Raw genomic sequence first — 72089 nt, 5'->3', positions numbered from 1 at the left:
TTTTCTTCCGAAAAGGATTTCGGAATTTCACCTTAATGAGGACATTGTCTTGCGTTCGCTTTGCGCGAAGCCTAAACATCCAAAGGAGGTGGCTTTGCACTCCTTGGATGTTGTTCGGGCGATCAGGGTTTATCTGTCGTCGACTGAGTCTTTTCGCAAAACTGATTTTCTATTTGTCCTTCCAGAGGGACCTCGGAAGGGCATGGCGGCGTCGGCTTCTACCATCGCCAAATGGATCAGACAGACCATTGAACAGGCCTATGCTTTGAAGGGGAAAGTTCCCCCCATGCCTGTGAAGGCGGACTCTACCAGATCTCTGAGTAGGTCTTGGGCCTGTCATCATCGAGCTTCTGTGGCCCAGGTGTGTAAGGCGGCGACTTGGTCGTCCGTTCACACCTTCTCAAAATTCTACAAAGTGGATGTTCAGGCATCGGCAGATGCTTCCTTTGGCCGCAATGTTCTTAGTGCGGCAGTGCCTTAGGGTCCCTTATTTTTGGGTCCTTGGCTGTTGGGATGTTTTTATCCCTAGGTTACTTGTTCTTCCTGGGTTGTTGCTCCTGTTGAGCAAGTTTTTTTCCTGTTGCCCTGTTGGTTTCCTTCCTTTGGTAAGGTTCCTTTTTTTCTGATGTGGGTACTGCGTTGCCTTAGGCGCGGCTGCGTTTTTTTCCCACCCCTCAGGTCTACACTGCTTTGGGACGTCCCCAATAGTGACGAATATGAAGAGGCGGCGACTGTCGGAGGACGTAAGAGAAAACGGAATTTTTGTAAAATCTTACCTGTAAAATTTCTTTCTCTGAGTCCTCCGACAGTCGCCGCCCCCGCCCCTCTTTTGGGGTTTGTTTATGTACTCTACTGCTATGCTACTGAAACTGAGGTAGGAATGCAGGAAGCAGGAGGGTATTGACTGAGGGGACCACCCCCTAGGGGGGGGATATGCTAAGAGCTTTGATATTAACATATTCTGTTGCCTAGCTACTCCTACGGAGCAAAGGTCAATAACCCCAATAGTGACGAATATGAAGAGGCGGCGACTGTCGGAGGACTCAGAGAAAGGAATTTTACAGGTAAGATTTTACAAAAATTCAGTTTTTCATTTTCTGCTATATAACATTCCCCCCCCCCCCCCAAATGTAAAAATCAATTTTTTTCATCATTTTAGGCCAATTTGTACTCTGTTACATATTTTTGGTAAAAAAAATCCCAATAAGTGCATTTTGATTAGTTTGCGCAAAAGTTATCGAGTCTACAAACTAGGGGAAAGATTTATGTCATTCTTTTTTTTTTACTAGTAATGGCGGCGATTTTTAGCGGGACTGCCACATTGCGGCGGACAGATCGGACCCCTAACTGACATTTTTGACACTTTTGGGGGGACCAGTGACATTACTACAGTAATCAGTGCTAAAAATATGCACTGTTACTGTACTAATGACACTAGCAGGGAAGGGGCTAACCCAGGGGCGATCAAAGGGTTAAGTGTGAGCCTAGGTGAGTGTTTTCTAACTGTATGGGGGAGGGACTTGTGAAATGAACTCAGAGACCTGTGATCCTATATAGGAGGATCACAGGCGCTCTGTGATCATTTCAGAGAGAAGAACGGTCTGCTGTGTTTACAACAGCTGACCAGTGTTCTCTCTCAGCGGGGAGCGATCACGGGTGCACAGCAGCAATCGCAGCCGCCGGCCTCGTGGATTGGCATCCCTGCTGCGTAGTGGGGGCCGATGCAAGGAGGCGGGGACACGCGCTCTTCCCCCAGGAGTTCTCCCACAAACTGCTGTACAGGTACGGCGATTCGCGCAGCTGAGCCTGCCTGCCCCAGTATATATGCGGCGGGCGGTCGGCAAGTGGTTAAGCAAGCTGTGGGCAGGGAAAACCTAAATCCTAATGAAAGTGTAATTTAAACAAGCTGCATGACCCAGAACCCTAGGCACTTTTTAGGGGCATTTATTGGGTTTTAGGGCTTCAAAATGGTGTCTTTTGATTCCATATATATATCTACATTACGGTCACCTTGGCATAGCAGAGTCAATTTACCCTAAACTACATTACGGTCACCTTGGCATGGAAGAGTTTGGTCACCCTGGCATAGTAGAGTCAGTTCACTCTAAACTACATTACGGTCACCCTGAGTTCGGTCACCCTGGCATAGCAGAGTCAGTTCACCCTAAACTACATTATGGTCACCCTGAGTTCGGTCACCCTGGTATGGCAGCAGGCTAAGTCAGCTAAACTTCATTAGGGTCACCTTGGTATGGCAGGGTCTGGTCACTACGGTCACCCTAACACTTTTACTGTCCCTACAGAAACGAAATTATTAAATCTAACTATAATGTTATACAGAACACTAACTACACTGCATATCCCTTTCCTCGCACTAAAAGAACAGCAGGAGTAACACTAATGCTTGCACTCTATTCCACAGCCCCTGTATTACTGTGCTAGAGATTTGGCGGGGCTAGGTTATATACTGGGGGGCGTATTCACTAATGATTGGCCTCTGGACCCCCTAGTCACTCCAATCAGCTTTTCCTAATGTTTCTGGGCCAATCACAGGCTTTTTAAGCCCATTTCCTGACCCAGGCATTTTGGGCCATTCTGGTCGCCGAATTCCGAACTTTTCCGGCAAAAAGTTTGAAATTCGGCCGATGTTCGGGTCGAACTGATGGTCGACTCAAACCGTTCGATCATCCCTACTGGCAACAGTGGACCATACCTGCACAAAGTGTGTGGGCACCACCACTTGTAGTCTCTACCAGGGGAGCATGTGACACTGATATTGCAGTATACAGGGATGTTATCACCCTATAACAGGTCCAAATAAGCGCCTTCATGGCAGGATCAATGGGAGTTATGTTAATGAAAGTTGCAGAATAAAATAAATGAAAACAAAATAAAAGCAATTTTTAAAACTACTGGAACGTGAAGGCTCTGAGGAAGAGGCTAAGCCTCGAAACGCGTAAGCCTTTCCAGCTTCAGGGGTTTGGCCTTTGATCTTGATGCGGATGACAACGTATCTATTTGATGTGCTTTTACCAAGAACTCGTTTGTGAGTATTTTTATACCTTTTATTTGAACAAATCTTTGTAGAGGATAATGCACTAGGCCAGTGCGCCCTTGTGTTTGTTTTTAGTTTTTAAAGCTTTGGTATTGTAAGAGGGCCACTTTGAGAGAAATAGGACACATTTTTGGGATTTATATGAATTTTGTGTCTTAGTACTTAGTGTTTAAATGAGAGTGCCCTTCCTTACTTAACTATTTATATGGCTGGATACCTGTCACAGGGTTCTTGCAAGCGTCACTCATCTCCATGTGCCTCTAGAGAGAGGAGGCTCCGCGTCATCACTCACAGCGTAATACAGTGGTCCGCACTGCAGGCGACTGCTGTCATCTGTAATCCCGCAAGGGTGACCGAAAGCGTGTATTGTCTTCATGCATGTAAGTGCAATTTTACTCTTCAATAAATGGTATCTATGATAATGCACTATTGGCGGTCCCTCTTCTTTCCCCATTTTTATTGAGGACAAGAGCAGCGATTACCCATCAGGGATCCATCCATTGTCACATTCTAGTAAGGAGAGGAGTGTTCGTTTGATTACAGCCCTACACATATTTAAATCTGGTAAGAGGCTTACCTCCTCCCACCTCACCCGGGAGGCATTAGTGGATATCCCTTTTGCTTGCTTTTGGTGTGTGTTCTCTGGAGTGGATCTTCTCATTTACATGCCCTTATTATTCATCTTTCTGGTAAGAAGCTATGCTGGTGGTGGGATACTGAACACTATTCACTTGGCTTCCTCATCTTAACTCAGCGGTCTCATCACGGACATTGTCAATTGGATTTCATTTTGTATATTATTTGGGACTGTTTCTGTCACGATTTCATTTGTGTTGTCACCCAAATTTTTTGATATTCACTGGTGAATTCACGGCAATATTTGTGTATCAATGTTATTTGTACCAGCAGTTTTTTATTTTATTCACTGTTATGTATGACCCTTAAGCACATTTGGTCGGTTTTATTCCAGACCCTTCTTTCATGTTTGATATCATTCATGTGATTTCATTTGAACTTTTACACAATTTGATTGATTAGCGCACCTAAACTAACAGATCTGTCTCTCCTGAGAAGCAGAACAGAGCCACAAATGTGTTTTCCTAGCACCTATTTAGGAAGGTGCTACATCATTATAACACTTAATTATTCTTTGTTTTTTAACAGCACATCATTGCTGGATCTTTCACAATAGCGGCATCTAAGAACTCCAGTGGTGGCAAGGTGACTTACTGACCTCTGAGAATAGCAGAAAATATTCCATTATAACAAATATATAATGGTCAGGGGAGTGAACCTGGTTATCACTATCAAGAAGCTTAAAAAAGGCCTTCATTTGAGGGTGGTTTATCAATACGTATGCTTCCAATTCCTGACGCGGTTTGACCCGCACCTCAATGGGGCAGCCCCTTCATGGCGACTTTGTGGGCACATTTATTGGCCAGTCATCTTGGTCGGGGGCCACAAGCCCCACTGCCACATTTACAGTTAAGCGGCGGTGTCGGGGTTGGGCTGTCCCCACCTGGTCATGACCTTTTCATTAAAGCAACTTGGAGCTTTATTTTCTTCAGCATACTGGATAATAGTTTAACTGTGAAGCTGTTTGAATATTTGTGGTTCACGACAAATGTTGCACCATTTTTTTTTTTTTCCCTATGAATGTTCATTTTTTTTTGTTTTATTTCTGGATGTAATTAATAAATAAATAAAGATTGAAAATAAAAAAGGCCTTCATTTTGCATGGCATTTTGTAGAAGCTACATTTATTTTTTACATCCCAGTGTGTAAAGGCTAATTAAACTCCTCTACCCCCTAGACATGACAATGGAAGGGGAGGGGCCGCTTACAGTTAATTTTATTTATAAAGCCGTCACAGTCTATATGGCAATCCTGCCCCATACCAGCATGCTCTAGAGAAGGACCCTTGCTGTCTGTGTGAAAGCAGTGGACTTTCTGCAGAGGTCCCACACACTCCCTGCTGAGCCAGAGTTGGAGCTCTCCAATCCATAGGGAGAGCTCTAGTTAAGTAGGGGGTAAGCTAGACCTTTTCAGAGAGAGCACCGCTTCCACACAGAGAGCAAGGCTCCTTCTTCTTCCCAGCATGCTGGCAGAGGACCAGCCTTTCTACTCAGGCTGTGGCTGCTTTGTAAAGAAAACAAAGGGTAAGCCCTTCCACATCTTTTGTTTTAATGCACCTCAAACATATTTAGCTGGTTAAGGCCCCTTTCAGATGGAGCGGATCTGTCCAAGCGGAATCCACCTGCCCAGCGGGAGATCTCTCCACTGATCCCTTCTGAGCGGGCGGATGACAGGTCCATGTCCACTCCACTATGCAGGGTGTACACAGACACATGGGCTCTAAGAAAGGGAGCATGTCTCCCGAAACGCGTCAGCTTTCCAACTGCAGTGATCTCATTTCCCCAATGCTGGAGTTGTGACTGATATGCTTTTTATCTTCTCATGTTTATAGGTATGTTTTTGGCATTTCCAATAAATCTTTTATGGTGTTAAAGGTAATACACTAGGCGTTTGCACCATCCTTTTTTTTGGCGTAAACGGACAAAGCTCGCTCTCCTCTATGGGGCTGTCAGATGGAAATGGACTGCATGTCCATTTCCATCTGATTGTCATCCAATCCGCTGGACGGATGGCTAATGTATCGCCATATGTCTATTTTTAGGGAGCTTTATCGGATCAGATGCCTGGCGGGTGTCACCAGACACATGTCCACTGACATCCGCTGCCCCATAGAGAACAATGGGTGGTCTGATTGGGTCTGCCTGAAAAACTGACAGGCAGACTTGATGGTGTGAAAGGGGCCTTAACCACTTAAGCCCCGGAAGATTTTACCCCCTTCCTGACCAGGGCCTATTTTGCGATTCGGCACTGCGTGACTTTAACGGACAATTGCGCGGTCGTACGACGCTGTACCGAAATGAAATTTACATCCTTTTTTTCCCCACAAACAGAGCTTTCTTTCTGTGGTTTTTGATCACCTGTGCGATTTTTTTTTTTTTTTTTTTTGATCATGCGCTATAAACAAAAAAAGAGCGACAATTTTGCAAAAATAACAATATTTTTCACATTTTTTTATATGAAATTTCCCCTCCCCCCCAAAAAAATGTAAAAATCAAAAATTTTTAACATTTTTGGCCAATTTGTTTTCTGCTACATATGTTTGGTAAAAAAAAATTCGCAAAAAGCGTATTTTGATTGGTTTGCGCAAAAGTTATTGCGTTTACTAACTAAGGGAAAGATTTTTTTTTTTTTTTTTTTTTGCACGACTGCAACATTGCGGCGGACAGATCGGACCCTTGACTGACATTTTTGACACTTTTGGGGGTACCCGTGACATTACTACAGTAATCAGTGCTATACATATGCACTGTTACTGTAAAAATGACACTGGCAGGGAAGGGGTTAACTCTATTGGAGAAGGGGGGGTTAAGTGTGTCCCTAGGGGCGTGATTCTAACTGTGATTGGATGTGGCTTTTCATGTAACAGCAGAGATCTACGGTCCTACATAGCAGGACTGTATGATCTCTGCTGTTACACAGGGGAGAATGACAGGCGGCTTTGTTTACATTAGCCACCTGCCTTTCTCCCGGTGTAACCGACGATCGCGAGTGACCGGCGGACATCGGGTCCGCCGCTCACACGCGCGGGGGGGTCCGTGAGCGAGCGGGAACGCGCCTCCGGCGGCGCACGCTTGCTCCCTAGAGCCTCACAGGCTAGTGACATACCCCTACGTCACTTTGCCTGTGAGGGGCTGAATGCCGACGTAAATAGTCGTTAGGCAGTCGGCAAGTGGTTAAACTGAATGTTCAGTTCTGGCTTTAACCCTTATACTTCTGCAGTCATAAAGATTATAAAAATTCAAACTCCGGGCTGTTATACTTTTGTGTGACGATGTACCCAAATAACATTGATGTGCTTTTTTTCCCCCACAAATAGTTTTCTTTTGGTGGTATTTGATCACCTCTGTAATTTAAATTTTTTGCGCTATACACAAAAAAAGAGCGACAATTCTGAAAAAAAAAAAAAGAAAACTATATTTTTTACATTCTGCTATAAAACATTCCCAATACAAAAAAAATGTAAAAATCCCCCTTTTCTTTTATCATTTTATGCCAATATGTCATCTGCTTCATATTTTTGGTAAAAAAAAAAAATCCCAATACGAGTATATTGATTGGCTTGCACAAAAGTTATTGTGTCTACAAACCAGGGCAAAGATTTATGTCATTTTTATTATTTTTTTTTTTTTTTTTTGCTAGTAATGGCTGCGTTCAGCGATTTGTAGCAGAATTGCGGCAGACAGATCGGACCCCTAACTGACATTTTTTACACTTTTGGGGGGACCTGTGACATTACTACAGTAATCAGTGCTAAAAATTTGTACTGTTACTGTACTAATGACACTGGCAGGGAAGGGGTTAACACCAGGGGCGATCAGAGGGTTAAATGTGTCCCTAGGGGGTGCTTTCTAACTGTGTGTGGGATGGGCTTGCTGAATAACCACAGAGACCTGTGTTCCTAAATAAGAGCAACACAGGATCCCTGTGTTCATTATTGACAGAACAGCGGTCTGCTGTGTTTACAACGGCAGACCGCCGCTCTGTCTCCATGGGAAACGATCGCGGGTGCCTACTGGACATCGCAGCCACCGGACCCACTGCTTGGCTCCCTCTGTAGTCAACTGGCGTGTGCGCGCCCCCACTAGCGGTCCCGCAAAACGACGTACAGCTATGTCATTTCGCGGGACAGGGCCAACCTGCCGCAAGTGATTAAATAGCCTCTCCCATGATCGCCCTTAGCAGCTTGTGAGAGACTCAGGAGTCCAGTTATGGCTGAACACAGGACTACAAATCCCACAGTCCTCTGCTTCTTGGCTCAGAAATGTGATGCAAACAATCTAAGTGCAGAACTAGAGGGAAACAGGAGCAGACTGCAGCAATGAGGTCATGTCCACTGTATTCATACTATGATAGCCGGCACCTGACTACATTTATATGGCCATGTCCATATTTGGTCACTGACATCACAGGGTGACCACACCCCTTTGTTTACTTTATCAGTGGGGATTACCAGAGACGTCACGCGACACGCAGAAAGCGTCTGGATCAGTCAGGTGTGAGTTTATGCGGGTTGGCAGCCGTCAAACATTGTGATTGACGTGGACCTACATTCTTAGACGACATGATTGATAATAGTTATACATTGAGGGACAATTAAAAAAAAAAAAACATTAAAAGGTGTGTGTTCCTTAAGCCGGCCATAGACGAATCAAAATAATTTCTATTATTATTATTTTTTTATTTATGTTGGTTGAACTGGATGGACAAGTGTCTTTTTCAACCAGATTATCTATGTAACTATGAAATTCAGCCAGTTCAGCAGGCACCAGTCGAATTTCGATTCATCCATGGGCAAGCTGGTTATACTGAGGTTGATCTATCTATCGATCGACTTCAGCACAACCAGCCTGTCAGTTTTATTTTAGTGCGATCACTGCTGATGGCTATAGCCCGTTGTTGAATGATCATAGAGTGCCTGTGATCCTTCTATATAGGATCACAGGTCTCTATGGTCATTCCACAAGCCACGCCCCCCCCCCCCGCAGTTGTTCCCCGCTGAGAGAGAGAAGAACGGTCAGCTGTTGTATGTAAACATAGCCAACCGTTCTTCTCCCTGGAATGATCACAGAACCTTTTAGATAGGATCACAGGTCTCTATGGTCATTCCACAAGCCACGCCCCTAGGTACACATTTAACCCCTTGATCACCCACACTGTTAACCCCTTCCCTGCCAGTGTCATTATTATAGTAACAGTGCATATTTTTAGCACAGATTACTGTAGTAATGTCACTGGTCCCCCTAAAAATGTAAAAAATGTCAGTTAGGGGTCTGATCTGTCCGACGCAATGTCGCAGTCCCGCAAAAAAAATTGCATCGCCGCCATTACTAGTTAAAAAAAAAAAATAAAAATGACATAAATCTTTCCTGTAGTTGGTAAACGCAATAACTTTTGAGCAAACCAATCAAAATACGCTTATTGCAATTTTTTTACCAAAAATATGTAGCAATAAACAAATTGGCCTAAAATGTTAGAAAATTTAGATTTTTACTTTTTCTTTTCTTTTTTTTTTTTGAGAATTTCATATAAAAAAAATGTGAAAAATATTGTTATTTTTTCAAAATTGTCGGCCTTTTTTTGTTTATAGCGCAAAAAATAAAAATCGCACAGGTGATCAAATACCACCAAAAGAAAGCTCTGTTTGTGGGAAAAAAGGACATCAATTTCATTTGGGTACAGCGTCGCACGACCGCGCAATTGTCCGTTAAATTCACGCAGTGCCAAATCGCAAAATAGGGCCTGGTCATTGAGCAGCCAAATCCTACGGGGCTTAAGTGGTTAAGTGATGTTAAACACACACTATTTAATTGACATTTTCCCATCTCTTTCTGTATGTGGATGATGGCACTGTAATTATTTTAATAAGAAAAACATCTAAGTACCCTTTTCCTAATACAGCAGTCACATGACCCAACTCTCTCCTAGCCTGTCTAGACCCGGGCAGAGCCGCGGAAAGCGGCAGGAGGGGGGCGTCTCCTCCCACTCACTGGGGTAACAACCGAGCAGCTCCTGAGCCGCATCAGTTGTTACCACCTGAAAGCCGACTCTAAATAATGGTACCAGGATGATGCCTCTAGCTGTAGGCATCACCCACTTATTGCAGCCGACATAGAGCTACATCGATTTGCAGTAAGTGGTTAAAGATTGTCATACAAATCTTTATTATTTTTTGGCAATATAATGGTGTAGTCTGATTTCCACCAGTCACAATCTGTGTCACGCCCCTCCAGCCTGTGTCTTAGAATAAAAAGCAAGGTGAAGCCTCCATCAATCTACATATAGTATCCTGCCCCCATTGTGTTTAGCTGGTTAGTGGGCGTGAAGGTAAAGGGAGGGAGTGGGCTGTCATTTACCACTGTGTATAATACGCCCATATGTGTGACTCTATAGTCACATTGGCTGCTCTGATGTCATAGGGAGGAAATTCTCAGCATAGAAGCTCACTGAAAACTGAGCATGTGCAGAGTTGCCACCGCAGGTGCAAAATCTGAAATTGGTAATGTTCCGCACTACAGTGTGAACAAAATGGCTGCAGCAAACCTCACATATCCCACCTAGTGGGGTATGGAAATGAAAATAAAGAAGAGGTATAGGTGGCTCTAGCTGTATAATGTGTGCAATCCCTATGAAAATAAAACAGAAACAAGTGAAAAAAGTTATATAAGGGATAAACTAAATGTAAAAATGTGTATGTGTGGTCCTATTGCACAACCCCCACATGAAAACACTGATAAAGTGCAAACATGAAAAATGCTTATATACTAGAATAGTGATCCACACTTATAAATTACTAGACACACTCTGTAATAATAAATACTGTGCTACAGGAAAGTGCTCTCCATGCAGAAATGTGCAAAAAAAAGTGCAATGCTCAAATGAGTCCATAAAACAATCCAATAGGTAAAAAAACTCATAAAAAATGATAAAATTATATGGTGCGAAAAATATATTCTCCATGGTGCGAAAAATATATTCTCCATGGTGCGAAAAATATATTCTCCAAGGTGCAGCATCAGTCTCTTGGTGATAAAAACAGGAGGTGAATCCCCTCGTGCTCCCCCCTCAGCTCCACACTCACCAGAGGACTGAACCCCTGCAGGGGTCAGATGCACTAACACACCTACAGTGGTACAAGGAATACAAGCAGTCTGCAAAGTACACTATGTCCTGAACGCTGTGCGTTCCATGGATCAGAAACTCAGAAATGTAAGTGACCAAGTGTACTTTGCAGACCGCTTATATTCCTTGAACTGCTGTAAATGTGTTTTCTGGTTTTAAAATAAATGCATTTGTTACGGACTCACATGATGAGTTGCCTCTCTTGACCATATACCCTGTGAGGGGAATTCCCATTGAACAGACCCGGTGAGACGGAGGAGGAGATACAGGATCGTGTATTATACCATTTGTTGGGCAGGGGTTCAGTCCTCTGGTGAGTGTGGAGCTGAGGGGGGAGCACGAGGGGATTCACCTCCTGTTTTTATCACCAAGAGGCTGATGCTGCACCTTGGAGAACATATTTTTTGCACCATAGCACGTTACCAATTTTTTTGAATTTTTTTACTTATTAGATTGTTTTATGGACTCATTTGAACATTGCACTTTTTTTTGGGCACATTTCTGCATGGAGAGCACTCTTCTGTAGCACTGTATTTATTATTACAGAGTGTGTCTAGTAATTTATAAGTGTGGATCACTATTATAGTATTTAAGCTTTTTTTATGTTTGTACCTTATCATTGTTTTCATATGGGGTTTGTGCAATAGGACCACACATACACATTTTTACATTTAGTTTATCCCTTGTATAACTTTTTTTCACTAGTGTCTGATTTTTTTTTTTTAAGGATTGCACATATTATACAGAAAACGCCACCTATACCTCCTCTTTATATACAGGTGCAAAATGCTCAGGGGCGTAACTACAGGGGTTGGAATTGCAACCGGGCCCCATGCTCCAGGGGGCATATGCGGCACCCCTGTAACCTGGATAGGAGGGGTGGCGGGGGCAGCATGTAGAGAAATCACTGTCCTTTTACCTCCTGTAGCTGCAAGAGGAAAATGGAGGAGATTGGTTCCTCTGTATGCTGCCCCTGCCACTCCTCCTATCCAGTTCACTTGTGTTCTTCTGTCTCTGGGCCCCTGTGTGCTCCCCTGCCCCCCCACCCCCCCACACACTGTGCTCCCTCTCCTGCTGGCTGCTGCAGGGGATGTGACACAATAGAGAACCAGGAAGGGGTCGGTAAATATGTAATTTACCAGCTCCTTCTTTTTCTAAATGGACAGAGTCATAGTCAGTGACACTGTAAAAAAAAATTAAATAAAATGATAACAAATAATACAATTAAAATACCAAAAAATAAAAACTGACACCATTGGGTGAACTTCCAGGATCGCAAAGGTCACACTTGCGGCCCGGCCCTGGCATTTCACCACCGTGGGGAGGCCCCTAGATGGCAGTAAGGGGGCCCACTCTTGTGAAAGGGCCCCACAACAAGAGTAAAGGGCCCCAGGATCAGTGGGAAGAGCCCCAGGCTTGATGGTCAGGGGCCCGGGGGGGGGCCTTCATGGTTTTTTGCACTGGGGCCCTGAAGGTTCTAGTTACGCCTCTGGCAAAATCCCTAGCTGAACTGGGGACTTGGACAGAAGGGGGAGATAGAGAGCAGCGGGATCAACCAGGTTTTTTGCAGAATACTGAAAATGAATCTCATAGTGACTGAGTGAGTATGAAGAGCATGATGTGATACACCATTTATTATAATTATAGTTTATGATGTGGGTTTAGTGAGACGTTAAGTAAATGAGACACAGATACTGTATGTTGTCATTATCATAAGCCTATTGGTCTTTTTAATGTGTCAATTTTCAAATACGCTATAGCTAAGGTATAATGATGTTTAAAACAGTTTGATGTCTGTATTATAGCTTCTGTATTTGTGTCATTCTTCCAGGTGTTCCTAATTCAGAAAAATGCCATGGCCTCAGCACTGCTATCATACCCAACTTCTGAAGTCCCCACTAATCAGCCTCCCCCTTATACTGCCCAATAAGGGAAGAAGAAGAAGCCACAAAGACAGAATACAATAGAATTGAATACAATGAAAGATAACACAGGAAAAAGTAATCAAGCCTGTTTTAACACAATGCTTAATAAATGCTTATGAGTCACAATGCTAATAATGACACAATATCACCTTCATACCAGATAAAACTACTGGAGTGAATTAGTTGGTATTGGCTGGGGGAAAGGGGTCAATGTCATTGCTTTCAGTGCAAACTATGATAATGTCCAGCATTTTAGAATAAAGTTACAGTTTATTTAGGGGTACATTCACACTGGCCATTGTGTTACAAAGCACCAGCTGGTGTGTGGTGGAAATACGCCAAAGTGCCAATCACAGTACAGCGCACTGTTCACTTTTTCTTTGTATATAAAATCCATGGAAATGTTACTCACAAGGTGCCATTTCACAAAGTTCTATTGGCCGCCATGCAGTGCGAGGAGGTGGTTTGTCTTGATGATCTGGAAAAAAGTATGGCTTGCTACACTTTTTTCTTAAGTGCACACCACTGCAATGTGGTGGTATGAACCAGCCAGGTAGGGAACACCGAATCTTTTGATGACACTGCAATAGAATAACCACTCAATGCAGTCCTACAAAACTTGGTGTGAATTTAGCCTGAACCCAAGTGCAAAAATGTAATATATTGCAGCTAACCAGTTCTTAGCTGTAGTGACTGCATTTGTTTTCTCTCTGTCCTTTATTTTTACCTGGTGATTCTGCCAGAAACACATTTTCTGTCCTTGGGTGACAACTAGGTATGGATCCAAACGTGGTTCAAACCCAATTTTCTCCAATATGTGGGAAGCTGCCACATGATTGCCTGTCAGCTTGCCCAATGAGTTGCGTGATGGAGATGCCCCATAGTTGCACGTAACAAAGGGGAGGGAACACTCATGACATCATTGACGTATGAGCCGTCTGGGGATTTGAATGCCCATCTCTTCTCCTTTCCTTATTGCTTCCAGGATGGATCAAAGCAATTTTGATTAGACCGGGTTCACACATATGCAGCTGTGAGTTCGTGCCTGGGGTACAGTGCGTCCCTGTTCACCGGTCCAGGTGCGAATTAGGTCTGAATTTTTGCCTGAATTCACACCTGAATCGGAGCTAAAGACGCACAGGACCATTTTTGAATGCAGACCGCAGCCGTCCCGGACCTGTGTAAACCAGCTTCTTTGAGAGCCGGTCACGCTCGCCTGCCATGCAAATTGGATGCAGGGAAACCCACATTCAGTTTGCATACATGTGAACCCAGCTTAAGTCAAAATGATCACGTCCCTGGTGACAACAGGAAAATGGTCACGTCCCTGGTGACAACGGGAAAATGATCACGTCCCTGGTGACAACAGGAAGCCCTAAAATAAAAAAGGGAAGAAGAGCGGGGCTTTCAAATCCCTGGACCACTGTACCAGCTGTTTTGGCAGGTACAGCCAATCACCCACGGAGTTGAGTGCACCGGAGACCAGTGAGTTTGGAAAGTTTAGGGTGTTAATTCACCTTTTTATTTTTTGTACAAACGTGAATTGACACTGTATCAAACTCACTCAGGACAGGGGCTTTTGGAGGGGACTGCAGGCTAGCCTCTTGCCTACTGACTATGGGCCCTGGCTTGTGAGGGAACATTGCTCTTTGTGGGGTGTATGCTGGGGGGACCCTTGGAGTAAAGTTACTTTTGATTCAAGTCCACATCTCCTCAGGACACACAGACTCTGCGACTCTAGTCTTAGGATCCATGTTAAAGGCCTATCTGTCAATTGCCAATAGGGGACTGCTGAGTCAGACTCATGGCAGATGCTAATGTCATCAGCTCAACCACCTGTCTTCCACACTTTTGCATCCCCATAGTATAAGGAGCAAGTTGCCAACTGCACCGCACTGTCTCCAACATTCTGGTTGTGTGGCCGGGAATATTCAAGATAATTTAAAAGGGGTTAGGTAACTCCTATGTAAGGTTTTCAGATAATTGTCCCAGTGGTTGACACACTTGGATTTAAATGTGAAGGCAATAGCCTTACGCCATTCCTCACCATCAAAAGTTTTGTTTAGATCCAACTCCCAAGCTAGCATTGAGGAGGATTTAATAAAGTCTTTCCCACCATGTATATGGGCAAAAATCTAGAAATGTTCTTTTTTTTTTTAAAAGGACGTTCTGTAAGTACCGTATATTCCATATAGTGTTGTCGACTAATGTTTTTCTGTACGCAATTTCATATGCATAGGATAATGTAATCAGGCACCTGACCTGGTGGTGTATATATTCGGTGTGAGTTTGTTCAATTAAAGTTCCAGATATTATACAAGCTATTATTGGCTAGTTTTGTATGGGGGGCGGCTAGAATATCTGATATCTCTGTTCAAAACTGAAGGAAGCGGTATTCTGACAGAAGCATAAAAGCACATTGTGGGGTCGCGGTTCCATTACAGACACTTTAAATTGTTTGTAAACCCTAACAATGAAATTCTCTTAGTGGTTTATTTATTAGAGTTTCGCAAAACTTCACAGGACTTTCACCCAAGAGAAATATGGTTTTTCTAATTAAACCTGATGTGAAAAATGGGTGAATCTTGGGTGAAAATAATATAACCTCTACATCCACACTATCCAACAAATCAACAATTTTTATAAACACTTAACGATATATTTATTTACAGCTGCTTTTCATATTGTATTTCCTTGTACAAAATTATTGCTAAGGTTCAAAAAGGTGCTAAAAATAATATGCAATGGGGTTTATTTACTAAAACTGGGGGGTGCAAAATCTGGTGCAGCATGGTAGCCAATCAGCTTCTAACTTCAGCTTGTTCAATTAAGCTTTGATAAAAAAATAAAAAAAACTGGAAGCTGATTGGTTTCTGTGCAGAGATGCACCAGATTTAGCATTCTCCTGTTTTGGTAAATTAATGGCATAGAGTTTTATCAGGCCCATAAAAAGTGATTCCTCCACAAATAAAAAGTGTTTGAGTTGAGTTGAATTGTTACTGAGATATCTGTTTTATGCCTATGACATGACGTGTGACCTGTATCAGTTTGAAATGTTTAGAGCAATGGTGAGTCAATGGCTGATTTTGGACATGCTGTAAATATCAGATGCACTATATTCTTGTACTGCAAAATAATGTGATTTTTTAAATAAAGTTAATTCTTGATTAAAAATTATTTTTTTTTTTTTTGGGAAAGACATCAATTCACTTTCTGGCCTGGAGACACAACAAGAAGTCAGAGGAAATTTCTTCAAAATAAAGGAAAAACTTCACATTGAACAATCAGGTGTCCCAATTTGAAGATTTACCCTCACCTTCTGTTATGGCCCGTATGCACGATCAGAAAATTGTACGAAAAATACCGCTTTCTATTCATCGTACAATAATCTGATCGTTGGTACACAGCTTTCGAGAGTCGATCACAACAGTTCATCCGGAATTATCCGAAGGGACATGCACGGAAATTTTTCTTGTACAATACCAGATCATACGATTTTTGTTTAATCAGTACAGTTGTCGTCCGAAAATACATCACTTCCAAATTTTTATTCTGTCGTACAAGATTTTTCGTAACTTTAGTAACCTCTTTAATTTTTGATATGAGACTAGTATGCAAAAAAAAAAAAAAAAGATCATGCGGGCGATAATCTTATTGTGTACCAGGCATTATGGTGGCAGCTGGGCAATGTTAGATTTCTCATTATTTTCTGCCCTTTTGACAGTGGTCATTAGGAAAACAGGAAATAAATCCCCCATTGGCTAAACAGACAACATATTAGGAGCACCAGACCAAATATTGAAAGGATCCAAATAGCCTAAATACTGTAATTATTCATATGTTTACATAAAACTTCCATTGCGTTTTGGGGGCTTAAGACACTTGTACCTATTCAGAGTTTGAATATTGCATGTGGTTAAAGGAGTCAAAGAGGATTTCCAGGATACGTTAATTAGACAGTGATGTATAAGATACAAGGGCTGTACCGGAATTAAAAAGGGGACATGTTTTTTATTAACATACTGTACATACAGCAGGTCATTCAAATTTCACACGTTGGTAGAGTAACCTTTTCTCCATAGTAACTTTTTTCTTTTTCATTGCAGATAAATAATGGATTCCAAGCAGAGGCAATGACATGCTGTCACTGAGTTCTTGACGAAGGAGAGGTGCAGACTGTCCAACATCCACAGAAGGCTACAGAATGTTTATGGAGATGACATCATTGACATAAGCAATGTCTTGTCATTGGGGACTGTTGTCAATGGTGTCATCTCTGTTAACATTCAGACTGGCCTACCGAGATACCGGGAAATTTCCCTGGGGCTGCCTGAACATCACTGGCACCTGTAAAAAAAAAAAAATGGCTGCGGCCAGCCCAACATGTACACTGTGCATCCAGCGCTGCGGCCATTCTCGGGCAGAGGGCACATGCGCAGTGACGTAAAGGCGCTGGGCGGTGCCATTTTTAAATGTACGGCACCTCACCGATGGGTAAGACCACTCCGCAGCCCTGCATCTCCTTAGGAGATTTGCTTGTACCATGCCCGCAGCCCCTGCATCTACTGCACCATGCCCGCAGCCCCTGCATCTCCTGCACCATGCCCACAGCCCTGCATCTCCTGCACCATGCCCTCAGCCCCGTATCTCCTGCACCATGCCCACAGCCTCTGCATCTCCTGTACCATGTCCGCAGCCCCACATCTTCTGCACCATGCCGCAGCCCCGCATCTCCTGCACTATGCCCGCAGCCCAACATCTCCTGCACTATGCCCGCAGCCCCACATCTCCTGTACCATGCCCGCAGCCTCTGAATCTCCTGTACCTTGTCCGCAGCCTCTGCATGTCCTGTACCATGCCCGCAGCCTCTGCATGTCCTGTACCATGCCCGCAGCCTCTGCATGTCCTGTACCATGCCCGCAGCCTCTGCATGTCCTGTACCATGCCCGCAGCCTCTGCATCTCCTGCCTCAGCCTCTGCATCTCCTGCCCCATGTCTGCAGCCCCTGCATCTCCTGTACCATGTCCAGAGCCCCTGCATCTCCTGTACCATGCCCACAGCCCCTGCATCTCCTGTACCATGCTCGCAACCTGGCATCTCTGTACCATGCCCGCAGCCCCTGCATCTCCTGTACTATGCCCCCAGCCTCTGACATATCCTCCTGTACAATGCTCGCAGCCTCTGACATCTCCTGTGCCATGTCCACACAGCCTATGACCACCTCCTGTACCATGTATGGCACTTTTTCCACTTTGAACCGGAGTTAATATATATAAAGCCCTATATGCTTTCATATCTGTCTTATCTATAATACACTCTTCAGATGTGCTTAAAAATGCATGGTTTTCCTTTTTATGAACAAGAATATAATGACATGCTGTTGAGCTGGTATAATAATGCTAAAGGGCTGGTATGAAAATATTTCCAGGGCTGAATTTTATTCCCAGTCCGGCCCTGTCTGTAGCCTTCTGTGGATGTCAGACAGCCTGCATCCCTCCTTCATCAAGAACTCAATGACTGCACCTTGTTTCTGCTTGGAATCCAAACACAAAATCTTATGCCTTATTTTATACCAGCCTATCTGGCCTACTTTATACGTGTTACCGAGCATGCCTCCAGGAGGGCACTATGCCACATATCTGGTGTCCAAAGGTAAACGGATTATGGATCCGGGTCCACAATCTCCTACATACATTACTTTACTCTAACATTCAGGAAAAACCATTGCAAAGCTTTTCTTCATAAAACCTTTGACTCACTTCTTCATACTGAACAGTTGCTGGTCACTCATTTCTTTATATATTCCACAAGTACTTTATTTGAATAAAAAAAAAGTGCGGATACAGTACATGGGCCCAAAGGCCTGAGAATGAATACAAGTGCAGTAACAACAGTCAACTGTATTGTCCATTTTTAAGAACAAAGTGCAGCAACATGAAGGCAAATAAAGTCCATCGTATTGCAAAGACTTCAAAAAGAAAATGGGTGCTTCATCTCTATGGCCAGGGATTCATAGGCACTCATATCTTTATGATCCAATAATTGTTATTGAATTTTTACAAAGAAAGAAAATAAAATACACCAGACACAACTGGACATCGCATTTGACAATGTGTCACACCATTGGATTACATAATGAGCACACCGCTCTCAGGTAAGGAAAATAAGGCATACATAATACAATATATACTATACTGTAAAAAAGTATTTACATGCAGATGAACTTTATTAGCATCCCAGTCTTAGTCCATAGGGTTCGATATTGAGTTAGCCCACCCTTTGCAGCTATAACAGCTTCAACTCTTCTGGGAAGGCTGTCCACAAGGTTTAGGAGTGTGTCTATGGGAACGTTTAACCATTCTTCCAGAAGCGCATTTGTGTGGTCAGGCACTTATGATGGACGAGAAGGCCTGGCTCGCAGACTCTGGACTAATTCATCCCAAAAGGTGTGCTATCAGGTTGAGGTTAGGACTCTGTGCAGGCCAATCAAGTTCCTCCACCCCAAACTCGCTCATCCATGTCTTTATGGACCTTGCTTTGTGCACCTCAACTCGATAGAAGACCTTTGGGATGAATAAGAGCGCAGACAGCGAGCCAGGCCTTCTTTCCACCATCAGTGCCTGACCTCACAAATGTGCTTCTGAAAGAATGGTCAAACATTCCCATAGACACTCCTAAACCTTATGGGCAGCCTTCCCAAAAGGGTTGAATCTGTTATAGCTGCAAAGGATGGGCCAATACTGACTCCTACGGACTAAGGCTGGGATGCCATAAAAAGTTCATGTGCGTGTATAGGCAGGTGTCACAATACTTTTGACAATATAGTGTATTAAGAACCGAGCCCACTCATAATCTCTCTCAACTGGACAGAGGGGCTTTCAAAAGAGAAAAACATCCAAGAACAGACATTCCCCAGACATTCCCCATTACTAGGGAAAACAAAGACTGAAACAGAAGAGAAGGAAAAGAAGAAGAAGAAAAGAAAGGAGAAACAACAAGGAAAGCATGCCATGTACACCACAACACCATACAGTATTCATGAACTGTCTGTTTAACCACTTTACCACCGGAGGATTTTGCTGTCTTACGTCCAGGCCACTTTTTGCGATTTGGCACTGTGCGACTTTAACTGACAATTGCGCGGTCGTGCGACGCCGTACCCAAACAAAATTTACGTCCTTTTTTTCCCACAAACAGAGCTTTTTTTTGGTGGTATTTGATCACCAGTGCGATTTTTACTTTTTGCGCTATAAAAAACATTTTTTTATATGAAATTCCCCCCCCCCCAAAAAAAAAAAAATGTAAAAATCAAATTTTTTAAAAATTTTTGGCCAATTTGTTTTCTGCTACCTATGTTTGGTAAAAAAAAATTCGCAAAAAGCGTATTTTGATTGGTTTGCGCAAAAGTTATTGCGTTTACTAACTAAGGGAAAGATTTCTGTCATTTTTGGTGTTTTTATTTTTAACACGTAATGGCGGCAATCTGCGATTTTTTTTTTTGCGGGATTGCGACATTGCGGCGGACAGATCAGACCCTTGACTGACATTTTTGGGGGTACCAGTGACATTACTGCAGTAATCAGTGCTATATATATATATGCACTGTTACTGTAAAAAATGACACTGGCAGGGAAGGGGTTAATTTTATTGGAGAGGGAGGGGTTAATGTATGCCTGGTGCTTACTAACGTGTGGGGGGGGGGGGGTAACTGAGTGACACAAGGACAGATCGGATGTTCAGCTATGCTGAACACTGCGATCTGTCCCTGCCTGTCACTTAGGAGATCCGCCCGCTCTGTTTACACAAGCGGGCGGATCTCCTCACTCGATTCCCCGACGATCGGGGAAGAGCGGCGACCGCTCCTCCCCTGGCCCGACTCCCGCTGTGACTGAAAACAGCGGGAGCGCGCCTCCGGCGGCGCACGAGCGCCGCCTACAGGGGAGGAGTCCAGCGACGTAGGTCTACGTCACTGGACGATAACGAGCCACATTGCTGCAGTAGCAGCAATGTGAGCAGTGGGAAAGTGGTTAAATCAAACATAGATTTGGGCTCAACTCAAGTAGACCATAAAAAAATTAAAGGATTTCAGAAGAGGTAATAGGTGCATTCAGTTTGGCTTACACGGTTGGGTCTACTATGGGAAGTTGTATGCATCTAGGAATGCAGAGATAGCAGCATCCGTAGGCTGGGCAGTGGTAGGATAATCCTTTAATTTGTATAATGTGGAGTAGTACTTCTGGAAAGCATTAGCAATATCAGTTGGATGGGAGACTTGTGAATTCCTTACCAAATCCACTACAAAGGGAGGCCAGGACTTTGGTTGCCTTGTCCTCAGCATGCTGGCCAAGAGTTTGCTTGCTCTGTTACCTTGGGCATAAAATGTCGCTTTTGCAGTCTTTAATGCTTTCTCCTGTTCATTCAACAGAAGTAGCAGGAGTTGTTGCCTACACCACAAAAGATTTTCAGTAAGGGTAGAAGTGGGTGAAGTTTTAGATTGTACTGTACCTCTAAGGATTTAATTTGTGACAGCAATGAGTCGACACCTTGCATCCTCCTCCTCTCTCCTGCCGCTAACTGTAGCAACACGCCTCTACTGTACGCTTTATGAGCACACCAGACATTGAAAACAATAGTGTCCACACTGGTTAGAAAATTCTTGCAAGAACGGTTCCAGTTGATCTCAAGTTTAATTGTTTCCTTTGTTTCACGGATAAGAAGTATGTGCTATTGCGCCAAAGAATAGAAGGAGACACGTTGGTGGATTCCCCTACCAGAGAAAACGCAGTCCTGGATCTATTGCTCACTAATGACCCAGACCTAATCTCGGAGGTAGGAGTCCAGGACAACCTGGGCTCTAGCGATCACAGGATGATCACATTTAGTATAAATAACAATATAACAAGGCAAGTGGGGAACATAAGAACCCTAAACTTCAGAAGGGCAAACTTTCCAAAATTGTACTCAATGATGGAAAGGGTAAACTGGGACCAAACCCTGGGATCCCTGACCACAGAGGAAAAATGGGAATGCTTTAGGAACATATTAGGCAAAGGCATCTTGCAGTGCATTCCTATGGGTAATAAATTTAGAAGAGACAAAGCCAAACCTGGCTGGCTAAACTGTAGAGTCAAAAAACTTATCAGGGGGAAAAAATTGGCCTTCAAGAAGTATAAATCAGAGGGCACAGTATCGGCTTTCGAGCAATACAAGGAGGCAAATAAGAAAAGTAAACAAGAAATCAAGATGGCTAAAATCAACTTTGAGAGACAAATAGCGGAGGATAGTAAAAAAAACCCAAAGAAATTCTTTAAATATATCAACAGCAAAAAAACTAAGGCAGAGCATATTGCACACATAATTAACAATGATGGGAGGATGGTTACAGAGGACACTGAAAAAGCAACCGTGCTGAATGCTTTTTTCTCATCAGTCTTTACACAGGAATCGGAGGGGTACACTGACCATGACTGTTTGGTTAGTAGTAATAAACAGGACTTGCCACCATGGCTAACAGAGGGGGAAATCAGGGAAAGGCTGGATAAACTTAACACAAACAAATCACCAGGACCGGATGGCATACATCCGAGAGTACTCAAGGAACTCAGTAAAGTTATATCAAGACCACTGTTCCTGATCTTTGCTGACAGTATTAGGACAGGAGATGTACCAGGGGATTGGAAGAAAGCTAACGTGATTCCGATATTCAAAAAGGGCCAGAGGCATATCCCGGGAAATTATAGGCCTGTCAGTTTGACATCAGTAGTATGTAAACTTCTGGAGGGGATGATAAGGGACTATATCGTAGAGTTTGCCAAGGACAACAACATCATCAGCAGTAATCAGCACGGGTTTACAAATGGGCGTTCTTGTCAAACCAATCTCCTAACATTCTACGAGGAGGTGAGCTGTGAGCTAGATAGGGGGAGACCAGTGGATGTGGTGTACTTGGATTTCGCTAAGGCATTTGATACAGTTCCCCACAAGCTCTTAATTTATAAAATAAGGTCTGCAGGTATCGATAGCAGGGTTTGCTCTTGGATACGGAACTGGCTAAAAAGGCGTGTCCAAAGGGTAGTAATAAACAGCGCATACTCAGACTGGTTTGAGGTGGTAAGCGGGGTCCCCCAAGGCTCAGTCTTGGGACCAACCTTGTTCAATTTATTCATAAACAACATTGAGGTCGGGATCAGAAGTTCGATATCAGTTTTTGCAGATGACACAAAATTGGGCAGGGCAATAACTTCACAACATGAAGCAGATATCCTACAGAATGACCTGGACAAAATAACAGAGTGGGCAACGACATGGCAAATGAGGTTTAACGTGGAGAAGTGTAAGGTTTTGCACTTGGGGACTAAAAACATAAAAACACAATACACGTTAGGAGGGGAGCCCTTGGGGGAATCAAAAATGGAGAAGGATCTGGGAGTCTTGGTTGATGATAGATTAGGCAACAGCATGCAATGTCAAGCGGCAGCTGCCAAAGCCAGCAGAATATTAGCATGCATAAAGAAAGGGATGTATTCCAGAGATAAGACTATAATCCTTCCACTTTATAAAACTCTGGTCCGACCGCATCTGGAGTATTCTGTCCAGTTCTGGTCACCAGTCCTCAGGAGGGATGTGTTGGAGCTAGAGAGAGTCCAGAGAAGGGCAACTAAACTAATTAGGGGATTGGAGGACCTTGACTATGAAGAGCGTCTACAATCGCTCAATTTATTCTCCCTGGAGAAGAGACGTCTGAGGGGGGACATGATAGCAATTTATAAATATCTTAATGGGGATCCCAGCTTAGAAAAAAAGCTGTTCATTCGAAGGGATTGCATGAGGACTCGAGGGCATACAATGCGATTAGAGGAGAAGCGTTTTAACCTCAGGCAACGCGGGGGGTTCTTTACTGTTAGGGCAACAAGATTGTGGAATTCTCTACCACAAGAGGTGGTTTCTGCGGGAAGTATGGTGGCTTTCAAAAGACTCTTAGACTTACATCTCAAGGATCAGAACATTCAAGGGTATGGGAGATGATGACAGCCACACACATCTACACAGGTTGAACTAGATGGACTATTGTCTTTATTCAACCTCACCTACTATGTAACGTTGAGATCTTCTTTGAAGTCTCCGCTACACAAATAGACGCCCACGTTGCAACCGCCGGACCTTTTTGAATAGAGTGTTAAGGAATTTCTGTTGACCCACATTAGGCGCATAGAGATTAACTGTGGTAAATGTAGTATTGTTCAGATCACATACTAATACAAGAAATCTTCTTGTGCAGGGGTGTCAAACTCAGTTTCTTCTCGGGCCGCATCAGCATTATGATTGCCCCCAAAGGGCTGGTTGAATCTGTAAGATTAGATGTCCAGAGCACCCCACCCCCTCTTACATCAGATGTCAAGAGCCCCCCCCACCATCAGAATTTAAGAGTTCCCCACCCTCCCTTACCTTGTGCTGCTGCTGGGAAGAAGCTGGGGCGTTGCTGGGAAGAAGAAAGTGCAGGGTCTAGAGGAGGACCAAAGGAGGGTTAGAACTCTCCTGTAGCTGCAGGAGAGGTGCGAGGGCCACATAAAATAGCCTGGAGGGGTGGATTCAGCCCACGGGTCTTGTGTTTGACACCTCTATATGTAATCCTTGTGCGTACATTCAGGCTGGGTTCACACTGATGTGATGCGAGAACTACCACAATTTCTGTGTGGGTTCCTGCATTGCATCTGACTCACAGGCACTTCACACTGCTCTCTGCTAACCACTGCGGATGTCAATGTAATCTTAATGACACCCCAAATCAGTTTGTAGAATGCAGTGCGAACTGTGAAATTGGCCAGGGATCGGATTGCATGGGTCTGAACTCCATGCAATCCAATTGCAGTGCGGACCAAATAAAGGGTCCTCCACCATTTCAGTTCCAATGCAATGCAATTTCAGCTATACAAACTGGTGGTGGTGTAATGGTGTGGGGGATATTTTCCTGGCACACTTTGGGCCCCTTAGTACCAAAAAACTTTGTTTAAACACCACGGTCTACCTGAGTATTGTTGCTGACCATGTCCATCCCTTTATGACTACATTGTACCCATCTTCTGATGGCTCAGTGTACTCATCTTCTGATGGCTCCTTCCAGCAGGATAAAGTCCATGTCACAAATCTCAAATCATCTCATTACTGGTTTCTTGAACATGACAATGAGGTCACTGTACTCCAATGTTCTCCACACTCACCAGATCTCAATCCAATAGAGCACCTTTGGGATGTGGTAGAACGGGAGATTGGCATCATGGATGAGCAGCCGACAAATCTGCAGCAACTGTGTGATGCTATCGTGTCACTATGGAGCAAAATCTTTGAGGAATCCTTCCAACACCTTGTTGAATCTATGCCAGAATTAAGGCAGTTCTGAAGGCAAAAGGGGGTCCAACCCGGTACTAGCAAGGTGTACCTAATAAAGTGGCCGGTGAGTGTAGTTCTTCTTTAATCTCCCTGGTGGTATGATTCTTTCCAATTTTAGGTGCTGATAGCGATACAATTATTTTGCTAGTAATTCTTAATGACGAGCAGCCCAAACCAATTATTTACATATGATTTTTTTTTTTTTACTGTGCGTTCTTCTTTATAACATCTCGGGTATGATAAAGTTTGAAACACAAAATCAAAAAATAATATAATAAATGACTATAAATAAGTTAAAGTATATATACTGTACATATATACGTTATATATATATATAAAAATATATACACATACATATATATATATATATATATACGTGTATATATATATATATATATATATACTGTGTATATATGTATACAGTACAGACCAAAAGTTTGGACCCACCTTCTCATTCAAAGAGTTTTCTTTATTTTCATGACTATGGAAATTGTAGAGTCACACTTCAAGAGGTAATCACCTGAAATGGTTTTCACTTCACAGGTGTGCCCTGTCCGATTTAATAAGTGTGATTTCTTGCCTTATAAATGGGGTTGGGACCATCAGTTGTGTTGTGCAGAAGTCAGGTGGATACACAGCTGATAGTCCTACTGAATAGACTGTTAGAATCAGGGCTGTCTTTAACCACTTGCCGCCCGCCCACCGTCAAATGACGGCGGAGCGGTGTGACAAATGTTCTGGGTTGCCGTCATATGACAGCGGCCCATTCAGGCAGGGCAGGCCTGCGATCGTGTGCGCGCCGCCCTGCACTGTCGGTGGCGGCGTGTCCCTGGGACACAGCGCGTCACCGTCATGGGGGAAACAGCCAATGGGCATGGCTGTTTCCCACGTGATCGGCTGTGATCTAATCACACAGCCGATCACAATAGTAAAGCCCAGAAGATGACCACGTATGCGCGATCGGGAGCGCGCAGCGCGGTCATGTCGGTGGCTCTGTGTTCCCTAGGAACCCAGCTAGTCACCGGCGGTAGTAAACAGCCACTGACAGTGACTGTTTACTATGTGATCGGCTGTGAATCCATTCACAGCCGATCACAAAATGTAAACACAGAGCAGTAACTCACTGTTACTAGCTCTTCTCCCCTCACACACAGTTTCCAGTGTGAGGAGAGCAGAGCCAGAAACAGTGAGTTACTGCTCTGTACACCTGTAAAAGTAAAAGCACACTAATAAAGGTCCCCACACAGTCCCCAGCCCCCCCCCCCCCCCAATTACACCTTTCACCCAACAGTCTCCTCATCAGTGCCCAGAAATTGCCACCCATAAGGCTACGTTCACATCAGTGGCGGCCCGTGCATAGGGGGGGTGGGGTTTACGACCCAGAAAGGCGCCGATTGGCTGCCTTCTGGGGGCGTAACCTAGGCGCAGGAAAGAGCGCTTGGCCACCCCCACCTTCGTGATATCCTGGCTGTGATTGGTCCAGTCTACAGCCTGGACCAATCATCATCCAGGACATCGATCACTGACGTCGCAATGGGGAAGATGCCGATGCGTGCGTCAGTCACTCACCGTCACCGCCGCTAACTTCCCGCCGGTTCCCGCCGCAGAAGAGGATGAGGGAGAAGCCACTCACCTTCCCGCCGCCGCTCACCTTCCCGCCGCCGCAGAAGAGGACGAAGGATCGAGGAGGGGAGAAGCCGCCGCCGATAGCCGAGCCGCCGCCAGGTAAGTACATTGGGTTGAAGGGAGCACGCACACTGGTCTCTGCAATCATTGGGGTACAATGCTGTGGGCACTCTGCGGGAGGATTCCGCTACTAATGGCAGACCCACATCAGGCCAGAGGCCTGGAAACCAAGTTGCTACGGTCTAAAGAGTTCTTATGTCCTTTTTCTTTTTTTACTAAATGCACCAGCATTCTCTTTGTATCTCCTGTAATGTACCTGTGGTGAAAAGTGCATTCTTTGTGATATACAGTTTCTCTATTGGTTTTTTTTTTTCTTGTGTAAAATTTAGCGGCCTCTCGGCCCCTGGGCCTTAGCGCAGAGAGGCCGCATATTTGCGTGAATTGCAGTCAATATCGTTTGAGACAACGGATGTTTGGATGACATGACAGCCAACTACGGTGGTCATGTGATCTTAAGCTATGCCCTACCTCTGGGCATCTTAACCCTTTCATTCCTAAGCCTTTTTTTGACACTTGTTGCTTACAAGTTAAAGCCAGTATCTTTTGCTAGAAAATTACCTAGAACCCCCAAACATTTTATATATATATTTCTCTATCATCCATTGACAGACGCAGCTCCATATAATTCTTCACCATTGGGTTATGCTATAATACATCATACTGTATATTTTCTTGAAAACTACACTCAAACTAATTTTAGTGCCAAAATTAGACCCAGTTTTTCTGGTAAAATATAAAAGATGGCGCTGTGTCCGGTAATACGTCACCAACACCAAGACTGAAAATTGCGCACTCCTGTGAAATGGCAACAACTGCGGTACCTGAGATTGTCCATTGGCAACACTTTAAAAGCCTTTATAGGTTATCCGTGGGCTCTGGCACTAGAATGTTTTCTCTCACTATGAGGTTCATAGCGACACCTTACATGTGTGATGCAATCATTCTTTACATATGCATGCCAGACCTAAGCACACAATTGCATTAGGCATGATCATGGGGGCAGGCGGGAGTCATTTAAATTGTTCATTTTTAATATTATTTTTTTTATTCACATTTTTTTTTTGTTACACTCTTTTAACCACTTCCTTACCGCTGGGCGTCATATGACATCCAGGGGTTTAGGTGGGGATATCTGAATGATGGGTGCAGATGCAGGCATCATTCAGATAATAGGGTTTTTCAGCCTGCGATTCCCTTCACCATAAGAACAATCATAGTGGCTGTTCAGCCATTTGATTGTTCTTATAGGTGGCGGGAGAGGACATCTCCCCCTCCCGCCCCCTCCGGTGCTTCTACTGACTCTCCCGTGCAATCGGCGTGCCAGGGAAGGAATCGGCCGCTGGCGGAAGTACACCATAGAGACTGCTGAGGACCAGATGGTCCCCTGCAGTCTCTTTGACTCTTGAAGGCCAGGGCATGAGGTGATGACGTCACGCCTGGCCTGGCAGTTGTTAATACTGCTGTTACCTCGGTTGGATAGCCGAGATCGTTTTTTTTTTTTATTTCAGGCTTTCCAGCCTGTAGGAGAGATTTGAGGTCTTATTGACCCCAGATCTCTCCATAAAGAGAACCTGTCATGCACTATTCCTATTACAAGGGATGTTTACAGTCCTTGTAATAGGAATAAAAGTGATAAAAAAAATAAAATATAAAAAAAAAAATAAAAAAATTAAAGTGCCCTTATCTGTTACATGCAGAAGAGAACGTATGCGTTCGTCATGGCCACATATGTAATATTTAAATGGCGTTCAATCCATACATGTGAGGTATCGTAGCAAACGTTAGAGTGAGAGCAACAATTCTAGCACAAGACCTCCCCTGTAACTCTAAACTGGTAACCTGTAAACTTTTTTAAAGCATTGCCTATAGAGATTTTTAGGTACCAAGGTTTGGCGTCATTCCACGAGTGTGCGCAATTTTAAAGCCTGATATGTTAGGTATCTATTTACTGGACATAACATAATCTTTCACATTATACAACAAAATCGGGCTAACTGTAGTGTTTTTTTTTTTTATTTATGAAAGTTTTTTTTCCCATAAAAGCGCATCTGGAAAATTTCTGCGCAAATGCCGTGTGACATAAAAAGTTGCAATGACCACCATTTTATTCCCTAGGGTCTCTGCTAAAAAAAAAATATATAATGTTTGCGGGTTAATAGTAATTTTCTAGCAAAAAAATTATGAATTTTACATGTAGGAGCGGAGTGCCAGAAATGGCCTGGTATGGAAGTGGTTAAAATATATTTTTTCATCCAACTTTATTGCTATTACAAGGGGTGGACAAGACCTCCTGTGATAGCTTTGGCCGGTGACAGGCACTCCTCGTGGAGAAATCAAGGGTCTGTTAGATAGTCGATAACTCATCTGCCCTACAAGCTGACAGCTACAAGCTACAGCTGATCAGACAGAGGTCTGATTTTTTTTTTTTTGCTAAAATATAATAGATAATGTTGCATCAGGTAAATAGATACCAAACTTGTCATGTGCATGCTTATTAAATGGTGACAAACTGCTCTACCTACAATTGTCCATAGGCAATGCTTTAAAAGCCTTTAAGTGCCGGTTCACATTTCTGCGATGTGGGAACGCTGGGAATATACAGCGTGTTCCCGCATCGCATCCGCACCCCTGGCAGTTCACACTGCCATATGCGACACGCTGGGGGTGTCAATTAACAGTTAACAACACCCCCAGATCAGATCGCATATCGCAGTGCAATCTGAAAGTTCGCACAGAATCGGATTCTGCTGCGGACCAAAAAAGGGTCCTGTGCGAGTAAGGTGCGATTGCGGTGCAAATTCAGTCATACAAACTGTACCGCACAGAGATGGCATGTAATTTTAGGAGCAGTGCGCTCCGAATTACATGCGATCTCGGTGATCGCACAAATGTGAACCGGCACTTACAAAAAAAAAAACAATATTTTTCATTTTCTTCTATATAACATTTCCAAAAAAAGAATAAAACATCAATTTTTTTCATCATTTTAGGCCAATTTGTATTCTGTTACATATTCTTGGTAAAAAAAAAAATCCCAATAAGTGCATTTTGATTGCTTTGCGCAAAAGTTATTGCGTCTACAAACCAGGGGAAAGATTTATGTCATTTTTTTTTCTACTAGTAATGGCGGTGATCTGCGATTTTTAGCGGGACTGCGACATTGCGGCAGACAGATTGGACCCCTAACTGTCATTTTTGACACTTTTGGGGGGACAAGTGACATTACTACAGTAATCAGTGCTAAAAATATGCACTGTTACTGTAATAATGACAAGGCAGGGAAGGGGTTAACCCAGGGGCGATCAAAGGGTTAAGTGTGAGCCTAGGGGAGTGTTTTCTAACTGTATGGGGGATGGGCTTGTGAAATAAACTCAGAGACCTTTGATCCTATATGGGAGAATCACAGGCACTCTGTGAAAATTTCAGAGAGAAGAACGGTCTACTGTCTTTACAACAGCTGACTGGTGTTCTCTATCAGCGGGGAGCCATCGCGGGTGCACAGCGGCAATCGCGGCCGCCGGCCCTGTTGATCGGCATCCCTGCTGCCTAGTGGGGGTGGGTGCGTGCCGGCGGCGGCATGGGCTCTCCCCCCAGGAGTGCTCCCGCAAACCGCTGTACAGGTACGGCGATTGGCGCAGCTGAGCCAGCCTGCCGCAGTATATATGCGATGGGCGGTCGGCAAGTGGTTAAGCAAGCTTTGGGCAGGGCAAACCTAAATCCTAATGAAAATGTCATTTAAACAAGTTGCTAGCAAGCTTCAGCAAGCAACCACCATTTTCCTACACAGCAAGAAGTGCTGAAGCTCCCCCAATTCTACTAGAAGCATGTTTAACCTCTCTGGCGGTCTAATTATGTACAGATTACTGTGCTAAAAGCGCTACATTGTTTTGCATGCAAATCTGTTCTTTTATATTTTAAAACTCACCTTCCCTGCGATCCCCTGCTGTCCTCCCCTGCTGTCCTCCCCCCGCTGTCCTCCCACTGTCCTCCCGCTGTGTGCTCGGCCGATGCTGACACCTGTCTTTCCGTTCCCTTCCCTGTGAGTGTTGCGACGCAGGGGGGTGGAACCGGCGGCAAATTCAAAAATGTAAATACACTAAATGAAATGATACAAAGTTGTGATCCTAACGGATTACACTGTATCATGCCATTTCACCACAGGATTTCACCTGGTGACTTTTCCAGTGCCCTGCCTGTGCTTTTCCAGTTCTTTGTGCCTGGAAAATAGAGAACGACCATGGCGTCCAAAAAGTTTTCTTTTTGCGCAAAAGCACTTTTAGACGAACTGGAAAACAGCAACAGCGAAACTGAGTTACTTGAAGAACAGAGCGATAGCGATTCATGGGAAAATTCGTCATCAGGTACGGAAAGTGACGACAGCGACGATTCTGATGTCTCTTTCTGGCGCAAAACTCTGTTGAAAATTCTGAAGAATCATTTGATATACTTCCCAAATTCCACAAGCTATGTGCTAGGAAGAGACATCAGAATCGTCGATGTCGTCACTTTCCGTACCCGATGACGAATTTTCCCACAAATCGCTATCGCTTAGTTCTTCAAGTAACTCCGTTTCGCTGTCGCTGTTTTCCAGTTCGTCTAAAAGTGCTTTTGCGCAAAAAGAACACTTTTTGGACGCCATGGTCGTTCTCTGTTTTCCAGGTACAAAGAACTGGAAAAGCACAGGCAGGGCACTGGAAAAGTCACCCGGTGAAATTCTGTGGTTAAATGGGATGATACAGTGTAATCCGTTAGGATCACAGCTTTGTATCATGTAATTTGGTGTATTTACACTTGAATTTGCCGCCGGTTCCACCCCCCCCCCCCTGCGTCGCAACGCTCGCAGGGAAGAGAACCGGAAGGCAAGTGCCAGCAATCGGCCGAGCACAGAGCGGGGAGAGAGTATGAGGACGACCGGGAGGATGGCAGGGGGGACGGCGGGGGATCGCAGGGAAGGTGAATAACATTCTGTGGTAATCCCAAGTGTGGCTCGGGGTTACTGCTTTTGGTACTGAAAGTTAACCCCGAGCCACACTCGGGAATACCCCCAGGGAGGTTAATGTGACAGTCAGCTCTCTGTGATGTGTGTATCACCTCTCTAAACTGGAGTGCTTTAAATGCATCAATAAAGCTGCTAGAAGTTGGGAAGAAGTTTGCAGCTCATACTGATCTTACTCAAACTAATGCCTGTGGGAACAAGGCTTAAGCCAAAGGTCCCCAAACTATGGCAAGGTGGTTTCCATAGACCAGCCCCTGTGAGAAGGCCCTACATGCAGAGCTTTCTCATTGCAAGCTACTGTATTCAGAAAGTCTGAGGGTGGAAGGCAGATGGTTCCAGCACCTGGCATTATTTCAGACACCCTTAGGTGGTGTGAACTCCTTTCCAATGGTGCTTATAGGCCTGGTTGTGACCTCCCTATGAGGGAAAGCACAGGGGATGAAAACTGAAAGTTGAGTCTCATAGAACACCAATGCTGGGCCACCTTTTCCTATTAACACAAGGACCCCATTCCTTCCACTGACATAATGGCATTCATAACTCCTAAAGACCACCGATCTGGTAGTATGCATTTTTTTTACCCCCCCACCCCCCACCTCAAAACAGAGTTGTTTGGAGCCTGTTTACAGAAAATCATTTTTTTGGGCTTTAGCACTTTCTGAGCCACTGACCCAGAAACACATGCAAAGATTTTCTGATGTCACTTGTTGCTCTGAGGCTGTGACTCCCATTGTATAGAAGTCAGAGAACCAACTGGACAGCTAAGTAACTAGCAGGAACCGGCCGAGATCGGAACCATGTATGGGCAGGCTGAATGTACCCTAGTTGATCGATCAACCTGGGTACAACCAGCCTGTCCGAGTTTATAGGTGATTATTGCTAGTGGCTGTTATAGCTGCTAGCAAAAATCACTGTGTTCTCTCAGTGCGGCATCTTCCCCCGCCAGGAGAACACAATGGCTCTGTGGGAGTCGGTGTTGATGGGGAAATCGATCGATTTTCTTTATTGCAACCCATGGTTGCAGGAAAGAAGTTCGCTCTGTGTAAGGCTTGGCTTAGAAAATCAGTGCTCCTTATCTCACCCATTGATTCTCACCTTTCTAGTGGAATGTCATTTGAAATTTATTATAAGAAGATCTTGGAGTAGTCATATAATAAGAAGGCAAAAATGACCCAACCCACCAGGATACACCTAGAAGGTAAATGTGACTTTTTAGTGGATTGATCCCTTTAAGTATATGATAGTTATGTCATGAATTACATAGTTGGTCCTCAGTTACCAAAAAGAGAAATGGCTTTTCCTGAGTAGGTTGTATTCATCACAAGCATGTGACACCTTGTCCTGAAACCTACAACTCCCCTTTCCCTATTTATATATGTGAGCGATTCCCCATCATACTAGAGCAGAAACGTACTTTATATACAAACCCTGAACAGTGAAACGGTAACGCCATCATTTAACCACTTTACGTCTGCTCACAGTAATACTACTGCGGCAGAGTGGTTCGTTATCGTCTGACGACGTAGTATTAACGTTGTCAGACACTCCCCCTTCTGGGCGGCGCCTGTGCGCCGCCGGAGGCTCGCTCCCGCTGTTTTCATTCACAGCGGGAGTCGGGCCAAGGGAGGAGCAGCGGCGATCGCCGCTGCTCTGCTCCGATCGCCGGGGATCTAGTGTGGAGATCCGCCCGCCTGTGTAAACACAAGCGGACGGATCTCCATAGTGACAGGGAGTGACAGATCGGACTGTTCAGCATAGCTGGACATCCGATCTGTCCATGACTCACTCAGTCACCTCCCCCCCTACACGTCAGTAAGCACCAGGCATACATTAACCCCTCCCTCTCCAATAAAATCAACCCCTTCCCTGCCAGTGTCATTTTTACAGTAACAGTGTATATATATATAGCACTGATTACTGCAGTAATGTCACTGGTACCCCCAAAAGTGTCAAAAATGTCAGTCAAGGGTCCGATCTGTCCGCCGCAATGTCGCAGTCCCACAAAAAAAAATCGCAGATCGCCGCCATTACGCGTTAAAAAAAAAACACCAAAAATGACAGAAATCTTTCCCTTTGTTAGTAAACGCAATAACTTTTGCGCAAACCAATCAAAATACGCTTATTGCGATTTTTTTTACCAAACATCGGTAGCAGAAAACAAATTGGCCAAAATTTTTTTTAAAAATTGGTTTTTACATCTTTTTTGGGGGGAATTTCATATAAAAAAATGTTAAAAATATTGTTATTTTTTCAAAATAAACGCTCTTTTTTTGTTTATAGCGCAAAAAGTAAAAATCACACAGGTGATCAAATACCACCAAAAGAAAGCTCTGTTTGTGGGAAAAAAAGGACGTAAATTTCGTTTGGGTACGGCGTCGCACGACCGCGCAATTGTCAGTTGAAGTCGCACAGCGCCGAATCGCAAAAAGTGGCCTGGACGGAAGACAGCAAAATCCTCCGGTGGTAAAGTGGTTAAGGAGGAACTGAACTCTGAAAGGTCTTCCCAAAATCGGCCAGGCAGAGGTGAAAGGAGCATTTACCAGTATTACCTGTGCTCTTCTTTTTCCATACAATGACAATCCTGTGTTTAGGCTCTTATTACTGCTATAGCTGACCTTGGAAGCTGCTACTAGCACAATTGTTCCCCCAAATTATGGCTCTAACAGTTATGTACTAAAGAAAAAAGACTTCACCAGGGGCTGCACTCCCCTCAGAAATAATACTGTGCAAGATTAAAAATCACAGAAATTGTTTGTGCTTAACCGCTTGCCGACCGCCGCAAGTAAATATACTGCGGCGGTCAGCCCCGGCCAGGCAAAGCGACGTATATATACGTCACTAGCCTGTGACCGGCTTGTGAGCCAATAGCAGGCGAGCGCGCGCCCACTAAGGCGCGCGCCCCCCCCGGCTCGTTCACTGAGGAGTCCGTGCGTGTGACCGGCGGACCCGATGTCAGCCGGTCACTCTGCGATCGTCGGTAAAGAGGGAGAAAGGCAGGCGGCTAATGTAAACAAGCCGCCTGTCATTCTTCCCTGTGTAAAAATGGACATCAGACAGTTCTACTATGTAGGACCATTGATCTCTGTTTTTACACTAGTAGCCATGTCCCATCACAGTTAGAAGCACGCCCCTAGGACACACTTAACCCCTCCAATACAGTTAACCCCTTCACTGCCAGTGTCATTTTTACAGTAACAGTGCATATGTATAGCACTGATTGCTGTAGTAATGTCACTGGTACCCCCAAAAGTGTCAAAAATGTCAGTCAAGGATCCGATCTGTCCGCTGCAATGTCGCAGTCCCGCAAAAAAAATCGCAGATCGCCTCCATTACTCGTTAAAAAAAAAACACCAAAAATGACAAAAATCTTTCCCTTTGTTAGTAAACACGATAACTTTTGCGCAAACCAATCAAAATACGCTTTTTGCGATTTTTTTTACCAAACATATGTAGCATAAAACAAATTGGCCGAAAATGTTAAAAAATTTAGATTTTTACATTTTTTTGGGGGGAATTTCATATAAAAAAATGGGAAAAATATTATTTTTGCAAAATTGACGCATTTTTTTGTTTATAGCGCATGATCAAAAAACCGCACAGGTGATCAAATACCACCAAAAGAAAGCTCTGTTTGTGGGAAAAAAGGACATCAAATTTGTTTAGGTACAGCATCGCACGACCGCGCAATTGTCCGTTAAAGTCACGCAGTGCCGAATCGCAAAATACCCCCTGGTCAGGAAGGGGGTAAAATCTTCCGGGGCTTAAGTGGTTAATAAACCTAAAAAGTTAAAGAAAAACCATTAAGGGCTCTTTCACACGGTCCGCCTCCGTAGGCGGCGGATGACAGCTCCGTCTCCGCTTGCAGAGTGGAGAGGGAGGTGTCTCAGCCCCCGCTGCCCTCTATGGGGGATCGGATGAGAGAGGACCGCCTGTCCGCTCTCATCAGATCCGATCCGATTACTGAACGGATGGAAAAATAGGGTTTCCATCCGTCCGGATTTCACGGACAGGATCGGATGCGGGTGGCAGCGGGTGTCAGTGGAGGTGTCTCCGCTGACATCCGCTGCCCCATAGAGCTGCATGGAGGATCCGATCAGATCCACCTAAAAAACTGACAGGCGGATCTGATCGGATCGCCCGTGTGAAAGAGTCCTAAACCTTTCACTGCCAAGATTTCTGCTAGGAGGGGGAATTGGGGGGGGGGGAGTGAGTTGGGAAAAAGATTTGAACTGTGGGGGGGGGGGGGGGGGCCTGTCAGGTCAGCTGTTTGGGGCCCCTGTCAGGAGGCTGTTCTGGGCCCCTGTGATTTCTAATGGCAGCTCTGATCCTGAGTGTGAAAAAGTGATTTCTCTTCCCTCCAACTAGAAAGGAGGAGAGAAAACATTGACAGATCATTTACAGTACAAATCGGGTCCAGGTCTCTATTGTCCCCCCCCCCCCCCCCCCCCCACACACACACACATATCCAGACACTGGACCCGACCTCACTGGTAAGGTGACATGACAGCTAATGACACTTACCGTCTCTCCTGGATACAGATGATTAGATATAGAAGCTGTAATGTCAGAAAAATCCGCTGTAGGGCGCTGTGACGGCAGTGACAGGAGACACTCCCTCTCCCTGGCAACCACAGTAAAAATGGCGCCTGCGCGTGCCACACGTCACATGATCCGCCTGCCCCCTGCACCAATCAGAGGAAGCGCGAGCCCACCTCCGCGCGCTGCCAGTGAGGCCGCTCATCCCCGATGCTTACTGACAGGAGTGAGAGAGCTGGGGAGAGGATTAGACTTTGTCCTCCCTCCAGCCTGCAGGTGGCAATAGAGAGCGCCGCTGTATAGTGAGGGAAGCCTGCCCGTCCTCCCTCTATCACCCTGGTCACATGGCTGGAGGGAGGAAAACAAAACATGCTTCCCGGTGTGGTGGTAAGTACAAGGGGGGAGAACTCAGCCCAAGACCTTCCCCCTCTCCTCCTCATCCTTAGAGCCCTCTCACCTACCCCTCTGCTCTCTTCCCTAGAACCCCATCTCCTCACCTCCCCCCCCATCTCCTCACCTCCCCCCCCCATCTCCTCACCTCCCCCCCATCTCCTCACCTACCCCCCCCCATCCCCTCACCTACCCCCCCCATCCCCTCACCTCCCCCCCCATCCCCTCACCTCCCCCCCCCATCTCCTCACCTACCCCCCCCCATCTCCTCACCTACCCCCCCCTCCATCCCCTCACCTACCCCCCCATCTCCTCATCTACCCCCCCCCCCCCCATCTCCTCATCTACCCCCCCATCCCCTCACCTCCCCCCCATCTCCTCACCTCCCCCCCCCCCATCTCCTCACCTACCCCCCCCCCCCATCTCCTCACCTACCCCCCCCCCCCCATCTCCTCACCTACCCCCCCCCCCATCTCCTCACCTACCCCCCCCCCTCCATCTCCTCACCTACCCCCCCCCCCCATCTTCTCACCTACCCCCCCCATCTCCTCACCTACCCCCCCCCCCCCCAGGCTTATATTATATGGAGCCCAGAAAATGTCATTGGTAATCCTTGGTAAAGTCTCCCAGTAAATCTATCAGTGCTTTTCCCATCAGCCTGTCAGTCTTTTCTCTTTTTATTTATTGATTTATTTTACCATGAAAGCAGACATTTATTTTCTACATTTTCATCTTATTTTTTTATTTCCATGACTTTCTTGCATTTATAAAGCATTTCTCTGCTAAAGCCCCCCTCTGGACGAACCCTTCACCACTTTATCCAAAACAACAGCAAAACCATAAATGTTGGCTTAGTGCCGCTTCACATTTCTGCCATCACAGAGATGGCATGTAATTCTGAGCGCTCCTAAAATAACATGCCATCTCTGTGCGCTGCAAATTCACCCATACAGATTGTATGACTGAATTCCCACCGCAATCGCACCCATCTCGCACAGGACCCTTTTTTTGGTCTGCAGCAGAATCGGATGGCATGGTGGATCACACTAGTGTGATCCGATTCTGTGCCAACTTATAGATTGCACTCTGATATGCCATCTGATCTGGGGGTGTCGTTAACTTTTAATTGACACCCCCAGTGTATGGCATATGGCAGTGTGAACTGCCAGGGGTGCGGATGCGATGCGGGAACACGCTGTATATTCGCAGCGTTCCTACATCGCAGAAATGTGAACCGGCACTTATACAATAATTTTTAATGTATATTTATGAAAATCCATGAGTAAAAATACATTGTAATTAAAAATAGCCAACAATAAAATGACTTTAAAAATATATTTTATGCATCAATAATAGTGGTGGGGGAGGGGATGTATGCTCAGAAATGAGGACACCCGTTGATTGAAAAGAGGGGGTCTCATGGATTTTGTATGCAGTGAAGTAACAATTGCCACCACAGTCCATGCAGCTGCTATGGTGCCTGGGTGGGGGAGGGGGGGGGGGGCTGTTGGCTCTGACCCTGTACCCCCATTGTGATATTTCCAATAAAAAGAGCTGATGTTAGATATATAGGGGTCTTCAGGATCATTATTGTCCCTTGTCACTAATTCCCCTTTGCAGGCTGTGCAGTAAAAATAATTTATCTGTCTTAGTAGAGAACCCCCCTCTCTTCCTCACCCCCTCTCTTCCTCACCCCCTCTCTTCCTCACCCCCTCTCTTCCTCACCCCCTCTCTTCTTTTGACCCCCCCCTTTCCTTAGAACCTCCCTCTTCCTCAGACCCACCCCTCTCCTATACCCCATAGCACACATAACATAGTGATGATGACGCGGAAGGGGGCGGTAACCGTTTCGGTAACCGCACCCCCGCCTCATCACGTTCATGCGGCCGGCCTGCCCTCCAGTGACGCTTCCGCTGCCTCATTGGTTGATAATCTCCCGGCTGTTACTGCTGCTGCTAGCCAGTCACAGTGTCTCCAGGCAAACTGCGGCCGGCCCTCCCCGCTGCCTGATTGGGTCATCTCCTCGGCTGCTGCTGGCCACTGACTGACAGTAAGGGCAAACTGCGGACCCGGAAGGACACCTACCTGTACCAGTGCTATACTCTGAATGTAATAATGCCCCCCCTCAGTGCTTTTTAGCCCCCCCAGTGTTCTTTAGCCGCACCCCCCCCCCCAGTGTTCTTAGTCCCCCGCAGTTCATTTAGTCCCCCCCGTGCTCTTAGCCCCCCCCCCCCCCCCGGTGCTCTTCAGCTCTCCACAGTGCTTTTCATCTCTTCCCCCCCCCCCCATGCTTTCTGGCTCCCCCAGTGCTCTCCAGCTCCCTGGCTCCCCCCTCAGTGATTTCCAGTTCCCCCCAGACAGTGCTCTCCAGTCCCCCCCCTCTCCCCCTGTGCTCTCCATCCCCCTGGGTACTCGACGCCGAATTAAAAAAAACTGACTGCATTCAAAACAGCCAAACTTGGTGTTTTGAATGCTTGTCGGTGCTGGGGGGGGGGTTGGGTCTTTTAGACACCCATATCCCTCCACAAGGAGTACCTGCAGAAAAAAAAAAGAATAAAAAAATACCAATATCCGATCACCAAAACATCAGTATCGGCATTAAAAAAACGATATCCGTCGATCGCCACTAATTTTAACCCACCTCCCCTCTTCTGCACTTGTGGTACTGTCAGTATTAATAACCCCCTCCCCCCACATTGGTGGTCATGGAATGGGTTGCATTTCAATGCCATTGACCACCAATGTGGGAAAGGGGGTTAATTATACTGACACCTGTGCTAGGGGTTAATAATGCAGCCTCTGACATCAATACTAAGGGATCTTTAATGTGTCCAATGACATCAATACTGGGGGGTTTAATGCATTCACTGACACCAATACTGGGGGGTTTAATGCGTTCACTGACATCAATACTGGGGGGTTTAATGCGTTCACTGACATCAATACTGGGGGGTTTAATGCGTTCACTGACATCAATACTGGGGGGTTTAATGCGTTCACTGACACCAATACTGGGGGGTTTAATGCGTTCACTGACATCAATACTGGGGGGTTTAATGCGTTCACTGACATCAATACTGGGGGGTTTAATGCTTTCACTGACATCAATACTGGGGGGTTTAATGCGTTCACTGACACCAATACTGGGGGGTTTAATGCGTTCACTGACACCAATACTGGGGGGTTTAATGCGTTCACTGACATCAATACTGGGGGGTTTAATGCTTTCACTGACATCAATACTGGGGGGTTTAATGCGTTCACTGACACCAATACTGGGGGGTTTAATGCGTTCACTGACATCAATACTGGGAGGTTTAATGCGTTCACTGACACCAATACTGGGGGGTTTAATGCGTTCACTGACACCAATACTGGGGGGTTTAATGCGTCCACTGACATCAATACTGGGGGGTTTAATGCTTTCACTGACATCAATACTGGGGGGTTTAATGCGTTCACTGACATCAATACTGGGGGATCTTTAATGCGTTCACTGACATCAATACTGGGGGGTTTAATGCGTTCACTGACATCAATACTGGGGGGTTTAATGCGTCCACTGACATCAATACTGGGGGGTTTAATGCGTTCACTGACATCAATACTGGGGGATCTTTAATGCGTCCACTGACATCAATACTGGGGGGTTTAATGCGTTCACTGACACCAATACTGGGGGGTTTAATGCGTTCACTGACATCAATACTGGGGGGTTTAATGCGTTCACTGACATCAATACTGGGGGATCTTTAAAGAGGAAGTAAACTCCCCCAATAAAAACGAGGAAAAAAATGCCCTGTAAAGAAAAAGGCATAATGAGCTAGTATGCATCGCATACTAGCTCATTATGTAGTACTTACCTTAAAACGAAGCCCCCGCCGTGCCGCCACCTCAGCGACAGGACGGCGACATGTCCGGCCGTCCTGCTTCCGGGTTCGCGTCCTCCGGCCATCTGATTGGCCGGAGGCACGATTACATCACTCCCGCGCATGCGCGCGGGAGCCGCCGTTCACGGCACTGAGCTCTGAAGGAACGGCACGGGTGGCCGTTTCTTCAGAGCGCCTGCGCCGATGACGTCATCGGCAGTAGGCACTCTAAATATCTATTAAACGGTGCAAGTTTAGGAGATATTTATAGCACCTATAGGTAAGCCTTAATATACGCTTACCTATAGGTACAAGTTTGTGAGGTGGGTTTACAACCTCTTTAATGCGTCCACTGACATCAATACTGGGGGGGTTTAATGCGTTCACTGACACCAATACTGGGGGGTTTAATGCATTCACTGACATCAATACTGGGGGGTTTAATGCGTTCACTAACATCAATACTGGGGGGTTTAATGCGTTCACTGACATCAATACTGGGGGGTTTAATGCGTTCACTGACACCAATATTGGGGGGTTTAATGCGTTCACTGACATCAATACTGGGGGGTTTAATGCGTTCACTGACATCAATACTGGGGGGTTTAATGCGTTCACTGACACCAATACTGGGGGGTTTAATGCGTTTACTGACACCAATACTGGGGGGTTTAATGCGTTCACTGACATCAATACTGGGGGGTTTAATGTGTTCACTGACACCAATACTGGGGGGTTTAATGCGTTCACTGACATCAATACTGGGGGGTTTAATGCTTTCACTGACATCAATACTGGGGGGTTTAATGCGTTCACTGACACCAATACTGGGGGGTTTAATGCGTTCACTGACATCAATACTGGGAGGTTTAATGCGTTCACTGACACCAATACTGGGGGGTTTAATGCGTCCACTGACACCAATACTGGGGGGTTTAATGCGTTCACTGACACCAATACTGGGGGGTTTAATGCGTCCACTGACATCAATACTGGGGGTTTTAATGCTTTCACTGACATCAATACTGGGGGGTTTAATGCGTTCACTGACATCAATACTGGGGGATCTTTAATGCGTTCACTGACATCAATACTGGGGGGTTTAATGCGTTCACTGACATCAATACTGGGGGGTTTAATGCGTCCACTGACATCAATACTGGGGGGTTTAATGCGTCCACTGACATACTGGGGGGTTTAATGCGTCCACTGACATCAATACTGGGGGGTTTTAATGCGTTCACTGACATCAATACTGGGGGGTTTAATGCGTTCACTGACATCAATACTGGGGGGTTTAATGCGTTCACTGACATCAATACTGGGGGGTTTAATGCGTTCACTGACATCAATACTGGGGGGTTTAATGCGTCCACCGACATCATTGCTGCGAGTTTTGTTGTGCCCACTGAATTCAGTGCTGAGGGTCTTTATTGCATCCACTGACATCATTGCTGGGGGTTTTAATGCGTCCACCTGCACCAATGCTGGGGGTTATTAATGTAGGGGGAGGGGTTTAATAATACTGACACCTGTGCTAGGGGTTAATAATGCATCCACCGACATCAATGCTGGGAGTCTTTTTTGCATAGACTGACACTAATACTAGGGGGTCTTTATTGCGTCCACTGACATTAATGCTGGAGGGTCTTTATTGCCTTCACTGACATCAATGCTGAGGGTCTTTATTGCCTTCACTGACATCAATGCTGGGGGTCTTTATTGCATCCACTGACATCAATGCTGGGGGTCTTTATTGCCTTCACTGACATCAATGCTGGGGGTCTTTATTGCATCCACTGACATCAATGCTGGGGGTCTTTTTTGCCTTCACTGACATCAATGCTGGGGGTCTTTATTGCCTTTACTGACATCAATGCTGGGGGTCTTTATTGCATCCACTGACATCAATGCTGGGGGTCTTTATTGCATCCACTGACATCAATGCTGGGGGTCTTTATTGCATCCACTGACATCAATGCTGGGGGTCTTTTTTGCCTTCACTGACATCAATGCTAGGGGTCTTTATTGCATCCACTGACATCAATGCTGGGGGTCTTTATTGCATCCACTGACATCAATGCTGGGGGTCTTTATTGCCTTCACTGCTGGGGGTCTTTATTGTTTTCACTGACATCAATGCTGGGGGTCTTTATTGCCTTCACTGACATCAATGCTGAGGGGGGTCTTTATTGCATCCACTGACATCAATGCTGGGGGTCTTTTTTGCCTTCACTGACATCAATGCTGGGGGTCTTTATTGCCTTCACTGACATCAATGCTGGGGGTCTTTATTGCATCCACTGACATCAATGCTGGGGGTTTTTATTGCATCCACTGACATCAATGCTGAAGGGGGTCTTTATTGCCTTCACTGACATCAATGCTAGGGGTCTTTATTGCATCCACTGACATCAATGCTGGGGGTCTTTATTGCATCCACTGACATCAATGCTGGGGGTCTTTATTGCATCCACTGACATCAATGCTGGGGGTCTTTATTGCATCCACTGACATCAATGCTGGGGGTCTTTATTGCATCCACTGACATCAATGCTGGGGGTCTTTATTGCATCCACTGACATCAATGCTGGGGGTCTTTTTTGCATCCACTGACATCAATGCTGGGGGGGGTCTTTATTTCCTTCACTGACATCAATGCAGAGGGGGGTCTTTATTGCCTTCACTGACATCAATGCTGGGGGTTTTAATGCGTCCACCTGCACCAATGCTGGGGGGGGCTTTAATGCATCAATAGACATCAATGCTGGGAAATTTGAATGCCTTCCCTGACATCAATGCTGGGGGGGTTAATGCATCCACTGACATCATTGCTGGGGTTAATTAATGTGGGGGAGGGGTTTAATAATACTGGCACCTGTGCTAGGGGTTAATAATGCAGCCTCTGACACCAATGCTAGGGGATCTTAAATGCGTCCACTGACATTAATTCTGGGGTTTTTTAACCACTTGCCGACCGCCGCACGACTATCTACGTCGGCGGTCAGCCCCTCACAGGCAAACTAACGTAGGGCTACGTTGCTTGCTTGTGAGGGTCTAGGGAGCGAGCGCCCCCGGAGGCGCGCTCCCGCGTGGTCACGGACCCCCCCCCGCGCGTGTGACCAGCGGACCCGGTGTCCGCCGGCCACTCGGCGATCGGCGGGGGAGAGGGAGAATGTCAGGCAGCTTGTGTAAAGACACTGATCACACGGATCTACTATGTAGATCCGTTGATCAGTGTCCTTACAGCTCAAGCCACAGCCAATCACAGTAGAAAGCACGCCCCTAGGGACACACACAGCCCCTCCCTCCCAAATAAAGTTAACCCCTTCACTACCAGTGTATTTTTACAGTAACAGTGCATATATTTAGCACTGATTACTGTAGTAATGTCACTGGTAACCCCAAAAGTGTCAAAAATGTCAGTCAAGGGTCCGATCTGTCCGCCGCAATGTTGCAGTACCGCAAAAAATCGCAGATCGCCGCCATTACACGTTAAAAAAAAAAAAACAACAAAAATGACAAAAATCTTTCCCTTTGTTAGTAAACGCGATAACTTTTGTGCAAACCAATCAAAATACGCTTTTTGCGATATTTTTTACCAAACATAGGTAGCATAAAACAAATTGGCCCAAAATTTCGATTTTTACATTTTTTTGGGGGGGAATTTCATATAAAAAAATGTGAAAAATATTGCTATTTTTGCAAAATTTACGCTCTTTTTTTTGTTTATAGCGCGTGATCAAAAAATCGCACAGGTGATCAAATACCACCAAAAGAAAGCTCTGTTTGTGGGAAAAAAGGGACGCCAAATTCGTTTAGGTACAGCATCGCACGACCGCGCAATTGTCCGTTAAAGTCATGCAGTGCCGAATCGCAAAATACCCCCTGGTCGGAATGGGGGTAAAATCTTCCGGGGCTTAAGTGGTAATGCATCCACTGACACCAATGCTGGGGGGGGGGGGGGGCTTTTAATGCGTCCACTGAAACCAATACTGGTCAATTTTTTAATGCGTCCGCTGACGCCAATACTGGGGGGTTTTAATGCGTCCAGTGACGCCAATGCTGGGGGAGGGGGGTGTTTACTGAGTCCCTTGACACCAATGCTGAGGGGTTTTAAAGCGTCCACTGACACCAATGCTTGGGGGTCTCTAATGCATCCACTGACATTAATGCTGGAGGTCTTTAATGCATCCGCAGACATCAATGGTGGGGGCTATTAATATATTCACTGACATCATTGCTGGGGGTTTTAATGCGTCCACTCACTTCAATGCTGGGGGTTTTAATGCGTCCACTGACACCAATGCTGGGGTTATTTAATGCGTCCACTGACATCAATGCTGGGGGGGGTCTTTTTTGCATTCACTGACATCAATGCTGGGAGTCTTTATTATGTCCACTGATATCAATGCTGGGGGTCTTCAATGCGTCCACTGACATCAATAATGGGGGGTTTTAATGCATCCACTGTCATCCATGCTGCAGGTTTTAATGTGTCCACTGACATCAATGCTGGGGGTCTTTATTGCATCCACTGACATCAATGCTGGGAGTTTTATTGTGCCCACTGAATTCAGTGATGAGGGTCTTTATTGCATCCACTGACACCAATGCTGGGGGTTTTAATGCGTCCACCTGCACATGAGTGCTGGGGGGGGGGGAGTCTTTAATGCATCAATAGACATCAATGCTGGGAAATTTTAATGCCTTCCCTGACATCAATGCTCGGGGGGGGGGGGGGGTTTAATGCATCCACTGACATCATTGCTGGGGTTAATGTGGGGGAGGGGTTTAATAATACTGGCACCTGTGCTAGGGGTTAATAATGCAGCCTCTGCCACCAATGCTAGGGGATCTTAAATGCATCCACTGACATTAATTCTGGGGTTTTTTAATGCGTTCACTGACATCAATGCTGGGGGGGTCTTTAATGCATCCACTGACACCAATACTGGGGGATTTTAATGCGTCCAGTGACGCCAATGCTGGGGGAGGGGGGGTTTACTGAGTCCCTTGACACCAATGCTGAGGGGTTTTAAAGCGTCCACTGACACCAATGCTTGAGGGTCTCTAATGCATCTGCAGACATCAATCGTGGGGGCTATTAATGTATTCACTGACATCATTGCTGGGGGTTTTAATGCGTCCACTGACATCAATGCTGGGGGTCTTTATTGCGTCCACTGACATTAATGCTGGGGGTCTTTATTATGTCCACTGATATCAATGCTGAGGGTCTTCAATGCGTCCACTGACATCAATGCTGGGGGTCTTTATTGCATCCACTGACATCAATGCTGGGGGTCTTTATTGCATCCACTGACATCAATGCTTAGGGGGGTCTATATTGCGTTCACTGAACTCAATGCTGGAGGTCTTTAACCACTTCATGACCGCCCGCCTCACGAGCAGGCAGCTAGGGGGCGAGCGCTTGTCAGTGGGAAAGCCGATGCACAGGGCAAGCGGCTCCAATTGCCGCCTGACACCCGCGATCGTTCCCCGCTGAGAGAGAAGAACGGTCAGCTGTTGAAAACACAGCCGGCCTTCCTTCTCCCTGGAATGATCATAGCGCCCCTGTGATCCTGCTATATAGGAACACAGGTCTCTGTGATCATTTCACAAGCCACGCCTCTAGGTACACATTTAACCCCTGATCACTCAGTGTTAACCCCTTCCCTGCCAGTGTCATTAGTACAGTAACAGTGCATATTTTAGCACTGATTACTGTAGTAATGTCACTGGTCCCCCCCCAGAAGTGTCAAAAATGTCAGTCAGGGGTCCGATCTGTCCGCCGCAATGTCGTAGTCCCGCTAAAAATCGCAGATCGCGACCATTACTAGTAAAAAAAATTAAAATGACATAAATCTTTCCCATAGTTAGTAGACGCGATAACGTTTGCGCAAACCAATCAAAATACGCTTATTGTGATTTTTGTTTACCAGAAATATGTAGCAGAAAACAAATTGGCCAAAAATGTAAAAAAAAAATAGATTTTTAAATTTTTTTGGGGGAATGTTATATAGCAGAATGTAAAAAATATTGTGTTTTTTTTTTTTTTTTTTTTTCAGAATTGTCGCTCTTTTTTTTTTGTTTTAGTCCCCCTTCACACTGGGGCGACCTGTGAGACGACCTGGTCGCCTCACAGGTCGCCGTAGGTCGCCTTCCATAGAGAAGCTGCGGACCCCTTCTAATAGTCGCTCCGACTTAGAAAAAGGGTCCGGAGCTTCTTTGGGGCGACCCGGAGCGACCTGCATAGACTTCAATGTTATGAAGTCCGTGCCGGCCGCTCCGAGGTCGCGGCGCGCTGCTTGCACCGCGACCTCGGAGGTCGCCCCTGGAAGTCGGATCGCCCCAGTGTGAACGGGGCCTTATAGCGCAAAAAATAAAAATCGCACAGGTGATCAAATACCACCAAAAGAAAGCTCTATTTGTGGGAAATAAAGGACATCATTTTTATTTATGTACAGCGTCGCAGGACTGCGCAATTCTTCGTTAAATCAACGCAGTGCCGAATCACAAAATATGGCCTGGTTATTAAGGGGGCAAATCCTTCCGGTCCAGAAGTGGTTAATACATCAATAGACACCAATGCTGGGGGTTTTAATGCATCCATTGACATCAATCCTGGGCATTTTAATGTGTCCACCGGCACCAATGCTGGGGGTTTTAATGTGTCCACCAGCACCAATGCTGGGGGTTTTAATGCGTCCACTGACCTCAATGCTGGGGAGTTTTAATGCGTCCACTGACATTAATGCTGGGGGTCCTTAATGCATCCACTGACATCAATGATGGGGGTCTTTACTGCATCCACTGACATCAATGATGGGGGTCTTTACTGCATCCATTGACATCAATGCTGGGGGGTCTTTTAATGCGTCCACTGACATCAATGATGGGGGGTCTTTATTATGTCCACTGACATCAATCCTGGGGGTCTTTACTGCGTTCACTGACATCAATAATGGGGGGTTTTAATGCGTCCACTGACATCAATGCTGGGGGGAGGGGTCTTTATTGCCTTCACTGATCTCAGTGCTGGAGGTCTTTAACCAATTTACGTCCGCTTGCCGCAGTTATACTGTGGCAGGCAGCCGCTCCTGGGCAAACCGCCGTAGCTATATGTCGTTCAGGCGCAGGCAGCTAGAGGGCGAGCGCTCGTCAGCGGGAAAGCCGATGCACAGGGCAAGCGGCTCCGGTTGCGGTCTTGACACCCGCGATTGTTCCCCGCTGAGAGAGAAGAACGGTCAGCTGTTGTAAACACAGCCGGCCTTCCTTCTCCCTGGAATGATCATAGAGCCCCTGTGATCCTGCTTTATAGGAACACAGGTCTCTGTGATCATTTCACAAGCCACACCCCCCCCCCACAGTTAGAAACCCATTCCTAGGTACATATTTAACCCCCTGATCACCCACAGTGTTAACTTCTTCCCTGCCAGTGTCATTAGCACAGTAACAGTGCATATTTGTGGCACTGATTACTGAGGTAATGTCACTGGTCCCCCCAAAAATGTCAGTCAGGGGTCCGATCTGTCCACCACAATGTCATAGTCCTGCTAAAAATCGCAGATCGTGACCATTACTAGTAAAAAAAAATAAATAAAAATGACATAAATCTTATAGTTAGTAGACGCGATAACTTTTGCGCAAACCAATCAAAATACGCTTATTGTGATTTTTGTTTACCAAAAATATGTAGTAGAAAACAAATTGGCCTAAAATGTTAAAAAATGCTAATGTTATAAAGCAGAATGTGAAAAATATTGTTTCTCTTACGTCCTCCGACAGTCGCCGCCTTTTCATATTCGTCACATATGGGGTATTAGACTTTGCTCCGAAGGAGTAGCTAGGCAACAGAATATGTTAACATTAAAGCTTTTAACATATCCCACCCTCAAGGGGTGGTCCCCTCAGTCAATACCCTCCTACTTCCTGCAACCATATCTCAGTTTTAATGTCTAGCTTGTCAGGAGTGGCTGGCTCTCTCTGTGCTGGGGCTTTGTGCCCCAGACTCTTTCTTCTTTTTTGATTTTTTGTTTGAGTTTTCTCTCTACCTTTACTTAGCTGTTCTTTTTGTCAGCTTTAGTTAGTTCTTCGGATGAAGAGGATCATGCGGGCTGGGTCTCGGGCTGATCCCCCTGGTCGCAGGTTGTGGGTCAGTGGCTTCCCAGCCTGCCATCGAGCGTTCAGCCAGGTAACGCTCCTGGCACAGTGAACGACCCATCCCTGTTCGGTGCAGGGATGATTGGTGAGGTGGCTACCTCACTGGACGCTGTGCGGTTTCTTAACCCCCATTCTGTGCGTCTTGTATGCGACTCTCCCTGCCTCATGTGCAGCGGCTCGTTCGCCTGTGCGGGTCCCCCACGCCACTGTGAGGTAAGTGTATCTATGTGGGGACCTGTCTGTCTGGGGGGGTGTCAGTCTGGGACTGTGTAACCTGCCTCTATTCACACTGTTTGTCTCCCTATCTCTCGGCTGCATGCTGTGGGCTGCAAGGGGGGGGGGGGGGAGGAGCTGTGTGACACTGTGTGTGTCAGCCTTGTCAGTGTGAGAAGCTGTGTGCTGTGGGGCATGTTTTGTGGCATGTTTGGGCATTATACAGCGATCGCTGCGGCGATCTGACATGTTTTTTTATATACAGACATGTGTGCATTACTGTACTGTGGAGCGGCGGTTTCGGCGCCATTTTGCCTACACTCGCTCCGGCCGCATGTTCTACATGCATGGCGGCCATTTTCTTGTAGCCTCCCATAGGCTTTCATAGAGCGCCCTGGCAGCATCACTTCCTCTTCTCCTGGGTACACCGATCGAGGCAGCAGCAGCGGCGAGGGTCTCCTCAGGTTATATCCTTCCTATCCATTGCCTGTGTCAGTTTTATTGTCCCTGTGGGGGTCTCATTGTGCTTGTGTGTGGTGCGGTGGGCTGCGCTCGCCGCGCGTGTTAAAGGGGCAGTTAACCCTTTATTATCCGGCATTTGTTATAGGGGCAATGGATTCTCAGGAGGGCAAATTTCCTACCGCCTTGGTGGAAAGCCAGGGGACCGCTGTTTCCCCCCCAGGGGGGGATTTAGCCACTATTGTGGCTGGCCTTGCTGCTCAGGTGCAGATGCTGGTGGCTGCTCAATCTACTAAAAGACCCAGAGTTGCTCTTTCCTCTGATTCTGAGGGTGAAGGTGATGGGGTTGTTATGGCGGGGGCCTCCTTATCGGGGTCCCGCTCCTCCCTGGATCTAGTGGGGTCCGAGGTGGAGGCTGAAGTTGAAGGGGTTGATAATTCTCCCCCTGGCTCGCCTGAAGAGCTTGCAATCATGGATGAATTGATTGCTTCCATAAAGCAAACGCTGCGTTTGCAGGATGAAGTGTGTCCCCCCGCTGCCTTGGCGGCTTATGGGACGCAGAGAAAACGCAGGACGCCGCAGGTTTTTCCCTGCAATGATGATTTTCAGCGCGCTGTTAAGGAACAATGGCGCAATCTGCGCAAACCTTTTGCTGTACCAAGTAGGTTCAAGCTGCGTTATCCTTTCTCGCCTTCCACTGATGAAAGGTGGTGTGTGCCCCCCCCAGTGGATCACGCAATTGCGGTTTTAAACAAATCCACTGCGATTCCTGCAGAGGATTCCCCTGTGTTCCGTGATGCCACGGATAGGAGATTGGAGTCTCTTGCCCGTCATACTTATTCTGTTACGGGTTCTATGCTTAAGGCTCTGTTTGCTTCTCTCATGGCGGCCCAGGCGATCGCAAGTTGGACGCAGATGCTTAGGCGCGTCCTAGTGGCCGATTCGGCCTCGCCGGCGACCCTGGATATGGTGGATCAAATCCACCAGGGTGTCATGTATCTGTGTGATGCGGACTTGGACCTAGTTCCGTTGGCTGCACGTGTGCACAGCGTGGCGGTGTTGTCTCGCCGCCTGGTTTGGTTGAAATGTTGGTCGGTGGACCAGTCTTCACGTAAGACCTTAGCCAATCTGCCTTATGATGGGTCTCGCCTTTTTGGGGAGTCCTTGGATGTGTTGATTAAGGGGATCACCGGAGGTAAGAGCACTCTCTTGCCCCATTTCCCCAAGGCTAAGGGGGCTTCTGGGAAGAAGCATGCTAATTTTCGGCCCCCTCAGGGGTCCTTTCGTGCCTTTCGGTCGCACTACAAGGGCAAACCGTTCAAAGGTCAAGGCTCTCAGAAGAAGCCCTGGTCTGGTAAACAGAAGTCCGGTCAATCCGGATCCGCAGCCCATAACAGTGCGGCCTGAAGGGGCACCCCCACTCAGTTTTGGGGTGGGGGGACGCTTGCTCGGTTTTCTTCAGCCCTGGTTGGCCCGCGTGCGGGACAGATGGGTTCAGGAGATCGTTTGATCTGGTTACAAGATCGAGTTTCTCTCTCGGCCGGAGAGCAGATTTTTTCCCTCAAATCTTCAACTGTTTTCAGAGCGTTTACGGGACCTGCACCTGGCGGTGCGGGACCTGAGGGCTCAGGGAGTGGTAGTTCCGGTGCCTCATCGGGACAGATTTCGGGGGTTTTATTCCAATCTGTTCACCGTGCCCAGAAAGGAGGGCAAGGTTCGTCCAATTCTGGACTTGAAGGCTCTGAACCGCTCTGTGCGGGTTCGCAAGTTCCGCATGGAATCCCTGCGGTCGGTGGTGGCTGCCCTGGTTTCGGGGGAATTCATGGCCTCCATCGATTTGAAGGATGCGTATCTTCACATCCCCATTTTCGAGGGTCACCAGAGGTACCTTCGATTTGCCATTGCGGAGGATCACTACCAGTTCGTGGCGTTGCCTTTTGGTCTCGCCTCGGCTCCGCGGGTCTTCACCAAGGTGCTTGCACCGGTTCTGGCATTATTGAGGGCCCAGGGCATTTCTGTCCTAGGGTATCTGGACGACATTCTGGTTCGGTCTGCGACCAGCCAGGGTCTGGAGAAGGACCTGTCTGTCACGATGCAAACTCTGCAGGAGTTTGGTTGGAAGGTAAATTTTCCAAAGTCGACGCTGAGTCCGTCGGTTCGTCTTCCCTACCTGGGAATGATTCTGGACTCGGTGCAGGCGAAGGTCTTCCTGCCGGAAGACAAACTCAGAACTCTTCAGGAGGAAGTCGGGTCCCTCAGGTACGTTCCGCACTCGTCTCTGCGGACGTGCATGAGATGTCTGGGATTGATGGTCTCGGCCTTCGAGGCGATTCCCTTTGCCCAGTTTCACACGCGGGGTCTCCAAGCGGAGGTCCTGTCCATGTGGGACGGGCGACCTCAATCTCTGGATCTTCAAATCTCGTTGAGTCATCGCACCAGAAGAGACCTTCTGTGGTGGCTCCAGTCCCCGATGGTGTCCGGGGGCAAGTCGTTTCGTCCTATCTCGTGGACGGTAATCACCACGGATGCCAGCCTGTCGGGCTGGGGTGGTGTTCTGGGTCGCTGGACGGACCGGCTGCAGGGCTGCCCGGTTCGGGTGCAGACGGACAATGCCACGGCGGTGGCCTACATCAACCACCAAGGGGGCACCAGGAGTGCCCGAGCGGCTCGAGAAGTGGCCGACATTCGGTCTTGGGCCGAGGCTCATGTCCCGGCGATGACGGCGGTTCACATTCCGGGGGTGGAGAACTGGCAGGCGGACTGTCTGAGTCGCCAGACCCTGGATCAGGGGGAATGGTCTCTCCACCCGGCTGTCTTCCAGATGTTGTGCGCGAAGTGGGGTCTTCCAGATGTGGACCTGTTCGCGTCTCGTCTCAACAACAAGGTGAGAAGGTTCGTGGCAAGGACGCGCGACCCTCGGGCAGACGCGTCGGACGCGTTAGTGGCCCCGTGGCATCAGTACAGGCTGATATCCACCGATTCAGTTGCTGTCCAGGTTCCTTCGCAGGTTACACTCGGAACGCAGCACGGTGATTCTTGTGGCACCGGACTGGCCTCGCCGGTCCTGGTACGCAGACCTCGTGAATCTGGCGGTCGACGCCCCGTGGCGTCTGCCTCTTCGAGACGATCTCCTGTCTCAAGGACCGATATACCATCCTGCTTTACAGTCGCTGGCTTTGACGGCCTGGCTGTTGAGACTGAGGTCCTGAGGGAGAAGGGTCTCTCCCCAGAGGTCGTTCATACCTTGATCAACGCGAGGAAGTCTTCCTCGGGGAAGGTTTATTACCGTACTTGGAAGGCCTATTTTGCTTGGTGTGAGTCCAGGGGATTTTCTCCCCGCACGTACTCGGTTTCCCGAGTGCTGTCCTTCCTTCAAACGGGTGTCGATCAGCGTTTGGCGCTGGCTACGATAAAGGGTCAGGTGTCTGCGCTGGCCGTTCTGTTTCAACGGCCCGTGGCTTCCAACTCCTTGGTTGGCACTTTTGTTCAGGGTGTGCGGCATCTGGTTCCTCCTAGGAGGGATCCTCTGCCCCCTTGGGACTTGAATCTCGTTCTGTCTGTGTTGCAACGTGCTCCTTTTGAACAGATCAGGGAGATCTCGTTGTCTATGTTGTCCAAAAAGGTCGCCTTTTTGGTGGCGATCACTTCGGCTCGCAGAGTGTCGGAGCTGGCAGCTTTGTCCTGCAAGTCTCCATATCTGGTTGTTCATTTGGATAAGGTGGTCTTGCGACCTAATCCTTCTTTTCTTCCGAAACGAGTTTCGGAATTCCATCTTAATGAGGATATTGTCTTGCCTTCGCTGTGCGCGAAGCCTAAACATCCAAAGGAGGTGAGATTACATTCTCTGGATGTTGTTCGGGCGATAAGGGTTTACCTTAAATCGACTTAGTCTTTTCGAAAGACGGATTCTTTGTTTGTTCTTCCAGAGAGTCCTCGGAAGGGCATGGCGGCGTCGGCCTCTACCATCGCCAAATGGATCAGGCAGACCATTGAACAGGCCTATGCTTTGCAGGGGAAGGTTCCTCCTGTGCCTGTGAAGGCGCACTCTACTAGATCTCTGAGTACGTCTTGGGCCTGTCGTCATGGGGCTTCTGTAGCCCAGGTGTGTAAGGCGGCGACTTGGTCGACCGTGCACACTTTCACAAAATTCTACAAAGTAGATGTTCAGGCATCTGCGGATGCTTCCGCAAGGTTCTTAGTGCGGCGATTCCCTAGGGTCCCTTGTGGGGACCACTGGCTGTTGGGATAAGTTTTTTATCCCCTGGTTATTTGTCTTTTCCTGGGTTGTTGCTCCTGTTGAGCACCTGTTTTTTCCTGTTGCCCAGCTGGGTTCCTTCCTTTGGTAAGGTTCCTTTCTTTGATGCGGAGACTGCGTTGCTTTTTCGGCGCGGATGCGTTTCCCACCCCTCATGTTTGCACTGCTTTGGGACGTCCCCATATGTGACGAATATGAAGAGGCGGCGACTGTCGGAGGACGTAAGAGAAAACGGAATTTTTGTAAAATCTTACCTGTAAAATTCCTTTCTCTGAGTCCTCCGACAGTCGCCGCCCCCGCCCCTCTTTTGGGGTTTGGTTGTATACTCTACTGCTATTCCACTGAAACTGAGATATGGTTGCAGGAAGTAGGAGGGTATTGACTGAGGGGACCACCCCTTGAGGGTGGGATATGTTAAAAGCTTTAATGTTAACATATTCTGTTGCCTAGCTACTCCTTCGGAGCAAAGTCTAATACCCCATATGTGACGAATATGAAGAGGCGGCGACTGTCGGAGGACTCAGAGAAAGGAATTTTACAGGTAAGATTTTACAAAAATTCAGTTTTTTTTTTTTTTTTTCAGAATTGTCGCTCTTTTTGTGGGAAATAAAGGACATCATTTTTATTCATGTACAGCGTCGCAGGACTGCGCAATTCTTCGTTAAATTAACGCAGTGCCGAATCACAAAATATGGCCTGGTTATTAAGGGGGCAAATCCTTCGGGTCCAGAAGTGGTTAATGCATCAATAGACATCAATGCTGGAGAGTTGTAATGCATCCAATGCTGGGGGTTTTAATATGTCCACTGACATCAAAGCTGGGGGGTCTTTAATGCGTCCACTGACATCAATGATGGGGGTCTTTTTTATGTCCACTGACATCAATCCTGGGGGTCTTTAATGCATCCACTGACATCAATGCTGGGGGGTCATTATGTCCACTGACATCAATCCTGGGGGTCTTTAATGCGTCCACTGACATCATTGCTAGGGTTCTTTAACCACTTACCGCATAGTAACATACCGATACGTCGGTACACTTTGCGGGTTTATACCGGGATGATGCCTCTAGTTAGAGGCATCATCCCGGTACCGTGGTTTGAAGCCGACGGTCGGCTTTCCGTCGGTAATGACCGATGCGGCTCGGGAGCCGCTCAATCGTTACCCGGGGGGGGGGCGGGAGGGGACGCCCCCCCCCCCTCCCGCCGCCTTCCGTGGCTTTGTCCGGGGCTCCCGTCCCACCGGGAGCCCAGAGCACTCAGCCAGCACATCCCTGGCTGGATGGAGTCCCGATGAATGCCGGAAACGGCATCGATCGGGGCTCCAATGACGTTACCCGGAGGCGGCGTCCATGACGTCACTTCCGGGTTACTGTGCTGCAAAAGGCGGCAAATTTAAAAAACGGCTGTATGCAAAAATGCCGTTTTTGGCGTTTTGCATACAGGGAAGTGTAGTGGAGGGGTCTAGAGTCTTTTAGACCCTCGATCCCTCCATAAAGTGTACCTGTCGCACATATTGCTGTCACAAGGGATGTTTACATTGCTTGTGACAGCAATAAAAGTGATCAGATTTTTTTTTTTTTTTTTTTTTTAAAACCTGTAATAAAGTTTAAAAAAAAAATAAAAAATAAATAGGAAAAAAAAAATAAATAAATTTGCCGCCCCCGTCACCGTTAGCTCGCGCACAAAAAGAAACGTATACGCAATTTAATCGCTGTTCAAACCCCACATGTGAGGTATTGCCGCGATCGCCGGAGCGTGTGCAATAATTTAAAAAAAAGAGCTACACTCTACCTCTAAACTGGTAACCGTTAAATAAATTTAAAGCGTCGCAGATTGAGATCTCTATTGACCGTAGTTTGTCGCCATCCCACGGGGGGGCGCAATTTTAAACCGTAACATGTTGGGTATCTATTTACTCGGCGTGACATCATCTTTCACAATATACAAAAAAAAATGGGCTAACTTTACTGTTTAGTATTTTTTAAATGCAGTGAAATGTGATTTTTCAATTTTTTTCCAAAAAAATGGCGTTTTAAAGACCGCTGCGCAAATACCGCTTGACAAAAAGTTTTGCAATGACCGACATTTTATTCTCCAGAGTCTTTGCTAAAAAAATATACATAATGTTTGGGGGTTCTAAGTAGTTTTCTAGGAAAAAATACTGGTTTTAACTTTAAACAAAAAGTGTCCGAAATAGGGCTGGGGCTTAAGTGGTTAATGCGTCCACTGACATCAATCCTGGGGGTCTTTAATGCGTCCACTGACATCAATGCTGGGGGTTTGTTTTGTCATGTTTTTGGGGTTGTGTTCAATATGTGCAAAGAGAGATCACACACATACTTAAAAGTATAACATTTATTAAAAGTAATGACAGATACAGATAAAGATAAAGAAAATCTAACAAGAATACTTAACTAAAGACGTTTCCTTCCATGGAGTCCCATTTGCTATTATGCAACATGGCACAGGTAATGAGGACCAGACACTTGCCTCATGGCTGTTCTGGGTGAGACTAAAGTCTTACCAGTTTGGGCAGTGGTATTTAGACTTGTAAATGGAAAAGACCACCCCTGGCCTACACCCTTGTAAGCAACAATATGACATTCACATTCCTGAGGAGAAAGGGCTCGCTTATCCATTGTTTGGACAGTGATTTCACCTTTTAAGGGGAAGGGTGGGCTTGGTCATCCTGCATTCCTCAAGCCTTACATCAGAAAGGTATAAGCTATACATATGACCTTATATGGCTTCTTGACCAGGTTTTTAATGCGTCCGCCGGCACCGATACCGGGGAGTTTTAATGTGTGCACTGATGATCAATGGTGGGGATCTTTTTTGCGTCCACTGACACCAATGCTGGGGGGTCTATAAATACGTCCACTGACATCAATGATGGGGGGGTGATGTAATGCGTCCACTAACATCAATGCTGGGGGTCTATAAATGCATCCACTGACATTAATGCTGGGCATCTTTAATGTGTCCACTGACATCAATGCTGGGGGGTTTTATTGCGTCCACTAACATCAATGATGGGGGGGGGGTTTGCGTCCACTGACATCAATGATGGGGGGTATTTTATTGCGTCCACTGACATCAATGCTCGGGGTTTTTATTGCGTCCACTGACATCAATGCTGGGGGTTTTAATGCGTCCACTGACATCAATGCTGGGGGGTTTTATTGCGTCCACTAACATCAATGATGGGGGGGGGGGGTTTGCGTCCACTGACATCAATGATGGGGGGGATTTTATTGCGTCCACTGACATCCATGCTGGGGGTTTTAATGAGTCCACTGACACCAATGCTGGGGGTCTTTATTTCATCCACTGACACCAATGCTGGGGGGTCTTTAACCTCTTGCTGACCAGCAACTGCAGTATTACTGCGGCAGTATTACTGGGGCAGGGCGGCTCGGCTGCGCAAAATCACATAGGTCTATGTGATTTTGTGCACGATGCCGAGGCATGAGGTGTTTAGACACAGCGGAAGGTGGGCCATGGGAGGAGCGGCGGCAATTACCGCTGGCCTCCCGCAGTCGTCTGAGAAACTGATAGAAGACCCGCCTGCTTATGTAAACTAAGCAGGCGAGTCTTCTGTCAGACAGGCAGGGAGAGATCAGGAGTTTCAGCTAAGCTGAAACCCCGATCTCTCTGTGCCTATCACAGAGCCCTCCCCCCCCCCCCCCCCCCCAGTCAATCACTTTTAGGCATACATTAACTCCTTTGATCACCCTCAGTGTCAACCCCTTCCCTGCCAGTGTCATTTTTACAGTAACAGTGCATATGTATAGCACTGATTACTGTAGTAATGTCACTGGTACCCCCAAAAGTGTCAATGTCAGTCAAGGGTCCGATCTGTCCGCCGCAATATCGCAGTCCCGCAAAAAAAATCGCATATCGCCGCCATTACTCGTTAAAAAAAAAAAAAACACCAAAAATGACAGAAATCTTTCCCTTAGTTAGTAAACGCAATAACTTTTGCACAAACCAATCAAAATACACTTATTGTGATTTTTTTTTTTTTACCAAACATAGGTAGCAGAAAACAAATTGGCCAAAAATTTAAAACAATTTTGATTTTTACATATTTTTTTGGGGGGGGGGGGGGGGATTTCATATGAAAAAAATGTGAAAAGTATTGTTTTTTTCAAAATTTACGCTCTTTTTTTGTTTATAGCTCAAAAAGTAAAAATCGCAGAGGTGATCAAATTCCACCAAAAGAAAGCTCTGTTTGTGGGGAAAAAAAGACGTAAATTTTGTTTGGGTACGGCATCGCACGACCGCGCAATTGTCCGTTAAAGTCGCACGGAGCCGAATCGCAAAAAGTGGCCAGGACGTAAGACAGCAAAATCCTCCGGTGGTAAAGTGGTTAATGCTGGTTTGACACCAAAAGGTAGTCACATCAAATATTGATTTGATTTAGATTTTTCTTCTGTTCTCTTGTGTTTTAATTTTGTAAATTGATAAAAAGAAAGATTTGAAAATATACTGTATATTTTTTTAAAGCGTTCTTACTTAATACAGCATTTCGTCACACTTGCCTATAACTTTTGCACAGTACTGTGACTCTAACACTCTACCTTCTGTCTTAGGGTATTCATGTCTACCTTGCAAAGAAAATGATAGAAGACCAGGGTAGAGATTATATGAATAACAGTGTTGCTAAGGTGAGTCCAGTCCTGTCAGACAGTCATTGTTGACATACACTATATCACCAAAGTATTGGGACGCCTGCCTTTACACGCACATCCTTTACACGCACATGAACTTTAATGTCATCCCAATCTTAGTAAGTAGGGTTCAATATGGAGTTGCCCCACCCTTTGCAGCTATAACAGTTTCAACTCTTCTGGGAAGACTGTCCACAAGGTTTAGTAGTCCGAGTGTGTCTATGGGAATGTTTGACCATTCTTCCAGAAGCGCATTTGTGAGGTCAGGCACTGATGTTGGACAAGAAGGCCTGCCTTACAGTCTCTAATTCATCCCAAAGGTGTCCCTTTGGGTTGAGACCAGGACTCTGTGTACGCCAGTCAAGTTCCTCCACCCCAAACTCTCTCATTCATGCCTTTATGGACCTTGATTGTGCACTGATCTAAATAATTTGGTGGAGGGGGGGGGGGGATTATGGTGTGGGGTTGTTTTTAGGGGTAAGTTTGGTCTTTTAGTTCAAGTGAATGGAACTCAAGACGTCAGCATACCAAGACATTTTGGACAATTTCATGCTTCCAAATTTGTGGGAACAGTTTGGGGATGGCCCCTTCCTGTTCCAACATGACTGAGCATCAGTGCACAAAGCAAGATCCATAAAGACCAGGGTGAGCGAATCGGAGGTGGAAGAACTTGACGTATTTTTTTTTTTAAACTCCTTTCTTGCCCTTGTAGCCCCCTTTTGGCAGGGCTGGTCGAGAAAGGAGCCCTCCCTTAAAGGGTAACTGCACTTTCGTGGGGGGAATAAAATAGCAAATAAAGAAAAAACAATATAGCGTATACAACTGTGACACATTCATATTGTAATTGAATGTTATTAAAAATGACTTTTCCTTTTCAATCTGCAATCTTCTGAAAATGCAATGCAATATGGCTACCTGAAGCTGTTTTGTACACAGATTGTGTACTGACCACACCCCAGAAAAAAAATGTCCTGCTTGTGTGATTGGCTCACCAATTTTCCCAGAAGTATGCATAAGATACAAGTCAGATTTCTGGCATCCCCTGCAACAAAATTTCATTTTTGGTGAGATACTCCCAATAGGAACATGTCTAAAGGGATGCAGGTCCAGCGGATTTCCTCATTAGAGCCCTGCAGCTGCCACAGCTGACAGATAATTATGAAACCACTCCCATTTGACCCACTCATCACAGAGGCACAGAAGAACAAACAATGATTTCTTCAGAACAATAAACGTTAGAAATCTGCAACAATGTTTGTTAAAATCCTTGCAATGTACAAGATTACCATGTACATTGCCATAACCCCGGTAATTAACATCAAAGTAGCTTCGTAAATACACAGTGGGCGGTCCGTAAGTGGTCAAGGATAAATCACCAATCATAACCGTCATCTATAGCATACTTGATCTGGTGAACAATTTTGTCCTTTGTCCTTCCCAATGCGTATCAGGTATACACATACACATGTCCTGGTTTCGTCATCACACGTCATTCCAATTCAATTTTCTGTTTTTTTGTTTTTGCCCTGTGTGTGTGTATATTAATATATTAAGTATCTCACAAAAGTGAGTACACCCCTCACATTTTTTTAAATATTTTATTATATCTTTTTATGTGACAACACTGAAGAAATAACACTTTGCTACAATGTAAAGTATTGAGTGTACAGCTTGTATAACAGTGTAAATTTGCTGTCCCCTCAAAATAACTCAACACACAGCCATTAATGTCTAAACCGCTGGCAACAAAAGGGAGTACACCCCTAAGTCAAAATATCCAAATTGGGCCCAAAGTGTCAATATTTTGTGTAGCCACCAATATTTTCAAGCACTGCCTTAACCCTTTTGGGCATGGGAGTTCACTAGAACTTCACAGGTTGCCACTGGAGTCCTTTTCCACTCCTTTATGACGACATCACGGAGGTGGTGGATGTTAGAGACCTTGTGCTCCTCCACCTTCGAGTTGAGGATGTCCCACAGATGCTCAATAGGGTTTAGGTCTAGAGAAATGCTTGGCCAGTCCATCACTTTTACCCTCAGCTTCTTTAGCAAGGCAGTGGTCATCTTGGAGGTGTGTTTGGGGTCATTATCATGTTGGAATACTGCCCTGCGGCCCAGTCTCCGATAGGAGGGGATCATGCTCTGTTTCAGTATGTCACAGTACATACTTCAGTATGTCATCTGGTACTCAAGGGGTCATCTGGTAAGTGGGCTGTGATTGTGGTGGAGGCAACATAGATGCACTAATCCCACTGGAGCTTATATCAAGTGTTGTTCATGGTCACTTTATTAAAGAGGAAGTAAACCCTCCTCTGACACTTTTACCTATAGGTAAGCCTATATTAAGGCTTACCTATAGGTACTGTAAATATCTCCAAAACATGTACCGTTTAGGAGATATTTACCTTGCATGCAGCCAGTGACATCACTGGCGCATGCGCTCTGAAGGAACGGCCGCTGGTGCCGTGACTGTCGGCTCCCACGCACGTGCGTGGGAGTGACGTCACCGCGGCATCCGGCCAATCAGATACTGGACATGTCGCCCGTCTTACAGGTAAGCGGGCGGCACGGCGGGGCTCATTCTAAGGTAAGTATTTCATAATAGGCTAGTATGCTGTGCATACTAGCTCATTATGTGTTTCTCTTTCAGGTTGCAAAAAAAAAAAGTTGTATGGGTTTACAACCTCTTCAAGCACAAAGAGCACTTTTTTGGATTATCCCACAGAAGTTTACACCAAGTATTGTCACCTATCAAGCATAAGAACACTTTTTAAGTCAATTGAACATTATTGACTCACTTGTGATTAGTCACGATATATGCATGAAGGACTGATATAGTTAATTTGCAGTTTTGCACACAGTGCACAGTCACTTTGGAGTTTTATATATGTATATATCTATTTATAAACAAAAGCTTGGAATAATGATTCCCATAAAGGAACCACAGTGGGACCGCAGAGATGGATGAAGGTGGGTTTAGCTGTTAATGGCACAGTGCTGTAGTCTATTACCCAGCGCCTATGAGGTTTACTGTATGGGAGCAGCATCTGTTTATATGAGAGAGCCCCTGCGAGGCCGCCTGTGTGGATAGTAACAGCTTAACCCACCTTCATCCATCTCTGCGGTCCCACTGTGGTCCCTTTATTCCAAGCTTTCCTTTATGGTTATTTGGTAAGAGGCATGTTTATTTTGTTAACACGTGGTGTCACATTGAGTGTTGGGACGACACTGTGGCTCGTGGACCTTTTTCCAGTGATTTGATATAGACTTATATGCTAATTTTCGCTGGGAAGTCGGTAAGGAGCCATCACACTGCATTGTTTGGGTCACGTTGTGCTACATGGGATGTCTGAACCTGCTGACCTTTAAGAAAGGATATATATAATATATGGAACACTTCAGTGAAGATTCACGTGTCACATTTAATTATTTTTGGAATTATTCACCTTATATTATATTTTAGTATAATGCATGTCATCACCCTTTACTTTTGAGGTGTTGCACATTTATTTTTCACCTGTATATTTTTTGTTTTTTTTCAACATTTTTTATTGGATGTGTTGATTTCTATTCCATTTAATTACCGAGCGCACTAGTTTAATTTTTTTCTCAACCAGCTAAATACACTTGTAAAATACAAAAACATGAATGGGTTCACCTGCCACAGTATTTGTATTTCTGCCCAGCCAGTATGTGTATAGCAAGCTGGAAGACAGCCACACATGGATATTTTTTCTCAAATGATCCCATTGTAGTCATTCATCATTCTCTCTTATAGTTGGGCAATATAGAGATATCTAAAAGAAACACAAACCAGAGCGCTATATGGAAAATGACCACAAGATGGTGCTGTAATGTATCGATATGACAGTTGTCTGTGGTAAGATCTCACAAATCAATCATATGTTCAAATAATCCAAGATTAAATTAAATGTTTATTAGAATTCTAAGACGGCATCATAAGCCTTGTAGGGTAAAATAATTTAAAACTGTAAGCTTGTGTAAGCCTGTATGATGCGGGAAGAGCATAAGAAGTTGCATACCAGCCCATGGAGGTGGAGGAAACCCCACCTATGAGGGTAACCTGGTAGCATGCCATCCAAGCCTTGTTTTGGTCCAGTGGGTGTGGCATCCTCCCAACTCTCCAGCAGTTCCTACTTGATCGCTTCAAGCCCGCTGTGACATCTCCAGCGCTTTGTAGGCCACTGCTCCCCTTATCCATCCATTGGTGGGAACCCCCCCTGGAGCCCCCCTTAAGTTCCCCTGGGCATATCATCGATTGAATCATACAACAGTCCTCCTGGGTTTCCTCCACCTCCATGGGCTGGTATGCAACATCTTATGCTCTTCCCACATCATACAGGCTTACACAAGCTTACCGTTGTAAAATATTTTACCCTACAAGGCTCGTGATGTCGTCTTTGAATTTGAAATTAACATTTTATTTATTTTTGAATTATTTGAACATATGATTTATTTATGAGATCTTACCACAGAGAACTGTCATAGCGATACATTATAGCACCATCTTGTGGTCATTTTTCATATAGCGCTCTGAGTTGTGTGTTTCTTTTGGATTGTCATTCCACAACTTCATGTGGAATAGTCTGAGCAGCTGGGTTAGTGACCTTTCTTCGGCTTCACACCCTCAATTACATCCTCTTAGCGCCTGGATGTTGGTAGTTTCAATATAGAGATATATAGAAAGTAACTATCACCTGGATGTTGGTAGTTTCAATATAGAGATATATAGAAAGTAACTATCAAGTATCAAATGTTCTCATTACTTCTCCTAAATGTTTTTTAACAGTTGGGGTTCATACACCTCTGCCAGACAGCACAGCAGACTGTATAGCAGGCTTTTATTATGCATTGGTAAGGCTTTAACCACTTTTGGATCGGAAAGGATTTCCCCCTTAATGACCAGGCCATTTTCTGTAATTCACCACTGCGTTATTTTACCGGACAATTGCGCAGTCGTGTTCCTTAATAAAATCAATGTCCTATTTTTCCCACAAATAGAGATTTCTTTTGGTGGTATTTGATCACCTGTGCGATTTTTTTTTTTTTTTTTTTTTGCTCTATAAACAAAAAAGAGCGATAATTCTGGGAAAAAAAAAAACTATTTTCTCTTACGTCCTCCGACAGTCGCTGCCTCTTCATATTCGTCACTATTGGGGTTATTGACCTTTGCTCCGTAGGAGTAGCTAGGCAACAGAATATGTTAATATCAAAGCTTTTAGCATATCCCACCCCTAGGGGGTGGTCCCCTCAGTCAATACCCTCCTGCTTCCTGCATTCCTACCTCAGTTTCAATTTGCCTAGCTTAGGAGTTAGCTGGGTTCCTGTGCTGGGGCTTTTCAGTCTCAGCCTTCTATCCTTTTTTTTTTTATTTTATTTCAAGTATTTCTCTCTTTCTTTTACTTAGCTGTTATTTTTCAGCATTAGTTAGTTCTTCGGATGAAGATGATCGTGCGGTGCTGGGTCTCGGGCTGGCTTTCCAGGATCCTCAGGGTTCTCAGGGCCAGTGGCTTCCCAGCCTGCCATCGAGCGTTCAGCTCAGGTTTCCCTGGCATATTGAACGACCCATCCCTGTTTGCTGCAGGGATGCTGCGGTGAGGTGGCTACCTCACCGGACGCCATTTGCGGTTTCGCACCGCAGTTCCACTGCGTCCTGGCTGCTACTCTCCCTGTCCTTAGTGCAGCGGTTTGATCGCTTGTGCGGGCTCCCCACGTCATCCGGATGGTAAGTGTATTCTGTGTGGGGACCTGTCTATTTTGGGTGTCAGTCTGGGACTGTGGGACCCTGCATGTCTGTGTAATATGTTGAGCTCCCTGTCAGGTATAGCTGCCTTTCTGTGGGCTGCAAGGGGGGGGGGGGGGCTCTCCTGCTCTGCTCTGTGTGACAGGCTGTGTTATCTGTGAGACATGCGGTATGCTGTGTGGGACATGCTTGTGAGACATGTTTTGGGCATACTGTGCGGCGACCGCTGCTGCGATCCGCCATTTTTTTGCAGCAAGCTTAGGTGGCCGGTCCTGTGTGGTAAGCGCGGCGATCGCTCAGGCCACATGTCAGCGCTGTTCTCTATCTACCTGTGAAGTCCCCTGCCGGCGGCCATGTTTGTGTAGCCTTACATAGGCTTTATAGGGGCGGTCAGTCTTGCATCACTTCCTTTTGCTCTGGGACAGCGATCGGTGCAGCAGCCTGTGTGATCTCTCCAGGTTTTACCTTTCCATATTCCTGTATTCCTTGCCTAGTATTCTTCTCCCTGTGGGGGTCAGTGTGTTCGGTGGGTGCGGTGGGCTACGCTCGCCGCGATCTTAAAGGGGCAGTACTCCTTTTTTTCCTAAAACACTGGGGCATGGATTCTCAGGAAAGCAAGGGGCTGCTGCTTCCCCCAAGGGGGCTGATTTGGCTGCTATTGTGGCAAACCTAGCTGCTCAGGTGCAGATGCTTGTGGCTGATCGATCCACAAAACGGCCCAGAGTGTCAATTTCCTCTGATTCAGAGGGCGATGGGGCTGCTATGGCTGGTGGACCCTTCTCAGGGTCCCGTTCATCTCTAGACCTTGTGGGGTCTCAGGGGGAGGCTGAGGTAGAAAGGGTTGATAATTCCCCCCCTGGCTCGTCTGAAGAGCTTGCACTCATGGATGAGTTGGTTGCTTCTATCAAGCACACGCTGCATTTGGAGGAGGAACCATGTCCTCCTGCTTTGCTGTCCTCTTATGGGACGCAGAGGAAACGCAAAACATCGCAGGTTTTTTCCTTGCTCTGCGGAATTTCAGCGCGCTGTTGATGAGCAATGGCGCAATTTAAAGAAGCCTTTTGCTGTGCCGAGTAGGTTCAAGCTGCGTTACCCCTTTACGCCCGCTACTGATGAGCGTTGGTGTGTACCACCTCAGGTGGATCACGCGGTGGCTATTTTGAATAAGTCTACTGCGATTCCGGCGGAGGATACCCCGGTGTTCCGGGACCCCACGGACAGGAGATTAGAATCTCTTGCCCGTCATACTTGTACGGTTACTGGTTCCATGCTGAAACCTATTTTTGCTTCCCTTATGGCAGCCCAGGCTGTCGCGGATTGGATGCAGGTGCTCAGGCGCATCCTGGTGGCTGACTCTGCCCCGCCGACAACTTTGGCTATGGTGGATCAAATTCATCAGGGTGTCATGTATTTGTGTGATGCGGACTTGGATTTAGTCCTTTTGGCTGCGTGCGTCCAAAGTGTGGCGGTGTTGACACGCCGTCTGATATGGCTAAAGTGTTGGTCTGTTGACCAAGCTTCTCGCAAGACTTTAGCTAATTTGCCCTATGCGGGATCTCGCCTTTTTGGCGATTCTTTGGATACTCTGATAAAGGGAATTACCGGGGGTAAGAGCACGCTCTTACCCCAGACTCGCAAGTCTAAAGTTGTTTGTGGTAAGAAGACTACCTCATTTAGACCCTCTCAGGGGTCCTTTCGTGCCTTTCGGTCGTACTATAAGGGCAAGCCCTTCAAAGGCCAAGGCTCCCAGAAGAAGCCGTGGGCAGGTAAGCAGAAGTCGGGCCAGTCCGGGTCCACTGCCCATAACAATGCGGCCTGAAGGGGCGCCCTCACCCAGTTCTGGGGTGGGGGGACGTTTGCTCGGTTTTCTTCAACCCTGGCTGGCCCGCGTTCGGGACAGGTGGGTTCAGGAAATTGTTCGATCTGGATACAAGATCGAGTTTCTCTCTCGGCCGGCGAGCAGATTTTTTCCCTCGAATCTTCAGCTGTCTCCGGAGCGCTTGCAGGATCTGCACCTGGCGGTGCGGGACTTGCGGGCCCAGGGCGTGGTGGTTCCGGTGCCTCTTCGGGACAGGTTCCGGGGGTTTTATTCAAATCTGTTCACTGTGCCCAGAAAGGAGGGCAAGGTACGTCCAATTCTGGACTTGAAAGCTCTGAACCGCTTTGTGCGGGTTCGCAAGTTCCGCATGGAATCCCTGCGCTCGGTGGTGGCTGCCCTGGTTCCGGGGGAATTCATGGCGTCCATCGATCTGAAGGATGTGTATCTTCATATCCCCATTTTCGAGGGTCACCAGAGGTACCTTCGATTCGCCATTGCGGAGGATCACTACCAGTTCGTGGCGTTACCCTTTGGTCTCGCTTCGGCTCCGCGGGTGTTCACCAAGGTGCTTGCGCCGGTTCTGGCTTTGTTGAGAGCTCAGGGCATCTCTGTCCTGGGGTATCTGGACGACATTCTGGTTCGGTCTGCGACCAGTCAGGGTCTGGTGAACGACCTGTCCGTCACGATGCAGACTCTACAGGAGTTTGGTTGGACGATAAATTTTCCGAAGTCGATGCTGTGTCCGTCGGTTCGTCTTCCCTACCTGGGAATGATCCTGGACTCTGTTCAGGCGAAGGTCTTCCTGCCGGAAGACAAGCTCAGGACGCTTCAGGAAGAAGTCAGGTCCCTCAGGGACCGTCAGTGCTCATCCCTCCGGACGTGTATGAGGTGTCTGGGGTTGATGGTCTCGGCTTTCGAGGCGATTCCCTTCGCCCAGTTTCACACGCGGGGTCTCCAAGCGGAGATTCTGTCCAGGTGGGAGGGGCGACCGCAATCTCTGGATCTCCAGGTTTCATTGAGCCATCGCACCAGAAGGGATCTTCTGTGGTGGCTGCAGTCCCCGGCGGTGTCGGGGGGCAAGTCTTTTCGCCCTTTCTCGTGGACGGTGATCACCACGGATGCCAGCCTGTCGGGCTGGGGTGGTGTTCTGGGCGTTCTGTCCGCCCAGGGAACTTGGTCGGAGGAGGAATCCTCCCTTCCGATCAACATTCTGGAATTGCGAGCGATAAATCTCTGCCTTCGGCGTTGGACGGACAGACTGCAGGGCCGTCCGGTTCGGGTGCAGACAGACAATGCCACTGCGGTGGCCTACATCAACCACCAAGGGGGCACCAGGAGTGCCCGCGCGGCTCGGGAAGTGGCCGACATTCTGTCTTGGGCCGAGACACACGTCCCGGCGATAACGGCAGTTCACATTCCGGGGGTGGAGAACCGGCAGGCGGATTATCTGAGTCGCCAGACCCTGGACCAGGGGGAATGGTCCCTTCACCCGGATGTCTTCCAGATGTTGTGCGCGAAGTGGGGTTCACCAGATGTGGACCTGTTCGCGTCTCGTCTAAACTACAAGTTGGAAAGGTTCGTGGCAAGGACGCGCGATCCTCGAGCAGACGCGTCAGACGCGTTAGTGGCTCCCTGGCATCAGTATCGTCTGAGGTATGCCTTTCCGCCGATTCAGCTGCTGTCCAGGTTCCTTCGCAGGTTAGCCTCAGAACCGCACACGGTGATTCTGGTGGCGCCAGACAGGCCTCGCCGGTCTTGGTACGCAGATCTCGTGAATCTGGCGATCGATGCTCCGTGGCATCTGCCTCTTCGAGAAGATCTCCTGTCTCAAGGACCGATATTCCATCCTGCTTTACAGTCGCTGGCTTTGACGGCCTGGCTGTTGAAAGCGAGGTCCTGAAGGAGAGGGGTCTCTCCCCTGAGGTCATTCACACTTTGATCAAGGCTAGAAAGACCTCTTTCGGGGAAGGTTTACTACCGTACTTGGAAGGCCTATTTTGCCTGGTGTGAGTCCAGGGGGTATTCCCCTCGCTCGTATTCGGTATCAAGAGTGTTGGCTTTCCTTCAAACGGGCGTGGACCAGCGTTTGGCGTTGGCCACGATTAAGGGTCAGATTTCTGCGCTGGCCGTTCTCTTTCAACGCCCTGTGGCGTCTAATTCCTTGGTTAGCACTTTTGTTCAAGGGGTGCGACATCTGGTCCCTCCTAGGAGGGAGCCTTTGCCTCCATGGGACTTGAACCTTGTTCTGTCCGTGTTGCAACATGCTCCTTTTGAAAGGATCAGGGAGATCTCGTTGTCTATGTTGTCCAAGAAGGTCGCTTTTTTGGTGGCGATCTCTTCGGCTCGCAGAGTGTCGGAGCTGGCAGCTTTGTCTTGCAGATCTCCGTATTTGGTGGTTCATTTGGATAAGGTGGTCTTGCGACCTAACCCGTCTTTTCTTCCGAAAAGGATTTCGGAATTTCACCTTAATGAGGACATTGTCTTGCCTTCGCTTTGCGCGAAGCCTAAACATCCAAAGGAGGTGGCTTTGCACTCCTTGGATGTTGTTCGGGCGATCAGGGTTTATCTGTCGTCGACTGAGTCTTTTCGCAAAACGTATTTTCTATTTGTCCTTCCAGAGGGACCTCGGAAGGGCATGGCGGCGTCGGCTTCTACCATCGCCAAATGGATCAGACAGACCATTGAACAGGCCTATGCTTTGAAGGGGAAAGTTCCCCCCATGCCTGTGAAGGCGCACTCTACCAGATCTCTGAGTAGGTCTTGGGCCTGTCATCATCGAACTTCTGTGGCCCAGGTGTGTAAGGCGGCGACTTGGTCGTCCGTTCACACCTTCTCAAAATTCTACAAAGTGGATGTTCAGGCATCGGCAGATGCTTCCTTTGGCCGCAAGGTTCTTAGTGCGGCAGTGCCTTAGGGTCCCTTATTTTTGGGTCCTTGGCTGTTGGGATGTTTTTATCCCTAGGTTACTTGTTCTTCCTGGGTTGTTGCTCCTGTTGAGCAAGTTTTTTTTCCTGTTGCCCAGTTGGTTTCCTTCCTTTGGTAAGGTTCCTTTTTTTCTGATGTGGGTACTGCGTTGCCTTAGGCGCGGCTGCGTTTTTTTCCCACCCCTCAGGTCTACACTGCTTTGGGACGTCCCCAATAGTGACGAATATGAAGAGGCGGCGACTGTCGGAGGACGTAAGAGAAAACGGAATTTTTGTAAAATCTTACCTGTAAAATTCCTTTCTCTGAGTCCTCCGACAGTCGCCGCCCCCGCCCCTCTTTTGGGGTTTGTTTATGTACTCTACTGCTATGCTACTGAAACTGAGGTAGGAATGCAGGAAGCAGGAGGGTATTGACTGAGGGGGGGTATGCTAAGAGCTTTGATATTAACATATTCTGTTGCCTAGCTACTCCTACGGAGCAAAGGTCAATAACCCCAATAGTGACGAATATGAAGAGGCGGCGACTGTCGGAGGACTCAGAGAAAGGAATTTTACAGGTAAGATTTTACAAAAATTCAGTTTTTCATTTTCTGCTATATAACATTCCCCCCCCCCCCCCCCCCCAAAATGTAAAAATCAATTTTTTTCATCATTTTAGGCCAATTTGTATTCTGTTACATATTTTTGGTAAAAAAAATCCCAATAAGTGCATTTTGATTAGTTTGCGCAAAAGTTATCGAGTCTACAAACTAGGGGAAAGATTTATGTCATTCTTTTTTTTTTACTAGTAATGGCGGCGATTTTTAGCGGGACTGCCACATTGCGGCGGACAGATCGGACCCCTAACTCACATTTTTGACACTTTTGGGGGGACCAGTGACATTACTACAGTAATCAGTGCTAAAAATATGCACTGTTACTGTACTAATGATACTAGCAGGGAAGGGGCTAACCCAGGGGCGATCAAAGGGTTAAGTGTGAGCCTAGGTGAGTGTTTTCTAACTGTATGGGGGAGGGACTTGTGAAATGAACTCAGAGACCTGTGATCCTATATAGGAGGATCACAGGCGCTCTGTGATCATTTCAGAGAGAAGAACGGTCTGCTGTGTTTACAACAGCTGACCAGTGTTCTCTCTCAGCAGGGAGCGATCGCGGGTGCACAGCAGCAATCGCAGCCGCCGGCCTCGTGGATTGGCATCCCTGCTGCGTAGTGGGGGGCGATGCAAGGAGGCGGGGACACGCGCTCTTCCCCCAGGAGTTCTCCCACAAACTGCTGTACAGGTACGGCGATTCGCGCAGCTGAGCCTGCCTGCCGCAGTATATATGCGGCGGGCGGTCGGCAAGTGGTTAAGCAAGCTGTGGGCAGGGAAAACCTAAATCCTAATGAAAGTGTAATTTAAACAAGCTGCATGACCCAGAACCCTAGGCACTTTTTAGGGGCATTTATTGGGTTTTAGGGCTTCAAAATGGTGTATTTTGATTCCATATATTTATCTACATTACGGTCACCTTGGCATAGCAGAGTCAATTTACCCTAAACTACATTACGGTCACCTTGGCATGGAAGAGTTTGGTCACCCTGGCATAGTAGAGTCAGTTCACTCTAAACTACATTACGGTCACCCTGAGTTCGGTCACCCTGGTATGGCAGCAGGCTAAGTCAGCTAAACTTCATTACGGTCACCTTGGTATGGCAGGCTAAGTCAGCTAAACTTCATTAGGGTCACCTTGGTATGGCAGGGTCTGGTCACTACGGTCACCCTAACACTTTTACTGTCCGTACAGAAACGAAATTATTAAATCTAACTATAATGTTATACAGAACACTAACTACACTGCATATCCCTTTCCTCACACTAAAAGAACAGCAGGAGTAACACTAATGCTTGCACTCTATTCCACAGCCCCTGTATTACTGTGCTAGAGATTTGGCGGGGCTAGGTTATATACTGGGGGGCGTATTCACTAATGATTGGCCTCTGGACCCCCTAGTCACTCCAATCAGCTTTTCCTAATGTTTCTGGGCCAATCACAGGCTTTTTAAGCCCATTTCCTGACCCAGGCATTTTGGGCCATTCTGGTCGCCGAATTCCGAACTTTTCCGGCAAAAAGTTTGAAATTCGGCCGAATTTCGAACAGCCAATGTTCGGGTCGAACTGATGGTCGACTCAAACCCTTCGATCATCCCTACTGGCAACAGTGGACCATACCTGCACAAAGTGTGTGGGCACCACCACTTGTAGTCTCTACCAGGGGAGCATGTGACACTGATATTGCAGTATACAGGGATGTTATCACCCTATAACAGGTCCAAATAAGCGCCTTCATGGCAGGATCAATGGGAGTTATGTTAATGAAAGTTGCAGAATAAAATAAATGAAAACAAAATAAAAGCAATTTTTAAAACTACTGGAACGTGAAGGCTCTGAGGAAGAGGCTAAGCCTCGAAACGCGTAAGCCTTTCCAGCTTCAGGGGTTTGGCCTTTGATCTTGATGCGGATGACAACGTATCTATTTGATGTGCTTTTACCAAGAACTCATTTGTGAGTATTTTTATACCTTTTATTTGAACAAATTTTTTGTAGAGGATAATGCACTAGGCCAGTGCGCCCTTGTGTTTGTTTTTCGTTTTTAAAGCTTTGGTATTGTAAGAGGGCCACTTTGAGAGAAATAGGACACATTTTTGGGATTTATATGAATTTTGTGTCTTAGTACTTAGTGTTTAAATGAGAGTGCCCTTCCTTACTTAACTATTTATATGGCTGGATACCTGTCACAGGGTTCTTGCAAGCGTCACTCATCTCCATGTGCCTCTAGAGAGAGGAGGCGCCGCGTCATCACTCACAGCGTAATACAGTGGTCCGCACTGCAGGCGACTGCTGTAATCTGTAATCCCGCAAGGGTGACCGAAAGCGTGTATTGTCTTCATGCATGTAAGTGCAATTTTACTCTTCAATAAATGGTATCTATGATAATGCACTATTGGCGGTCCCTCTTCTTTCCCCATTTTTATTGAGGACAAGAGCAGCGATTACCCATCAGGGATCCATCCATTGTCACATTCTAGTAAGGAGAGGAGTGTTCGTTTGATTACAGCCCTACACATATTTAAATCTGGTAAGAGGCTTACCTCCTCCCACCTCACCCGGGAGGCATTAGTGGATATCCCTTTTGCTTGCTTTTGGTGTGTGTTCTCTGGAGTGGATCTTCTCATT

Source organism: Pelophylax lessonae, assembly GCF_965119305.1.
Source record: "Pelophylax lessonae genome assembly, chromosome: 9".
In the NCBI taxonomy this organism is placed as follows: Eukaryota; Metazoa; Chordata; class Amphibia; order Anura; family Ranidae; genus Pelophylax; species Pelophylax lessonae.
Note: the sequence above shows the minus strand (reverse complement) of the source record.